Below are 72,089 nucleotides of genomic sequence, written 5' to 3'. Positions count from 1 at the left end.
CAAAAAAGTAATATTGAATTATAACCCACAGTATAAAATAATATCCATGAGTTCATGCTGATAGAAATAAATCATTTACTAAATAAATAAATGGGGAAGAATAGACAAATCTGTGCAGAATTAGATACACAGCCCTCAAGGAAGTATAATACAACTCGCCACTTTTCAAGTGTGAGCTACATGAGGTGACTTCTTGCCAGTGAGTACCATAGTAATGTAAGATCTTACCAGCAGAAACTGAGTGTGTGGTCTAAGGGAACTCTGTTTACGATTTTTCTGTAAATCTAAAATGATACTAAAAGTTCACTTTTAAAAAACTGCTTCTGTAATTCTGCTAGATACTGCCAAATTGCCATTTTGTACTACCACCTAAATGTGCAACAGGCCTGTTTCCCATAACCTCAGCAACTGAATGTGCTGTCAGACTTTTTGAATTTTGCATTTGATAGACGAGAAGTGGTGTAACTCAGGTTATTGTATTTTTCTCATTATCAATGACATTGGACATTTTTTCATCTGTTCAAGGGGCATTTTACGTTTTTTCCCTTCTTTGAACTCTGATGTCCTTTATATTTTTCTCTTAGGTCATTGGTCTGTTTTCAGGAATTTTCTGTTGGGAGATTAGCCCTTTACTTGTGATGTGGGTTGCAAATATGTATATTTTAGGTTATGATGTTTTTTCATGCATAACTTTCGACTTTTATATGGTAAAGTAATTTTTTCTTTTATGGTTTTGGATTTTGAAATATATTTAGAAAAGTCTTCACCACTCCAGGGTTATAAAGAAGTTCATCCACGTTTTCTTCTAATACTTGTGGTTGTGTTTTTCACATATGGATTTTAAAATTTGGATCCTTCAATTCCTCTCAATCTTTGAGGCATTTTAAATACTTACCCCTTGCTTTCTAGTTACACTTGCATCAGCATGATTGTGGCCATATAGGTGATTTAAATGACTTACAGTAAAAGAATACTTAGGCATTTACTCTCGGTAAGAAGTCTTAACTTTCTGATTACTGATAAGTGATTATTATAGTAAATGGAAACTCCTTTAGAGTTTCTTTTCACTGTTAAATTGTATATTTCATAGTACTTTTTCTACTCATTTATCAGTATTGTGGATTATTCATGTATCAATTGGTTTTATCCTTATCCTGTTTCTCATAGGATTCCTTTTTAGATTATTAAGCCTCTCTGTGATCTGTTTCTCATCTTCCTTAGAACTCCTACTGGTTTTATGGTCCTCTGATTACTAAACTCTATTTTATAATCTTCAGAAGTTTAATTAGTAGGCCAGTTTACTGTTGTAACTCATTAAGAAACTGGCCAATAGTGTTAGTGGATACTACCTAATAAAGGGTGATGATTTATCTTAGTCTTTTATAACAGTATTAATATTTTCCCCACATTGCTTGTGATGAGACTAGTGTCACTGAACTGAGCTTTTAATAGACATTTGGGAAGCTGTCTGGTAGTACTGTGGAATGTTGGCTCCCGGAAAATACCACCAAAAATTATCTGTTGAGTATATTGCTTATAAGCATTTGTAGGGGGCCATGTGGGTGTTGATAAGAATGGCAAACCAGAAAGGAACATCAAAGTTGGGGTGTTTATTATTGAGGGTTTGGAGTCTGGTTTAAGTATTTTAATGCAAAACTTTATTAGAATTAGATGAGGATCATGATATAATAGTTTAAGATTGGACAGACATACCAAGGCAAGAGTTTTGAGGTAAGCTTTTTCAGTGTCTTAGAAAGTGAACAATCATTTGCTGCTATTTATTGAAAAATTGAATAGTCTGATGTTGGTTTATGTGGGTTTTTCGGGAAGTTCCTGAAATGAACAATGAAGTTTTTTGTAACTCTTATCTGCCTGAGCAAGAGTTTCCTGGAATAGCAAAGTCATGTTGTTGAAGACAGTTGTATAGTGATAGTTAATATAGATTGTAAACTCAGTGTAGACAGTTTCAGTTCTCAGTGTCCATTTAGAACCACAAGAAACTTGAACATGTATTTATAAAAAGTCTGATTCTTAGGCTAGTTTGCAAAGACAGTACATTCTCTTGGTTAATAGTTTGACTTTCAATTTTTTCTCCTGAGGAGTGAGGTCTGACTTTGACAATTCAGTGTCAGACATGCCCAAGTAGGCAGTTGGATAGGTGAGTCTGAAGCTTCATAAAGAGGTCAGGATCACTGTAATACCAGCAATTTGGGAGGCCAAGGCAGGTGGATCACCTGAGGTCAGGAGCTCGAGACCAGCCAGGCCAACATGGTGACACCCCATCTCTACTAAAAATACAAAAAATTAGCCAGGCATTGTGGTGGGTGCCTGTAATCCCAGCTACTCAGGAGGCTGAGACAGGAGAATCACTTGAACCCAAGATGCAGAGGTTGTGGTGAGCCGAGATCGTGCCATTGCTCTCCAGCCTAGGCAACAAGAGCAAAACTCTGTCTCAAAAAAAAAAAAAAAAAAAAAAAAGGTTAGGATCAGAGATGGAAATTTGGGAGTTACTGCGTATAGATGTTGTCCACCCAGAATGAGCCTGCCTAAGGAGGAAACATAGAAGAAAAATGCTTGTGCCAGGACTTAGGCCACACTGGTGTGTGTATGTGTGGCTGAGGGTGGGGTAAAAGGGTGGAATAAATTTACAAAGGGGTGGCCAGAGAGGTTGGAAGAAAACCAGGATATTGTTATAGAGAAGCCAAGGAAAATGTTTTTAGGATGATGAAGGACTGGTCAAACTCCTATAATTATAGGCAGAAGCAGTGAAGATAACTGGTGTAGGTTAGTTGAGGAAATTTCTACCTGAAAGCTCTGTTTAACTCATTTTTGTGTGTATATGTATACACACAGGCACACAGTATGGGTTAGGGAAAGGGTCATGATATAATTGTGGATATTGGAGCTGGTTTGAAGTATACATAGGGAAGAGTGGGAGACCAAACAACAGAGAAATAGAGTAAGATTATTGGCCAGTGTTGAGGCCCATTTGGGTTCGCTGATCAGACTGCTCTGTTGTGTGACTGACTATTCAGCAGTGCTGAGACGAGCTGGTGCTGATGTGGAGAAAGTCTTAGGTGGATTAGGATTGGGATGGACTAGGATATATTTGTGCATTACAGTAGACCCAAGTATATGTACCTTTCTACCTTTGGAGTGGCTGTAGTGCTGTGTTGCTTCATGTATTTCTGATGGGCTCTCCTGATGACCTCACTTGTTTGAAAGCTTACTGCTTGACTGGTATTCAGCCCATCTGAACTTATTTTACTTCAGTTGAGAAGTAAATTAGTTCCCCCCTTTTCCTGGTTTCCACAGAGTCGTGAGATCTCCGGTGTTGCTTCTTAGGAAGAAGGGACATTTGACTAAATTTATAAAGGAAGTATAAGAATTTGCCAAGAGGTCAGAGAATGGGATGAAGGGGAAGGGGTTAATTGTTCCTGGTAGAGGGATATGCTTGTACAAAGTTGAGAGGTCTGAGCAAAGCACCTTAAGGGAATAGAAGCTACAAATAATTTCTTTGGGGCAATGAAGCGCTTACTCACTGTGTATCTCTGGAGATGGAGGTGAAAAGTAGTGGGGTCAGAACACAAAGTTCTTGTAAGCCTAGGTGAAGAATGACCTGTTGGCCCCAGAGATTTTTACTTAACAGTTTTTCTATGCATGTGCAAAATAAAGGCTGTTCACAGAGCTATTCAGTTCATGACATTCTTCATGTAAGAATTGTCTAGTGGGAAAATCTGTTTGCAGATTAGTTATCTGAATTTGATAATATTTTCTTAGAAATAATAATTTTACCAATTTGGCTGCCATGTTACTCCATAAAAGTTACTTAATTTCTCATTTTGGCTGTGATTGGGGAAAAGGTTAGTGATACATAGCTTGCAGTTTTATATACAGTACATAAATTGGATGTTCATAATTTGGGAGTATACAGTGACAAAAATAGTATATGTTAAATGCTTACTGTGTGTTAGGTACAATACATGCATTCTGATTTAGATCTCACATCCTTTTGAAGTAATTGTTTTTTGTTGTTGTTTTTTGTTGTTTGAGATGGAGTCTCGCTCTGTCGCCCAGGCTGGAGTGCAATGGCGGGATCTTGGCTCACTGCCACTTCCGCCTCTCGGGTTCAAGCGATTCTCCTGCCCCAGCCTCCTGAGTAGCTGGGACTACAGGCATGCACCATCACACCTGGCTAATTTTTGTATTTTTAGTAGAGACAGGGTTTCACCATATTGGTCAGGCTGGTCTTGATCTCCTGACCTTGTGATCTGTCCGCCTTGGCCTCCCAAAGTGATGGGATTACAGGCATGTGTCACTGTGCCCAGCCATTGAGGTAATTGTTAATTCCTTTCTCTCTCTCTCTCTCTTTTTTTTTTTTTTTTTTTTGAGATGGAATTTTGCTCTTGTCACCTAGACTGGAGTACAATGGTGCAATCTTGGCTCACTGCAACCTCCGCCTCCCAGGTTCAAAGAGATTCTCCTGCCTCAGCCTCCCTAGTAGCTGCAATTACAGGTGCCCGCCACCATGCCCGGCTAATTTTTTGTATTTTTGGTAGAGACAGGATTTCGCCATGTTGGCCAGGCTGGTATCCAACTCCTGGCCTCAGGTGATCTGCCTGCCTAGGCCTCCCAAAGTGCTGGGAATATAGGCACTTTGGGAGCCACCGCACCTGGCTTTGTTAGTTACTTTCTCTGAAGAGGAGACTAATGCAGTTTTCTCAGTGTCATACTTCTCACTCTCTTCAGTGTTCAAATGAAGGAATCAGGATTTAAACCTAGGTTAGGCTTACCCTAGAACTTACTCTCATTTTCTCTTAAAGAAAGAGAACTTCCTATGTGCTATATAAACCCTTTTTCACTAGTGCCAAAGTTGTGTGTACCATAATTAACATTTCACTGTAGGTGTTAATTAAATGTAGGGATGTGTTAACCTCTAAGCTTTTGAGAAGACTGAACAGATAGTAAGCAATAATGAAGCAAAGAGAGAATCTAGGCTCATATAGCCAATCTTTGGTAAACTAGAATCCATTTAATTCACCTAATGGAAAATTCAGATAGCCCAAACAGTATCCTGTTTGTCAGAATTCTGGTTAATTCAAATATTACTGTTTTTAAATGTTTTTCTATATCCTCATAGGAAATCTTTCAACATGGTTTAAAGACTGTCGTTTGTAATGTATATGCATGTTTTACTCTCTTTTTCTTCACTTTGTGTTAATACTTTATTTTTTTCTGTTTATAATATACTGAGGTTTCCTAAATAAGTCAAATTAGAAGAATAGTTCTACAAATAAAAATGAAAACCTCTGGAAAAAAGTTGTGGCTGTGGAGTTTTTTTCAGTTGGTTATTCAGGTATACCTTTTCTTACTGTTTTGGTGAAAATCTACAACTTGGCCTTTACCTTAGATCTTATAAAGATGGTAGAGTATGCTTGGAAATTGGTTCATTGTTATGCTGCCTTCCTGTTAGGATTGGTATGTGAGCAATTTCTAATTTTCCACTTAGCAAGTAATGTGAAGGAGGATTAGAGTGCCTCCTACCCGTCACCAAATCACAAAAAAGCTTTTCCGAAGATAATGGTAGTTTTATAGTTTTGAGATCAGTTGATTTGGCCCTAGGAAGACTCTATTTTGAGGTCTCTTTTCAGTATCTTTGAAATTAACTGGCCATATAAGGGAGAGATTTTTTTTCCTTCACAGCTCTTCTTCCCCCAAAGAAAACCTTTACCAGAAGATTGAAGAATGCTGGCATTTTTAATATGTTGCCAAGTCTTCTACTGTTGCCAAGGAAAGTTGGCCACTACTTAGTGGAATTTGTCTTATAAAGGCTTTAGTAGTGTTAGTTTTTAAAAAATGTTATAAATATTATTGTCATAGATTACAGAATGACAAAATAGCATTTGTCCAGTTCAGATGCCTCTTGGAGAGAAAGACTAGAAAGTTCACACACACACACACACACACACTCTCTCTCTCTCTCTCTCTGTGTCTCTCTCTCTTTCTCCTTCCCCCGTCTTTTTAACACGATAAGCAAATCATATTTACCTTGTGCCAAGTATGCTAATAACATTCTTAATGAAACCTACATGAATGTTTAGAAAGTAGGTGATTTTATGAGATTTGCAGTTTAAAAACATAAAAGGCGATACATAATACTATTTGGTCATGACTGAAAAATATGTCATGTGATAATTCAGTTATTTTTGAAGGGAAATGAAATTTCATTTTTTTAATTATTATTGAGACAGAATTTTGCTCTTGTTGCCCAGGCTGGAGTGCAATGGCCTGATCTCGGCTTACCACAATCTCCGCCTCCTGGGTTCAAGCGATTCTGCTGCCTCAGCCTCCTGAATAGCTGGGATTATAATGTTGGTCAGGCTGTCCTCGAACTCCTGACCTCAGGTGATCCGCCCACCTCAGCCTCCCAAAGTGTTGCGATTACAGGCTTGAGCCACTGTGCCCAGCCGAAATTTCATTCTTAACAGTAGCTGTCGAATGTGGCCTTTTAAATATTTAAATATATATTTAATTCTTCCTGTTAAAATTTTGAGGCCCCTTAAAATGCTGTTTTAATTTTTTATTGTTGGAGTTAGGAGGTGGTTAAAGGGTGAATAATTAGCTGGGCTTCACAGGATATCTTTATGTCAGTGGGTCATCATATGTCACCGTGTGAAGTCTGATCTTTTCAGCAGTTCATTTTGCGATAATCTGGTATTGTAGAATCTCTTATGCTAATTAGAGGATAAAGTATAAATGTTAACTTAGAAGTACATAATGAGAAATAATCTGGCTTGATATAACAATGTTTTAAGGGGGGGATGTGAGTGATGCAGTGGGGGCAGGAAGGGACATAAAGATTTTTAAAAAAATGTTTCTTTCCTTAAGTTTATGATATGATGAAACCCAGGAAGTTTTTATTTACATAGCCAACTTGATCCTGGTAAGTAAATCAATTTAGAAGACCTGATTTCAGATCTGAGGGTTGGTTGAGAATAGCTTTAGGGTAGTGAGTTTTCAACCTTTTTGGTCTCAGGACCTCTTTATACTCTTAAATGTTACTGAAAGAGAATATGAAAACAGAACTTTTAGGTTACAAACAATTGTAATTTACTTAAAAATAACAAATATTACGAAGTTAACAAATCTTAAAATTAACAAATCTTAAAAAACTATTTTCAAAAATATGAGAATAGCATTGTTTTACATATTTGCAAGTCTCTTTAATGTCTAGCTGAATAGAAAACAGCCAGATTCACACATCTGCTTTTGCCTTTTAGTTTATTACAATATTCAGTGTGGTCTCTGGAAAACTCCATTGTACACTAGTGTGAGAGAAGTGTAAAAAGGCAAATAACTTAATATTTTACAAAAATAGTTTTTACTTCAGGATGCTCCCATAAAGGTTCTCCAGACCCCACATACTTGGAGAATCTCTGCTTTAGAGCAAAATCAAGTGGGTTGCCTATCCTACCTTTGATCTTACTCTGAATTGGATATTCTTACAGGCTGTTTCTCAAGCTGTAGTAACTCATTAAATTCCATTTCTGGAATCTACTCACAGGTAACTTCTGTGACTAGTTGGAGCCATAGGCTTTGTTGGAAATGGCAAGGCTTGCTAGCTGTGTCATTTCAGGTAAATGTATTCACATTTTGGAATGTTTTCTCTTTTGTAAAATGGGTTGGGTAATACCAATTCATAAGACTTTGGTGTGAATCAAATAAAAAATTAAAGCAATATGCAATTGCTAATCAAATCTTGCTGTTAATAGGAGTTGGAAGAAAACATTGCCTGACATACATTCCAATTTTCTCATGTACATTTTGATTAAATTTGCAGAATATCCTGAACTCTTGATAAGATTTGTGTCTTCCTTATTTATAAGTTACTCTGCAGGGACTTATTTTTAAAATGCCCTCCGTTTTGTCCTTCTGTCCAGCTCTTACACTCGGGGCTTCTTAGAGCCAGTTCCTTCACAAATAAATGGGAATTTTAAAACAAAAACAGCAAAATATCCTTCTCTAGGGTGTTCATAGTCTTGTGATTAAAGAAACAATTAAGGAGTTGTTATATAAAAGATACATAGGAGGGCTGTGTGTGTGGTGTGGGGAGTACCAGTTCTGTCTAGACAGATGTACAGTAAGGAGAGGAAGGATTAGATCATGTGTTCTCAACTGCTGATTTTTTTTTTTCTTTTTTTGAGACGGAGTCTCGCTCTGCTGCCCAGGGTGGAGTATAGTGGCACGATCTTGGCTCACTGTAAGCTCCGCCTCCCAGGTTCATGCCATTCTCTTGCCTCAGCCTCCCGAGTAGCTGGGACTACAGGTGCCTGCCACCATGCCCGGCTAATTGTTTTTGTATTTTTAGTAGAGACGGGGTTTCACCATGTTAGCGAGAGGATGGTCTCGATCTGCTGACCTTATGATCTGCCTGCCTGTGCCTCCCAAAGTGCTGGGATTACAGGCGTGAGCCACTGCACCCGGCCCAACTGCTGGCTTTTTTTTTTTTTTTTTTTTTGAGACGGAGTCTCGCTCTGTCGCCCAGGCTGGAGTGCGGTGGCCGGATCTCGGCTCACTGCAAGCTCCGCCTCCCGGGTTCACGCCATTCTCCGGCCTCAGCCTTCCGAGTAGCTGGGACTACAGGCGCCCGCCACCTCGCCCGGCTAGTTTTTTGTATTTCTTAGTAGAGACGGGATTTCACCGTGTTAGCCAGGATGGTCTCGATCTCCTGACCTCGTGATCCACCCGTCTCGGCCTCCCAAAGTGCTAGGATTACAGGCTTGAGCCACCGCGCCCGGCCAACTGCTGGCTTTTATAACTCCTAAAAGAACATATTTTCAAGCACCTTATATTTTATATTTTAATATCTTATATATATAATTTATCATATAAATTATTAATATTTTTATATCTTATATTTTAACACGATTGCTAGATAATTATATAGTGTGAAAAGTTAACTGTATTTTTTCATTCTCTTATTAAAGCATATTTTACTAAAAGGAGAAAATAATACAGGATCAAATCTTTTAGTAGTTAGAATGTGTTTTACCTAAAAGTCATATTAATGGTTTTTAAGTACTTTTTTTCCTTGAATTTATAGGCATTTTCCTTATGTTGATAGAGGAACTGATGGTTAGGGGAAGTGTCTAAACTTAAATCTAACTTATTTAGAGAAAAATTGTACATTGATATCAATATGTACTAGTCATTTTCTGTTTATTTTATTTTCGAGGCAGAGTCATCCTCTGTCACCCAGGCTGGAGTGCAGTGGTGCGAGCTTGGCTCACTGCAACGTCTCCCTCCTGGGTTCAAGTGATTCTCATGCCTCAGCTTCCTGAGTAGCTGGGACTACAGGGCCACGCCACCACGAATTTTTGTATTTTTAGTAGAGATGGGGTTTCACCATATTGGTCAGGCTGGTCTTGAACTCCTGACCTTGTGATTCGCCTACCTCAGCCTCCCAAAGTGCTGGGATTACAGGTGTGAGCCACCGCACCAGGCCTATTTTATTTATTTTATTTTATATTTTATTTTATTTTATTTATTTTATTTTTTATTTTATTTTATTTTTGAGACAGAGTCTTGCCCAGGCTGGAGTCCAGTGGCCCCATCTTGGCTCACTGCAACCTCCACCTCTCAGGTTCAAGTGATTCTTATGCCTCAGCCACCAAGTGTAGCTAGGACTACAGGCGTGCACCATCATACTTGGATAATTTTTGTATTTTTAGTAGAGACTAGGTTTCTCCATGTTGTCCAGGCTAGTCTCAAACTCCAGACCTCAAGTGATCTGCCCATCTTGGCTTCCCAAAGTGCTGGGATTACAGGCATGAGTCACTGTGCCCAGCCAACCTTATTATTACTATTTTTTAAAAGAAATCCTTACCACATATACATGAGATGTATCTATGACATTATTAGGATAACTAGATGGGCTGATAGAAAGATTGCTCAGCACAATTTTCATTTATAAGAAATACTTAATTTGGTTTTTTCCTTTTTCTTAGTGTTGTCAAGTTTTTTCTTTTTTTTTTCTTTTTTTTGAGACGGAGTCTTGCTCTGTCGCCCAGGCTGGAGTGTAGTGGCCAGATCCCAGCTCACTGCAAGCTCTGCCTCCTGGGTTTACGCCATTCTCCTGCCTCAGCCTCCCGAGTAGCTGGGACTACAGGTGCCCGCCACCTCACCCGGCTAGTTTTTTTGTATGTTTTTTAGTAGAGATGGGGTTTCACCATGTTAGCCAGGATGGTCTCGATCTCCTGACCTTGTGATCCGCCCATCTCGGCCTCCCAAAGTGCTGGGATTACAGACTTGAGCCACCGCGCCCGGCCAAGTTTTTTCTTTACTTTTAAAGAAATCAACCAGAAATTGTAGAGACCATGTTGGTTTATGTAAAGAACTCCTTTCATGAATACAGGGCTTCATCTCACAGCAAAAAATTAGTGAATTTGAGTGTTTTAACATGTTTAAGGTACATAGTTATATAGATATGTATATAGATATATACTTTTTTTGTGTGATTGTTTGAATTACCAATTTGATTAGTGGACGGGTCCTGAGTTATTTGATTCACTAAATTCTTGTTTTTTGGTGAATACACCTATCACAGACCTACTTTTTTGAATTCTAACTTGAAAGTCAATAGTGGTACTGAAGCCCTTTTTCAAACTTTAACATGGATTTTGTAGTAAAATTGAATAAGACAGCAATTTCATAATACCACTTGTAGCTTCCAGCAACTATCATGACATTTTGTATTCAAACTGTTTCTTTAAAGAAGACTTTATAGTTACTTAGGGTTTGGGACTCTATTGTGCTCCTTTCCAGCCTTATTCATTGTGCCTGTCCATCTCTCTGTCTGTCTTAGAGTAGCTTCTTTTTTTTTTTTTTTTTTTTTTTTAGAGTAGCTTCTTTTTAAATTTCTTCTTCCAAGGAATCAGCTGATGCTTCTAAGGCAGAGTCTGGAGCCAGTATTATGGTTTCATATTGAAGTGTCAAAGTACTTCATTTTGTAGTGAATGTTAGACGAAAATGTGGAACACATCAACAATTGGAATATTAAAAGGAGGATATTTCCTACTTAGATTTATTTTACTTATTAGGGAACTGAAAATACCTTTTAAGAATGAGTGGCAACAAGATTGGCCTGTGCTCAAATTTTAGGAGGCACAGTGCCCAGAGAGGGCTCCAGAGCTCTTTTGCTGGCTGCCTCCTCTGGAGCAGCTGACTGGCCAGCTGCAGAGCACATTGATCTGGTCATGATTGCTTTCATCCTGGAGTAGAGCAAGTTCACACAATTTAAATCAAGAGCCACATTAGAAGCTCCTGACCTCAGGATAACCTCTCATTTCCTACCTTTGAAAGAGGGAACAAGAGGGAACAGTTCAGTCACTTCCTAACATCTAGCCACAAAAATGCATGGGAAGATACAGCCACATCTAAAGATTGTGATCTCCTGATTTTCTTTATAACTTAGGTAGATTCAGAATACCATCTTCCAGTTTTCCCTCGGAATAAAAGGAACAGTAGTCCTAATCTACGGTTCTGTGTTGAATAGAGAAATAATTCCTTCCCTTCCACACGCTCATTTTTATTCCTATTGAACTTTTCCTAGGCCATTCATATAGATGCAGCCTAGATGAAATAGACTTGGACTGTTTGTAAACTCACCCTTTTCCTAAAATATCATACTGGAGTGTGACATTTCTTACCTGTGTTAGATAGCAGACCAGTGTTTCTTGACGTATACATTTTTTAAATGCATGCTTTCTTTTGGTAAATTTAGGCCTCCTGTTATTCTCTGAGTATCCCTACCAGTCACTATAAGGGATTTTTTTTTTTTTTTTTTTTAAAGTAAAGATGAGGACTTGTTGTGTTGTCCACGCTGGTCTTGAAATCAGGGCTCAAGCGATCCTCCTGCCTTGGCCTCCCAAAGTGCTGGGATTATAGGAATGAGCCACTGTGCCCAGCTCATTATAAAGGTTTTATTGAAGTTTATTTTCTAGAGATTTCAACTTTGCTTCTGCTGTGACTCACATGCCAGGATAGGTAATTACACATATGGAACACTAAGTTACTGGATTGATAAGAGGGACTGAGAATTGTGAGTAGTTTCTCACCTCTTAAGTTGTAATTGTACTCTTTTCTCCCATTCATTACTGAGAATAATATTAAATAATAGTTCTGAATCTGCTCTAGTTCATTAAGTATAATTCACATTTTCTTATTTCACCTGTTAGTAACAAATTCTAATGCTCAGAATGTGAGCACTAAATAGTAATTGAAGAAATTAACCACAGACTTGAGAACTATTTTACTATAAGTTTTTTGTTTTTTCTTTTTTTTGAGATGGAGTCTCGTTCTGTCGCCCAGGCTGGAGTGCAGTGGTGCAATCTCGGCTCACTGCAACCTCTGCCTCTCGGGTTCAGGAGATTCTCCTGCCTCAGCCTCCGGAGTAGCTGGGACTACAGGCGCACGCCACCACACCCAGCTAATTTTTTTGTATTTTTAGTAGAGACGAGGTTTTACCATATTGGCCAGGCTGGTCTTGAACTCCTCACCTCATGATCCTGGGATTACAGACGTGAGCCATCACACACAGCTATAAGATTTCTTAATAACAAAGGAACTACTACTTTGCTAGAAGTCTCTGTGCTTGACTTGGAGGACATACTGAGTTACAGCGAAAAAAGTAAGAGCAAAGGTGTTTAATTAGAAATGTCATGAAATGAAGAAAGAAAAGGAAATAAGGTTAAAATGTGCATAGGTGTTTTATAACTATTAAAATTCTGTTGACTTATGTAGTCAGTCAATATCTTTCTACTCAGAAAAAAGAGAAAAAGATCCAGATATTTAACAGAAGTTGCATATGTTTGTGTACCTTCCTGGTAATTGATGGTATTGAGCTATCTGTAATCTTGGTTAAATCCTTGTAAGACCACTGATAACATATTAATATTTACTACCTCCGATTGTCCAGAGTTATGGGTATATTATATCCCTAGTTGAAAATCTGACTGATTTATTAAAAAGGATCACACTGTGGGTGTTAGCCTTAGTCAAACAATGTAAACAAGCATGGGGTACTACAAACTGATTTTTTAAAAAATGTGGGACAGTGCTGCTTAAGCCACTTATAATTTCACTTGTTTTTCAGAGATGATTTTTACTTGATGTCTGTTTGTCCCAGATACTGTGATACACTAGACATAGTAATATATGAGATATATGATAGTGGCTGTGATTTATTACACCTAGAACTAAGGGAGGTTTTCAGATGGATATTTTACTTTCCCTTATGTGAGGGACTGGGTCATACTGCTTATAAAAGAAATGACTAAAATGGCCTGCTGTGTAGGAAGGGTAACATCTGTGTTCATACAATAAATGGATGTGGCCTAGTTCTCTGGTGGAATGTCTGACACTTGCCAGTACTGTTCTTAAAAAGAGTTGGTTAATAATTTTAAATAATTTGATTTCATTTAAAAATACACTGGTCAGTCTAGGAAAGGTGGATAACAATGGAAGGTATTTGCTAGAGGCTTTTTGGCCTTCCCCGTGTCTGAAATCTCTTCTCAGAAGTGTTGAAATGTAACCAGGAGTAGAAAAATTTTCCTTACTAATTGTGGAATTGAGTCTGGAATTTGTCTTTTTGATTCTGCCAAAGGAGAGATATTCACAGGCCTACCAAAGGAGGAAGGAGGAATACTTATAGTCTCCTGTAGAAGTACTATTGAAAGTATTATCTGCTTTATATAAACCTAGTTTTTAAAAATAAAAACTTTTTTTTAATTGATACAGGGTCTTGCTATGCTGTCCAGCTGTTCTTGAACTCCTAGGCTCTAACAGTCCTCCCACCTCAGCCTCCCAAGTAGCTGGGATGATAGGTGCATGGCACCATGCCCAGTTTCTATAAACCTAGTTTAAAAATACATAAGAGAAAAATCAGATAAGTTGATCTCATTAGGAAATAATTTGTCAAACACATTTTGGTAGCATAGTAAGTGTGATTTGTTAACTTTCATATAATTTGATATTGCTAAAATTGCTTTTAGGTGTAGGTTTTCTTTTGAAAAAGATTATCGAGGGTTCTGACTATTCAGAAATATTGCTTAATTTCACAAAAATTGAAAGGAAAGGCAGTTTGTGTTTCATTCATAATCTACACATAAACCAACTTATTTGTGTGAGGTTAGTGAAGGAACACACAGGATTTGCATTTTGTCTTATCAGGGTTTACTAAATAGTGATTCTTGGGTGAGTCTTAAGTTTTGAGCTTTTGTTTTCTCCTTTATATAACAGGAATGGTAAATTATCTTTTTTACTTAATAGAATTGTTTTAAGAGTCAAATAAGATTATGGATGTAAAGACACTGTAAACTCCATAAAGCTAGGTATATAGTGATGTTATTCATGTTATTTTAACAGTAAATTGATGAATGAATTATCTACTTTGTGGAATAATTATTTTAATGATTGGCATAGGGAAGATAATGTACCATTATCAAATATCTCATCTTTGAGAAAAAAGCAATTTTATTTTTATTTAACATTGATATATATTTAAGGACAGTTTTAAACTCTTTAATTTTTATGGATAAATGTACAGCAAATATTAATAAAATGTATAGACATTCAGCAATTAATAGATTGGCAAACCTATTTGTGATATATATAAATAGACAAAAGTTTGGTGTCTGAAAATTTCCTCATAACCAAGTAATGCTTTTGCCCAGTTCTGCACCTTTTTTATATACCTTGATCCTGTCTCATATTTGTGAGGATTTCCTGAGTCCTTGAATATGCTTTATTGCTTTTCCATGGTGCTTGATGAAACTAAAGGTAGGACCAAATTCCCAGCCCAGTAATTTTGTTTTCAAGGAAATTGTTGAAGTTCATTTGTGAAACATAAAGAAAAATATTTTCTGTTTTTAGGGACTCAAGTAAAGAGCAAACCTATGGAAGTGATATCCTATAGTGTGTACCATCTTGATGGTACTCACCTGAGAGTGGTTGTTGTAAGGAGTAGATATTTAAAGCACAGAGGAGAAAACTATGGGAAAAGAACAGAGCAGCCAAAAACCAAACAACACAGCCAAATGATTTAACATAAGTGTGATTGGAGTTCTCAATGAAATGGATACGTGAAAAGATGATTGGAGACATTAGTCACCAGGAACATACAAATTAGAATTACAGTGATATATGTTCATCAGAGTGGCTAAAATTTAAAAGGTAATACTTGTGTTTATGAAGATTTGGATCGCTGGAACGCATTGCTGGTGGGAATACAAAATGGTGTGGCCGTTTTGGAAAACCAGGAATTCTTTAGAAAGTTAAACATGTATCTGCCATGTGACCCAGCAGTTTTACTCAGGTATTTACCTAACAGAAAGGAAGACATTTGTCCATAAAATGATTATACAACAATGTTCATAGCAAATTTAATTGCAGTATTGACAAACTGAAAACAATGTTCATTAACAAGCAAATGAGAATATGTCATATCCATATAGTAGAATACTCTTAAGCAATAAAAAGAAACAAACCACTGATACACAGAACAACATGGATTAATCTCAGAATTCTTATGCCAAGTAAAGAAGTTACATGTATAAGAGTACATATCCTTATGTGATCGATTTATGTGAAATTCTAAGGAGGATCATGCTGTAAGGGACTGAAAGGAGGTTGCTAATGGGACTACTTGGTTACCTTCTCGCACTGTGAACCTCTAGCATTTTGAGATGTGTAAAGTTCAAAAAACAGTATTTATTTATTTGTTTGTTTGTTTGTTTGTTTTGAGATGGAGTCTTGTTCTGTCGCCCATTCTGGAGTGCAGTGGCACATCTCGGCTCACCGCAACCTCTACCTTCTGGGTTCAAGCAATTCTCCTGCCTCAGCCTCCGAGTAGCTGGGACTACAGGCGCGTGCCACCATACCCTGCTAATTTTTTGTATTTTTTTAGTAGAGGCAGGGTTTCACCGTGTTAGCCAGGATGGCCTCCATCTCTTGACCTCGTGATCTGCCTGCCTCAACCTCCCAAAGTGCTGGGATTACAGGCGTGAGCCACGATGCCTGGCTCAATGATATTTATTTTTTACAGTCACAGTCTCTTGAAAAAGTAGCACTTCATGAAATACTAGAGTGCTGTGGAAGCCCTGTACAGGGGGCTCTATTTTTTTTTTTTTTTTTTTTTTTTTTTTTGAGGTGAAGTCTTACTCTGTTGCCCAGGCTGGAGTGCAGTGGCGCCATCTCAGCTCACTGCAGCCTTTGCCTCCTGGGTTGAAGCAATTCTCCTGCCTCAGCCTCCCAAGTAGCTGGGATTACAGGCGCCCAACACCACGCTCAGCTAACTTTTGTACTTTTAGTAGAGACGGGGTTTCACCATGTTGGTCAGGCTGGTCTTGAACTCCTGACCTCAGGTGACCCTCCTGCCTTGGCCTCCCAAAGTGCTGGCATGAGCCACCGTGCCTGGCCAGGGGGTCCTACTTTTAAAATGCTAATTGATGACCTATTTTCTTCTTTTTGTAACTGGAGGTGATATGAACTTTGATTAGAGATATAGAGTGTATATCTATGAATCATTTCTGTAATTATCTTTGTCCCTTCAAGTATTTTTTTTTTTTTTTTTTTTAGATGAAAGAGCTCATGAATTCTTGATAAATGTGTGAGGTCTTTCTTCTTTCATCACTGTACCTTAGATGCTGAGAAGACACATCTAGAACATCTGATGTATGGTATGGAAATCATTTTAGTCAGTGTCGAACCCTCTATCCCCCTAACTCCACCAGCAGAATGATAGGTGAAATACATTCCTCCAAGATCATGTTTATGTTTATGTTTGGTGTCCTCTCGTTAATATCATCATTACTGTGGGCTACGTTTGGACTGCTTGCTTTCCAAAATAAAAAAATTGTATGTGATTAGAGCCGAGGGCCAGAGATACATCCCTAGAGCTAAGAATTGCTTTACATTTTTGAAGGTTGCTTAAAAATATTTAACAGAGACTGTATATAGCCCACAAAGCCCAAAATATTTACTGTTGGGTCATTTACAGACAAAGTTTTCTGACAACTAAACTTAGAGAATCCTCCAATAGTTTTTTTCAAAACCAAGATTTTATAAAAATCAAAGTGGAGGCTGGGCATGGTGGCTCATACCTGTAATCCTAGCTTTTTGGGAGGCTGAGGCGGGCATATCACTTGAGGCCAGGAGTTTGAGACCAGCCTGGCCAATGTGGTAAAACCCCCTCTCTACTGAAAATAGAAAAATTAGCCAGGCATGGTGGTGTGTGCCTGTAATCCCAGCTACTCGGGAGGCTGAGGCAGGAGAATTGCTTGAACCCGGGAGGCAGAGGTTGCAGTGAGCTGAGATGGGACCACTGCACTCCAGCCTGAGCGACAGTGAGACTCTGTCTCAAAAAAGAAAAAAAAAAAAAAAGTGTGCTGTAAATATCTTATGTTCAATTAGTTGTTTTATTGATTTGAGGAGGCAGAGTTTACAATAAAATAATTGAGCCTTTGTTGGTCAGGTGCGGTGGCTAACGCCTGTAATCCCAACACTTTGGGAGGCTGAGGCGGGCACATGAGGCTGTGGTCAGGAGTTTGAGACCAGCCTGGCTAACATGGTGAAACCCCGTCTCTACTAAAAATACAAAAATTAGCCAGGCGTGTTGGCGGGCACCTGTAATCCCAGCTACTTGGAAGGCTGAGGCAGGAGAATCACTTGAACCTAGGAGGCGGAGGCTGCAGTGAGCCGGGACTGTGCCACTGCACTCCAGCCTGGGCGACAGAGTGAAACTCTATTTCAAAAAAATATATATATATTGACACAATTTATGTTCTACAAAGCTCACGCCCTTAGTGTGTATAATTTAATGTTTTTAATATATTTATCGTTGTGTAGCCATCACTGTAATCTAATTTTAGAACATTTTCATCACCCCTAATAAAAGCTGTGTACCAGTTTCTCTCCATCTTTCTTCCATTCCCCTATCCCTCTGATCCTATAAATAATAAATGAGGCCGGGTACGGGGTGACTCATGGCGTAATCCCCAGTACTTTGGGAGGCCGAGGCGGGTGGATCACCTGAGCTCAGGAGTTTGAGACCAGCCTGGCCAACGTGATGAAGCCCTGTCTCTACAAAAATAAAATTACAAAAAAAAAATAGCTGGGTATGGTGGCAGGTGCCTGTAATCCCAGCTACTTGGGAGGCTGAAGCAGAATCGCTTGAACCCGGTAGGCAGAGTTTGCAGTGATCCGAGATTGTGCCATTGCACTCCAACCTGGGAGCCTCCAGAGGAAGACTGTCTGAAAATAATAATAATAATAAATGAAGTTAGTTAGTCCACTAGTTTGAAATTAACAGAAGTGGACCACCATTTTGCTGTCTCTGGAAAAAGGGGTTTGTTGAGTAAATAATAAGGTAAACAAAGCTACCAGAAAAAAACAGAAGTTTGAAAAACCAAAATATTTGTATGCACTCTAAAAATCAATGTAACTGCAATTGGCAACAAAATGTAATGAAAACATATCCTGAGATAATATCCCTTAGCAATGCATTAGGTTATTAATATAGGAGAGTTCTTTAAGTTTTAAAAGTCCATGAAAGGACACATGAAGTCATAGTTTAATTTCCATCATTTTTTCTTTCGTTTATTCAGTAATGCTGTATTCTGTAGATTTGGTGAAATGTGGCATGTTTGATTCAAAATAAATATTAATAAAAAGTTAACTATTACAGGAAGACTCAGAACATCTCAGGCAATAAAAATATCAAAATAAATTACTAGAAGAATATTTGGTCTAAAGAAAAAACCTACTTATATTTGAAAGTAATGAAATGACATTCTTCTAAAATTTTAGCAATTTAGTCCTTTCACTAATCCACATTAATCTTCTCTTCTGATGATTTTTGAGTAAGTGAGAATTTCAGGTTTTCACATAAACGCCAAATTTGGGCCTTAAACATTTTTCCATCTTGGTATGCATGGGTGTGGGGAAAATTTTTTTTTTCCCAATTCTTAAGGTTTTGATTCTGTTTTGTAAGATCTGCATATTGCCTTTATTGTAGAAGACAGAAGGGTCATTTTTTTCAAAGTTTGGTGTATTAAAATAGATACCCTTATTTTGGTATTGATTATTTAATTTCCTCTTAAGTCATGAGAAAACTCAAACATCCTAGTTTAACTAGATTTTGTAACTGTAAATATTTGCAAAATATTACCTTAAATATTTTAAATGGAGAAAAAAAATCATAGCGGTATTAAGCTATTTTCCTTCAGCTTCAAACTTACCCATTGAAACTGCTTTGTGAGGTTGGAGCTGGGATCCTACAGACTATATTTCTCTTTTGTAACTAGTTTCCTGTTACATTTTGCCAATAGATGGTACCAGTGGGAGATAGGAAAGTAAAAGAGGAGGGACAAGGGACTTTTCTCCTTTTTGTTTACTTCCTCTTCCTGTTCATGTCTTCACAGCAAAAAAGCTTCACCCTGGTAGGAACAGGAGTGGCAAATGGTTCCAGTTTGCAATTTTTCCACACTCATAAAACCATCTTCATCACATCCCCTCATAGATGCCAGCATCAACTAGCCATTTCCTCCCTCTCAAAAATCTGGGTTCCAGCTTTGCAGGGTTCCCCCTCCAAGCTCTTGACATGTAGTTTTCTTTTCAGAGGTCTGGATCCCAGTTTCATAGGGTTTCTTCTTCAAGCCTCTGAGTTTTCGTAATTCCTACAACTTCTCTTTGTTCCTCTCAGCTCTGGTACTGATAGTTGCTTTTTGCATTACTGTGTCTATGATATTTGTCCTCCTTTTTGCCTCTTCAGTTCTCCAATTTTCCTAGTTAGTAACTTTTATTAAATTATCTGTTAAAATTACAGGTGTAGTTTCTCTCTCTTGACTGAACCCTGCGTAATATACTGGTCTAAATACGAGGCCTTTGCCAACCAAAGTCCCGGAGATCACATTAATAGCTACTGAGCCTCTGCAGTGTGCTGGCCTTTCCCTGTTCTCGGTATCCCGTTGGATGTCTTCTGTGGTCCCAGAGCTGCCTGGGTATACGTCATTATCACACTGCATTGCTGTTGTCTGCTTTTCTGTAGTGTTTCTCATCTTGAGGCCAGTGCTGATGTCTTTAGTCTCTCTGTCCTTAGTTCCTAACACAAGATTCATATAAACTAGGTGAATTGTGACAAAATTATCTGATGAAGGGAGAGATCTTATTTTGATAATTTTCGGCATCTAAAATTCTTCAGAAAATGAGATGTTTAAATCAAATCTTAACCTGGTATCAAAGATTATGTGATACCCTCCAGAAGTCACATACCTGAGGCTTGATTAGGTTTTTCTAGTTCAGTTGTTCCCGAGATTGAATATGCCTCATTCTCACCAGCGTATCTTACCAGCTCTTGTAAAACTGTTCCAGAGAAGAATGTAAATCTGTCAGTCAAGATACCTTTCAAATGATCAGGCCTCTGCCCATCATCTCTTCCACCTCCAATGCGCTTGTAGGGTGAACCCTGTTTCCTTCAGTGTAATTTCTTCATTAGTACCTAAATGTATGCTGGATGCAGAGTCACGCTGAGAGTTTCTAAGACTTCTAGATATTTTGATTACAGTATACTTTCCTCTCCATTATTTAGTGGGGTCACCTTGGCCTGTATACCCTTCCAGACCGCTTCCCCCATCATAGTGCATGTTATAGCCCCCCGTGTCATTTCTGCCTTAATACTTTTTAGTGTAGGTTACCTTCCCCTAAGTATAATTAAACAAATTTATAATTACTATGTCTATTCCTGCTTTATTTCCTTTATAGTGGAGATTTGTCGACTAACTATGGATAGCTTGAATGTCTTAGTTTACTTTATGTGGATTTTTAGAGGAAAAAGTAAATATGTCTTTGAAATTTCTATGTACTTGTTAAGGGATGTAGATAATTTGTTTTCTATCTTTCAGAATTTTGATGGGGATTTGGTTTAAACCTTTACTTTTTTTGCTGTTTGAGTTTTATAGTATAAATCTTTTTAAGAAATTGTGTTTATTTTTGTTTACTCTTGAATTTTAATACATCATAGTATGCTAATTAATATAGTGTTTGTCTTCACATGCCAAAATGTTGTGAAATTGTGAAAATTGTTTAGATATATTCTTTTTCTTGGGAATATGATAGGAATTGCTGCCTACTTGAAATTAGGCATGGCCGTGTGACCTGATTTAGCCAATGAAATCTGAGCAAAAGTAATGTATAATACCCATAGATGGACACTTTAAGAGTGAGTTTGTATAGGTAGTACTTTGCCACTGTTTATCCTCTTGCCATAGTGGCAGCTCCTTCACCCTAGATCCTTGAAGACTTGGAGCAGAGCCTCTAGTCAGTGCTCAGTGGATGTATAACATGAAAGATAATAAAATCTTGGTTATTATAACCTAGTCAAATCTGACTGCTACAGTTGGTATCAATTAATATGTCTTCTTTAAAGGAATATTTCTCAAATAAACACATCTCAGATAAAAACAGTTGTTCTCCCATGGTGTGTATAGCTTCATGTTTGTCCTTAGTGGTTATAATAATCTGTATAAATTATGAAGAGAATCTGCTGGAATGATTAGTTAGGTGCTTTATTTGTGGGTCAAATAGTAGCAGGTGTTCGATATGTTGGTGGGCCAAGAAACAAAGGGAAGCCAAGAATGGAATGATACATCTTCCAAAAGAGAACAAATTTCATACCCGATGACATCAAATTTTGTACCTGATGATGTCAGATATAGGCCATTTGTTTCAGGAAGAAAAAAAAAAGCCATCTGACCAGTCAGTTTTGGAAAGTCATCTGTTGAGAATATACAGTTACCTAGTGGCAGGTCTGGAAAAAAGAAATTCGCTCTTTTGACTCTAGCCATATATCCTTTTTTTTTTTTTTTTTTTTTTTTTTTTTTTGGCGGTCGGTGTGGGCAGGGAGTGCGGAGACTGAGTCTCACTCTGTCACCCAGGCTGGAGTGCAGTGGCTTGATCTCAGCTCACTACAGCCTCTACCACCTAGGCTCAAGCCATTCTCCTGCCTCAGCCTCCCAAGTAGCTGGGGTTACAGGTGTGTGCCACCACACCTGGCTACTTTGTTTTGTATTTTTACTAGAGATGGGGTTTCTCCATGTTGGCCAGGCTGGTCTCAAACTCCTGACCTCAGGTGATCCGCCTGCCTCGGCCTTCCAAAGTACTCAGATTACAGATGTGAGCCATGTGCCCGGCCCCTGTATCCTTTTTATTATCAAAATATTTCACCTTGCACACTTAGTAAGAAACAGGTAAATAAATATATGTATACATTTCACTTACTCTCTTAAAATCTACTTTTACTTTTTAATTATGCTTCTGTTCTTATTCTTTTTTCCCTAAACTTTTTTTTTTTAACAACTTTGCACAGAATTTTGTTAATCATAATTCTGGGCTTATGACAGGATCCTCATTGGTCCCTGCATAATCTGCATATCTGTGTGTATATAGTTATACAGCAATAAAATAATTAATATCTGTGAACCCAACTTCTTAAATATTGTCAGTAACTTAACTTTTTATGTGCTCTTCTCCTTGCCTCTCCCTAATTGGTAACTATCATCATAAACTTTATTTTAATCCTTTGTATTTTTAGAAAGTATTATATATAGTTTACCTAAACAATAAATATATTGTGGTTTTTTTATGAAAAATACTAAATGTAGTCTTCTGGGACTTTTTGTTAAAGATCACATTACTAATATTCGTCCTTATTGCATGTGGTTGTAGTTCATTCATTTTCACTGCTGTATAATATTCCATTCTGTGAATTACCATAATTTTTTATCTATTATCCTGTCTGTAATAGACATTTAGGTTGTTTCTGGTATTATGCTATTACAGACATGTTGTTGTGATCATTTCTGTTCATATTTTTGGGTAAATGTGTTACAGTTTTTCTTGGTTATGTACCCAGGGTTAAAATCTCAGGATACCTTTCTCAGGAAGAATTTGAATTTACTGGCCTAATAATATTACTAGTTAACTTTTCACCAGATAAAATAAGCTGGATTGCTCTCACAGAGAAGGTAGGGCATGTACAGCCCAGCGATGCAACCTCTCAGTGCTTGCTTTATCATTTAAAAAGGTTGGTTTTCAAATGACTAGGTAGGGTCATTTGAATCTCAGAATTATCAGTAGTCTACTATAACCTTTCTGTAGTTGTACTTTGAGAAATACATTACTTATATGCAAGCTCATGAATAGGAGTGTTCATCACATAACTGAGATGTAAAATAAGTGCCTTCTCGTCTCTCCTGTTTTTGTTTATTTTTTGAGTCAGGGTGTCACTTTGTCTCCCAGGTTGGAGTGCAGTCATAGCTCACTGCAGCCTTAAACTCCTGGACTCATGTGATCCTCCTGCCTCAGCTTCCTAAGTTGCTAGGACTATAGGCACATGACACCACATCTGGCTCTTTTTAAATATTTTTTTGTAGAATTGAGGATCTCACTGTGTTGCCTAGGCTGGTCTCAAACTCCTGGCCTTGAGATGCTCCTGCCTCAGCCTCCCAAAGTGCTGGAATTATAGCCATGAGCCACAGTGCCTGGCCTGAGCTTCCTTTTAATGGGCTTTTTTTCTCTTTTGTATATAACCATTTGTAAATCAACATGAGGCACTACCTCAAGTGGTTACAATTGTTCTCTTGGTTCTGTTCTGAGTAAAACCATTATTATCAAAAGCATCAGATGACATTAATAGATCACTTTCTGAAGTCTCTCAAACTGAACAGCTGTTTAAAACAAATGCCCTTTCTGTGGGGATTTATCATCTACAAATCAATTTATCATTCATGATGGAAATACTTACATTCTGAGTGACATTTAAGTCAGATTTTAATTAAATTTTGAATTTTAATTTATTGCCCAACAATGTATACAAAAATATGTTTAAAGAAAATAATGAAAATAAGTTTCAGTTGAAAAATATTATCTTGTGAAAGTCAGAGGGATCTAAGGGATTATTTATACAAATGATGGTGTTGAGAAACAACCTTAATAAACCTGCTCGAAGCTTCTCAGCTACTGGTTATTTTTGTCTAAGTTCTTACTGAACTCGGGAGGTAATGGGTAGGGATGTCATTTCATGTAGAGGTTCAAATATAGTGAACTATAATGTCTTGATCTCTACAAGCTTAATAGAGGCAGCCAATTAAATGTTAAGGCTTAGCGCAGTAACTCATGCCTGTAATCCTAGCACTTTGGGAGGCCCAGGTGGGAGGATTGCTTGAGTTCAGGAGTTCAAAACTCCATCTCTACGAAAACAAATATTAGCTAGGTGTGATGGTGCATACCTGTAAGTCCCAGCAACTTAGGGGGCTGAGGCAAAAGGATTGCTTGAGCCCGGGCAGTGGAGGCTTCAGTGAGCCATGATCCCGTCACTGCACTCCAGCCTGGGTGACAAAGTGAGATCCTGTCTCAAAATAAATAAATTTTATATATGTTCTCACATGACTCAAACAATTTTCATGTAAAGTTCATTTTGAGTATGTGTGCTATTATTTGAATTTTTGGCCTTTGAAATAATTATGAAAACATTTATTGTTATTATCTTGGAGTTTCACTCATTTGCAGAATAACTTCTTTCTGAAAATGATATAACACCTCCCAAGACTAAGTAATATTAACAGAGTTAATATTTTATCTTTTTGCCCTCAATGCCTCATATTGCTGGGGACATGATAGGGCCTCTGTGTGAATGTTTGTTGAAATGAACAAATAATACTCTTTAACATATCGGAGAAAATCTAAGCACAGCAGTTTGTGAGACAGTGATCAGAAACTTTGCCAGTTAATAGATTGACTTCAGTAAGGGAGACAGAACCTAAGTCAAAAAAGATGAGTACTCTCTAATACTATATTAGTATTTGCTATCATTCATTCATTCTGTTGTAGGTATTTATGAGTACTTGTTGAGTGCCAGGATTTGTTCTAAATGCTGAGAATACAATAATGAGCAAAATATATTAATTCCCTGTTCTTAAGGAGACCACATTCTGGTGGAGGGGATCAACAATAGACCAATATAGGCTGGGCGTGTTGGCTCACGCCTGTAATTCCAGCACTTTGGGAGGCTGAGGCGGGCAGATCACAAGGTCAAGAGATTGAGTCCGTCCTGGCCAACATGGTGAAACCCCATCTCTACTAAAAATACAGAAAAAATTAGGTAGGCATGGTAGCACGTGCCTGTAGTCCCAGCTACTCCGGAGCCTGAGGCAGGAGAATTGCTTGAACCCAGGAGGCAGGGGTTGCAGTGAGCCGAAATTGCACCATTGCACTCCAGACTGCATAACAGAGTGAGACTCTGTCTCCAAAAAAAAAAAAAAAGGACCAATATAGAATGTTAGCAAGACTGTGGAGAAAATTAAAGCAGTTAAGGGGAATACAGTGTTAGCTGGGTGTAGAGTTCTCACTGTTTTGTATAAGGTGACCGGGGAAGTGATATTTGAGTAGAACCTAAAAGGAAATAAGGAAATGAGCCATTAACATCTTGGAGAAAATGCATTCCAAGCAGAGGAAGGGCAAGTGCAAAAAAAGAAACAGCAGAGACTGCGCTGCTATGGTGGAGTGGGTAGGAGTGGAATGGCAGAAAATGAGGTTAAAAAGGAGATTGGCAGACAGGCCACTTATGAGGCTTAAGAGGACCTCATAAGCCATTTAAGAACTTTGGGTTTAACTGTTGAGTAAGTGCCAGTCATTGTAGGGTTTTGAAGAAGAGTGATTATGTTATTTATAATTTAATATGTTTTCTCTGGCTGCTATATAGAAATACACTATGGGCAGTGGGGCAGGGAGAGCAGAGGTGTTGGGGTGGGAGCAGTAAGACCAGTTAGGATGCTTGAATTTTTTTTCTTAAGAGTTGGGGTCTCACTCTTATTACCAGGCTGGAGTGCAGTGGCGAGATCAGAGCTCACTGCAGTCTCAAACTTCTGGGCTCAAGTAATCCTTCTGTCTCAGCCTCCTGAGTAGCTGGAACTTCAGACACGTGCCACCCTGCCTGGCTAATTTTTAATTTTTTTTTTTTAAGAGAAGGGGTCTCACTATGTTGCGCAGGCTGGTCTTGGAACTCTTGGCCTCAAACAGTTCTCCCACCTTAGCCTCTCGAGTCACTGGGATTACAGATGTGAGCCACCATGCCCAGTGGGATGCTCTAAATGTTAAATTCTAATCTAAGAGATGATGAGACTGGGCTTAGATCAGGATTTTAGCAGTTCACGTGGTCAGACTCTGGATACATTTTGAAGGCTTTGGTGATACATTGATTGTGGAATGTGAGAAAAGGAAAGAGCAAATGTTAGACTATAGTTACCATCCATTTATTGCCATAGTGAAGACTGCAAGGAGAGCAGAGTTTGAAGGAGTAGAGATACATGTGCTATTTTCTTCTTGAAATCTGTCTCTCATGCTAGATTTTAATTCTTCAGTAGTTAGCAGGTAAAAGAGTTGCTTCCTAACTCTGGAAATGTGCTACTGTGGAAAGAAAGTTAAGTTGGGATCCCAAAGGTGAAATTTTAAGATCTGACTCTCTCAGAGGCTTGGCCAGATCACTTCACTGTTTTGAGCCTCTTCAGGCTCTGTTTCTTTAATCATAAAATAAATTGTTTGGCCCAGGTTGTCTCTAATGTTTCTTCAGTTGTCAGAATTGGTGTCTCTGTCCATTCTGTTTGGAACAGCATTGATTACTCTTCTTACTCGTCTACTTGTTAACTATAAGCATTCCTTAAGTTTCTGACCTTCCCTCTTGTTACACATACCCTTCCTGGCTTCAGTTGGTTTTATATAAGTGCAACTCTCAGACTCACACTTTAAACATTGACTTTTTTTCTGAGTTCTAGATTAAATTTGTTCCAATAGATTCGATCCTTAATTTACTTTTTTCCCCCAAACTTACCTTCCTGTGCTCAGCCATTAGTAATTTTGATGATGGTTACTATTATTACTAGCCATTACATTTCTTATTGAATTATTAATGTTCAGTTTACTAAGACAGGTGAACTGAAATTCAGCTTGGGAAACTAACCTAGCAAATCTCACAGTGTGATTTGTGATCCTGAGACACTTTCAGAAAGCCCACAAGGTCAAAACTTAATTTTCATAATACTAAAATATTGGCCCCCCTGCCTTTTAAACTCTGTTGACATTTGCCCTGGTGGTACACATGCAATGTGTGTAAAACTTCTTCTGGTTCCTTATTTCAAAATCATGGCAGTGGCATTCTTTACTTCACACATACAGGGAAAAAAACAGAAACAGTTTCACTTAAGAATGTTCTTGATGAAGGAGTAAAATTTATTACTTTTATTAAATCTCACCATGTCTGTCTTAATATCTTTATGATGAAACTGGAATAAGACATTTCTGCTACATGGTATAGCCATACAATGGAATAGTAAACATCCATTTAGAAAGATGATGCATAGCTACATTTATTTACATAAATGGATCTCCATAAAATAGTTGAGGGGAAGTAGCTGAAATGTAATACTTGATGGGAAAACAGCCTATGAAACAGCATGTGTGGCCTGATGGAATTCATGTGAATGTATTTATGTATGTTTTTTTGAACATTAGGTTTTGTAAAGTGTTAAAAGTATCATTGATAATACATGGCCAAATATATTTGGAGCATCAATAGTACTTATTAGTATATTGAAAGTCTCTGCAAAATTTTATAGTTTTTCTACTTTATTAGATTTAGCTTTCCAGATTTGACCAAACTATTGATAGTAGTGGGACAGGTGGTTTCTATGATGTATGAATTCTGTACACCACTTTTAATACCTTATATGGGAAAACAAACAGTATTCATTCCCAAAAACCTGTGTCTGATCCAATTAAACTATTTCATAAACTCTAATACTTTAAAAAATTATCATCTATTTGAGTAGCAGAAGAGCTGTAATTTGAAATGTTGATCCTGAAAAACTTCATATTACATTTTTGCTCTTGTTTGGGTCACATTTTTCTGTTTCTTGGTCTCTAATTTTTTATTTGCTGTCAGACATTGTGAAAAAGGACAGTACTGACTGAAGTATTCTTTCAGGTCACTAGTGTTAGGGGCTGAGCCGGTTCAGTTTGGGATGGGACCTTGTTGCAGTTTTACCACTGGTATCACATGTTGTGAAGGCAGAATGAGGACACTCCCTTTGTTAGAGTTTGGGATCTGAGCACCTGTTTGATTCAGGAAATCTCGCCATCCTTTATAGCCCACCCCAGCCTTTATAGCCCAGTTTCTTGTACTGTGGGAGATCCCTCTCTTTCACAGCCCAGCTGTTGGCATTTTGAGCAGCTGGGACATGTTTTTTTTTTTTTCTTTAGACCCACTTCTGGCTTCAGTACTCACCTCTGGAGAGAGTGCTGAACTAATACCCTGCCACCTTCCTTTGGCAGGCATGACCTTGCACTTAGTGAAGGCCCTGTGCCACTTGAACAGGGGTTTCTCTCAGCTCTCCAGCCTTGTCCCCAGCATTCGGTGGTCCCATCGCCTCACCTTCCTTTATTCAGCTTCAATGCTTGGAAGGGATCCTGTTAGGAAAGTGCAGATTTGCTTTGTGAATGAGGCATCTGAGATTTTAACCTATCTTGCTAGCCCCCATGTTCCCCTTGAAAAGTCTGTTAAAAGTTGGCTAGTTTCCCCCTGCTGTTGCAGGTTCACTTCTCCTTTCACCATGATCCCAGCCCTGTTTTCTTTTTCCAGAAAGGGCTTGTTCCTCTAGAATTTAGTTGATTTATTTTCTTTGCATCCTCAGCTTTCTGAGTTTAAAAAACTATGATTTTATAATTTGTCTGGCTCGTTCTTATTGTTAAGCTGGGAGCAACAACAGTCTTGTGTGAGCGTCTACATCATAACCATGAAGCACTAATCCTGGTATACTCTGTTGTGTTCAGCATAATTGGTATAGGTCATATTGAAATTATTTAGCCAATTCTTTCAGTAAAGCTCCACTCAAATGAAATATTGGCCATATTTAGGCTTGGTGGAAAACTGATATAAATGCCTGCTAACACAATAGTTAAATTTTTTTTATTGTGGTAAAATATACGTAACAAAATTTACCATTTTAGTTATTTTTAAGCATAAAGTTCAATGACAATTAAAATCAAAATTTTGTGTAACCATCACAACTATTTCTAGAGCTTTTTCATATAAGTAGAATTATACAATATTTGTCATTTTGTGTCTGACTTAGTTCCCTTAGCATAATGTTCTCAAGGCTCATCTATGTTGTATCATATGTCAGAACTTCATTTCTTTTTATGACATTGTATATATATGCCACATTTTGTTTATCTGTTGATTGGCAGGTTGTTTTCACCTTTTGGCTGTTGTGAATAATGCTTCCATTAACATTGGTATACAAGTATCTATTTGAGTCCCTGTTTTCAGTTTTTCTTTTTCTTTTCTTTTTTTTTTTTTTTTTTTTTTTTTTGTATATCCCTAGGAGTAGAATTACTGGATCATATGATTATTCTGTGTTTAGTTTTTTGAGGAACTTCCAGTTTTTCACAATGGCTACACCATTTTACAGTTGCATCAGTGTTCCGGTTTGTCCACATCCTCACTGACACTGCTTTCTGTTTGATAATAGCCATCCTAGTGGGTATGAGGTGGTATCTCATAGTGGTTTTGGTTTGCATTTCTCCAGTGAGTAATACTGTTGAGCATCTTTTTATGTGCTTATAGGCCATTGGTATATCTTTGGTGCAATGTACATTCAAAGCCTTTACCCATTTTTAAATTGGGTGTTTGTTTTTTGTTGTTGAGTTGTAGCAGTTCTTTCTGGATATTAAACTCTTATCAGATATATGATTTGCAAGTATTTTATCCCATTGTGTGGGTTGTTTCACTCTCTTTACTATCATTTAATGATATCATTTTAAATTTAAAGTCCAATTTTTTGGGGGGTCTTTTTTTGTTGTTGCCTGTGCCTTTGGTGTCATATTTAAGAAATCATTGTGAGGCCGGGCGCGGTGGCTCAAGCCTGTAATCCCAGCACTTTGGGAGGCCGAGGCGGGTGGATCACGAGGTCAGAAGATCGAGACTATCCTGGCTAACATGGTGAAACCCCGTCTCTACTAAAAATACAAAAAACTAGCCGGGCGTGGTGGCGGGCGCCTGTAGTCTCAGCTACTTGGGAGGCTGAGGCGGGAGAATGGCGTGAACCCGGGAGGCGGAGCTTGCAGTGAGCCGAGATCACGCCACTGCACTCCTGCCTGGGAGCACAGCGAGACTCCATCTCAAAAAAAAAAAAAAAAAAAAAAGAAATCATTGTGAAATCCAACATCAGGATTATTTCTTCTAAGGGTTTTATAGTTTTAACTCTTATATTTAGGCCTTTGATCCATTTTGAGTTAACTCTTGTACATGGTGTAAGGTAATGGTCCACTTTCACTCTTTTACATGAAAACATCCAGTTTTCCCAGCACAATTTGCTGAATAAACTGCCCCTTCCCTATTTGGTCCTGGCATCTTTGTCAAAAATTAGGTGTTAGAGTCTGTGTTTGGGCTCTCAATTCTGTTCTGTTGGTCTGTATATCTATTCTTATGCCAATACCATAATGTTTTGATTATTGTAGCTTTTTATCTTTTTATTAAGTCTTGAAATGAAGACAGATNTTTTTTTTTTTTTAAAAGAGACAGGGTCTCACTATGTTGCCCAGACTGGTCTTGAACTCCTGGACTCAAGTGATCCACTTGCCTTGGCCTCCCAGAGTGCTGGGATTACAGGCATGAGCCACCACACCTGTCCTATTATGTTTTGATTTTAAAAATCACTTTAACTATTTTATAGTCTTCTTAGATAATTATATTTACTGAAGTTCCTAGGGGTTTTATTCTACTGCTCATTTTATGTGCTTACTCTTCGGATAGTATATTATTTCCAAATGTGTTTCTTTCATTTTGGGAGTATGAGCTTATCTACAGTGAGGTTTTTTTCTATGAGAAATGCATATTGCCTTTATCTCTGTAGGTGTATCTCTACAGAATGGTGTGCTGGAGTTGGCTCACACTAGTTCATGAGAGATGATTGTTAAATTTTCAGGAACTTTGCAAACTGGTTGTGAAACAGATATTAACTTTTAAATTATATAAGTTTACAAATAAGTAAACTAAATTAAAAACAAAGGTAATGAATACTCAAAAGTCGTTGCTTCCTAATTTTTTACCACTTCTAACTATTATCTATGCCACTGGGATTATTTTTTCTATTCTAGCTCTATGGTCAAAAACACTATATGATGGTGTGTTACTGCACATTTCTTCCCAACCATATGGTCAGTGTTGTCATGTTGGTAGCCTGAAGTTGTCCATGGAGAGAGAAGTCAGAAAACACTATAGATCAGGCCTTGGCTTATTGTTTTCTTGTTTATCTAGACCAGGGGTTTGCAAACCCTTTTTTTAAGGGGACAGTTAGTAATAAATGTTTTAGGTTTTATGGACATATAGTCTCCATTGCATATTCTTCTCTGTTAATGATCCTTTAAAAATACAAAACACATTTTTAGCTCATGGGCCATATAAAAAGAAGCCACACTTGTTCTAGACCTTTGTTCTAGAATTAAGACAGTGTATTGAAAATGTTAGTAATGCAGATTAAATTTAAAGGGTATTGTGCTGAAGGAGAAAAGTATATTGTATATGCAGCTGTTACATTACCTGATCAGCAAAGATATCCCTCTCCCCTCGACAGATGAGTAAAGTTCTAACAAGCCTTCATTGTTTCACATTTGTCTTGATGGAAATGAAAATACCAACTGGTAATCATGTCAGAACTCTGCTTGTTTGTTAATGACATGAGTAATTTCTTGTTTGGGTCAGATGGTACTCAAGTATTTATTCAGTCTGAGATTAGTAAGCTTTCTTTGTCATCCAGTTCCTTGTGCAACAGGACAGATTTTTTTTTAAGTGTACTCTTTAAGTCTCAAAGGTGTAGCACTTTTGGAGTTGAGCCTTTCTGTGGGAAGGTCTCACTTGTAACTCAGAAACCCAGGGCTTCATTGTTTATCCCAGTGTGGAAGGTAAACCCAGGGACCTTCTCATCAAGATCAGCAGCCTCTCCCAAGACAGTGATAAGAGTCAATTTATGCATAACAGCTTTGGGTTTTCAGTCCTCTCTTTGTTTTTGCTTCCTAGGTATTATTGATACATTTTTGCACATTCAGCTCTACGTTTTAAAATATTATATTTTAGTCAACATTTTCTTGAGGAAAGGAAGATTTTCATATCTCACTAGAAATGGAAGGCATCATTAAATTATTTTTAACATTTTGAAAGTGTGACAGAAAAGATTATGTGACCTCAGATGTGTTATATACCAAATTTTAAGAGGTTAGGAATGCATCACCAATACATTACTTTTGCTGCCAAATTAATTTTTTGTTCACATATCACTATAAAATTTCTCCAGAAATCTCAACATAACTGACTGAAGTGTATTCTTAGATTACATATTGAGCTATTAAAAATCCATTATCATTTGCAACTGCTTATGAATATTAATTGTTTTCTCAATATTGAGTTAACCAAGACAAAAATACAGACATAAAGTGAGTTCTAAGATAGAGTTGATATGAGACCCATGAGTTCATATTTCTCCTTAATCTAAGCAGTTCTCGTAATTTTGTATGTAAATATTTTAAAAAGTTAACATACTTATAAAATACTATTTTCAATTGTCTCACACATTGATATTTCATATAACTTCATTTGAAAAAGAGATCTAGTTATCTAGGCCGTTCTTTGATTGTTAGTTAATATGCAGTTCCCTTGAATACTTGTTAAGCACCTTCTAAGTGCCAGACGGTTGGTTAAGTTCTGGAAATAGAAAAGTGAGCAAGCTAAATCCCATCCCCAAGGATTATTATAAAATCATATGCACAAAAAAGTGTTCTTCAGTGCAGTGGGTGGGGGCACAGTAGTCAACTGTGTCTGAGATTAGAAAAGACTTCACTGAGTGATGACACATGAGCATAGTTTTGAAGACTAAGCCTGATCTCACAAGGTTGATAAAATAGGAAAAGGCATCTTTTAAAAATGAGAAAAAGCATGTGTTAAAGCAATGCAGTGTGAAACAACATAGTTCTTTTTGGAAAATGAATACGTGTATAGAAAGTAATAGTGGCAAGAGAGGAGTTCTAGAGATCTAGCATTTGTTTCTGGTATACTCTTCTTGCTAGGTTATTAGAGAATGACTGACAAATGCAGGTATATAAGTATGTAACTTGGCTGGGTGTGGTGGCTTATGTCTGTAATCCCATCACTTTGGGAGGCCAAGGTGGGTGGATTCCTGAAGTTGCAGTTTTTTGAATTTTTGCAATCAGACCTTGGTGATGACCTTGAGCAGTAGGATATAAGTAACTCCCACATGCGCTTAGTGTTCCAGTAATGGAACACTAGGCATAAATTGCTACAAGTTCAAGATGAGCCTGAACATCACGGCAAAACCTTGTCTCTACAAAAATAAAAAATAAAAATAAAATAAAAATAAAAAATAATAAAACAAAACAAAACACCAGATGTGGTGGGTGCCTGTACTCCCAGCTACTTGGGAGGCTGAAGCAGGAGGATTGCTTGAGCCTGGGAAGTAGAGGCTGCAGTGAGCCATGATTGTACCACTGCACTCCGATTTGGCCAAGAGAGCAAGACCTTGTCTCAAAAAAAAAAAAAAAAAGAAAACAGTATATAAGTTTGTTTTTAATATTTTCAAATGGAATTTATCTTCCTCGCCCTACTTCCATTTAACTTTTATCTCTATTAAACATACCATAACCCACCTTTATTGTAATATGTTTTTGCTCTGAACAGATTTTGAGTATTTGAAGATCATAAACTTGTTTTTATAGTTCTCGTCCAAAGCAGATATTCAGCAAATAATTTTTTGTTTTATTTTTAACACTGAGGGTGCAGGGAGGAGAAACTGCATTAGCAGCTTTTAAGAGGTGTTTTAAAGAACATTGAAAGAATTAGCTCCATTTGACCATAGACCCAGTGACACATTATTTAATGGAAAGAATACTAAATAAGAGGCAAATGACCAGGCATCTATTCTAGCTCTGCGTCCAAGCCTTGTGACCTTTTGAAAGTCATTTAACCTTTCAAGTCTCAGTTCCCAGATCTAGAAAATGAGAGCACTGACTCATTCTCAGAGATATTATTTGCAGTTTATATTATATACTCAATATAATATATTTTATTATAGTAATATTATATTACTCAACCCTTGATAATAACTTGAATGTTAATTTTTTTCATAATTTGAAAGTGTAAAAAAATTTCATACTACTATTTTAAGACATTTGAGTCATATTTTCATCTACTAACTGCATACCTGTGGCACCCAGAATGTAAATGACTTTTATGCTATGATTTTTACTTGTTGGCCTTCCATATTTTACCCATAGTGATAATAAATTATATATTAGAATATAGTGTATCTCTTTTAATGTTTCATTTTTTAATATAGATATTGTTCATGAAAATCTGAAAATGGGATCAGATGGTGAGAGTGACCAAGCTTCTGGGACATCATCTGATGAAGTCCAGTCACCTACAGGTGTTTGTCTCAGAAATCGTATACATAGACGGATCTCAATGGAGGTAATCATTTAAAAAATACAAATATACCTGTGAATATGTGTGTTGGTATATTTTATATATGTGTATCGTATACATATCGAGTGGAGTAAATGCCCATTTAAAAATTTTCATGAAGACACATGACACTTGTAAGAAAGTTACTTCTTTGCATTCATAAATTGCAGTCTGTGAATATTTCCACTCTTTACATTTTTATCCCAACATAGATATGCAGTATAATAGTTGCTCACATTCTGTGAAACATTTATTTTAATTTTTGGTGAAACATTATTTTAGTTTCTCCATTAAGGAGAAGTGAATTTTCAAAAATTCTAGAAATACAGGTTGATACATTAGCAATGTCTTCTTTTTAGAAAATATTATTTTAATTATATTTTTGAGATTCATTTGGGTAATTAGCATTTTATTTTCTCTATTTCAGATTTTAAGAGGTATAAATAAAATACACAGCTTTTTTTCTTGCATTATATTATAAAAGTGGGTGTCCTTTCCTTTGTGGTTCACTATACCTACTAATCTCTGAAGCACATTTATTTCTCCATGTAAAAGGATGAAGAATTCATTTTCTTTGCTTTGTAAGCGTTGTGGTATAACCTTGAGGATATAAGTTGATCGTGACTGTTATTTCAGTACATACTGTAAACTAAAATAGGTTTCTGCAAAAAAAATTGAACATGTTTTGAAATAAAAGTATTGTTGCTTTTTTGATGCTGTTGAAGTGATGATTAGGGTATCTGTCCTATTGGTTGGTTATATTTTCATTATAAAAGGATTGCATCTTGATCAGTTAAGGAAAACTTACCAGTTTTCTAAATGATAAATTAATATTTTCAATTGTTGAAATCAATGATATATTTATGTGACACAATACTAATGAAAATATTTCTTATTTTTCTTCACCTTATAGATGATTTTTTAAATCATTTGTTTTATTTAGTATTAGGGTCTGTATCTGGAGTTTCTCATTCTTCATTGAGCTGTAATTTGTTTCCCCACCACTAAGGAGGCATGCTCTAGATTATATTCTTTTTATAGTATGTATTTTTTTCTGTTTTATGAGACAGGGCCTCATTCTGTCACCCAGACTGGAGTACAGTGGTGGGATCTCAGGTTACCACAGCCTCAACCTCCTGGCCTCAAGTGATCCTCCTACCTCAGCCCCCCAAGGAGCTGGGACTACAGGCACACACCACCACGCCTGGCTAATTTTTTTGTATTTTTTTTTAGAGACTGGGTTTCACTATATTGGCTTCCCAAAGTGCTAGGATTACAGGCTTGAGCCACTGCACCTGATCTATAGTATATTTTAATATCTGGAAAGACTTATTTTTGTATCTCTCCCCCATATACACATATACTTTTTCTTATTATAGAAGGTTTTTGGATTTTTTTCTGTTTATTCTATTATTGATACATTTTAGGCATTTTATTTTGTTCTAAGAATAAGCTTATTGTGTTTTCTCAGTGGTTATATAACTTATAAGATTAATATAGGGAGGACCAGTATCTTTTCATTACTTATTCTTACCATTTGGTGGCATTGTATGTTTTTATACTTAAGTCTTATATTTCTCAGTAAATATTTATGCAGTTCCTATACCTCTCCATTCTGTTTCATGATTTGGCTGCTATTATGAATAGGAGGAATTTCTTTTTATAGGGCTTAAATTTCTTGATGTAATGATATAGGCAAGATTCTTTTCAAGTTTCTCCCAGCTCACATTGTATAATTAAATAAAGTAGAAATGCCATTAACATGGCAGTAATAAATATAATTCTCTTTCCCCATGTTGCATACAGGATCTTATGTACTTGGTTAGTTATTTAAACTGATCACAGAGTTTGTGGTAGTCTTTACCTATTCTTACTATAATAATTTTAAAGTAAATTTCAAGTTTAATTTACCAGTGAAAGGACTTAAAAATTACTGGGGTTGCAAAATTTCATTTCTGTAACACTTCGCTGTATATGTTTGCTTACAGTAAATGTTTTTGCCATGAGTGTGTCACATATAATCCATGTAGGTAACTTTGCAACTGCAATAAAACTTTACAGTTACTTATCGCTAAGAAATAATATATTAGAGCCTATGAATACAAAAGCCAAATGCCCTTGCCTTTTCTATTTTTGATTACTTTTTTTTTTTTTTAAAGGATTTAAATAAGCGGTTATCGCTGCCTGCAGACATCAGAATACCTGATGGGTATCTTGAAAAGTTGCAGATTAACAGTCCACCATTTGACCAACCAATGAGTCGAAGGTCTCGTAGAGCTTCCTTAGTAAGTTTTTGGTCTCCTGTACCTCCACCATCAATCAGATCTGCTTGTTTGATTCTTCTGGGTGTAAACATTTTGAATTAACTTTTATATTTGACCTTGGAATAGCTAAATTTTATTATATTGCCTTCTCGATTTTATTATTTCCCATTCTTAAAGGTTTATTGGAACCCTTAAGATGCATTCAATAGAATGCATATTGGAATAGGATTTAAGGTATATTATATTTTATTTTTGGTAAATATTAATATGTGCTAGATATATAAATACATACTAGATATATAGATATACTAGATATGTGCTGGATAGATAAACATACATATTAATATATACTAGATATACAGAGAAGTACACAAACCATAATTGTACAGCTCAGCCAACTTTTGAAATGTTAACATACCTGTGTAACTAGTACCTGGATCAGTAAAAGAAAATTTCAGAAATCTCAGAAACCCCGTGCTACTCCCTTTCTCTTTACTTAGTATTCCTCACTTCCTCAACTGTAGCCATACTCTCTGCCTTCTGATGCTAAAGATTAGTTTTACCCATATGTGTGACACTGTTCTGATCATACTGTTTTTATATATAGTATGTTTTGATATGTGGATCTTTTTAAATCCCATTCACATATATTCTTATTTATTTTTTAGATGTGCAATATTATCTTTCTGATTATCCTTATTAAAACTTCTGAGCTTTGTGTAATTATGAATATGTAATTATATTAAAATATATTTTATATAAATATATAGAATTATATACTTATATAAAGTTTATATATATATTGCACAATATGTATCCCAGTATGTATGTAAGTTATACATATGTATTATTTTTGTGGTTGGCTTCTTTTGTTCAGTGTTACGTTTGCGAGTTTCAGCCCTATTTTTGCGTGTAATTATAGATAGTTCATTTTCATTGTTGCATAATATTCCATTTATGAGTGTACTGTACTTTATCCATTCTCTTGTCGATGGGCATTCTGGTTGTTTTCAGTTTTTGGCTATTACCAAATAATGCTTCTATCACCGTTGCTGTGCATGTTTTTTGGTTAACATATGTAAGCATTTCTGTTGAGTGCTTACCTAGGAGTGGAATTGTTGCATTATATTGTATGTGTATGTTGTGCTTCCCTAGATACTGTCAACAGCTTTCCAGAGTGGTTGTACCAACTTATACTTCCATCACTAGCATATAATAGTTCTGGTTGTTCTCCTTGCCAACTTTTGATAATGTCTTTTAAAAATTATTATTTTAACTTTTCTAGTGAGTTGATAGTGGTCTCTTGGTTTTGTTTTGCATTTGTCTGATGACTAAGTTGAACACCTTTCTATGTGTTTATTATTCATCATATGTTTCTTACATGTTTATATTTAGATACTCTCTTTGTGAATTAACTACCCAAGTCTGTTTTTCTTCTCTTTCCTATTGGGTTTTCTGTCTTTTCTTATTGGTTTATACGAATTTTTCAGTATATTTTGTATAAAGGACCTTTGTCATTACATGTCTTACAAATACATTTTCCTAATATTTAGTAATTAACCCAGCACCATTTATTCAAAGGATAACTTTTCTTATTGCAGTATCACTTTAACATAAATTCAGGTGGTTGTTTATGTGAGAATCTCTTTTGGATGATGATAGTCCTATAGTAGAGATACATATAAAGTGCTTTGGGACAACAAAGGAGGCAGGAAGTAAAATGCCTTGGTAAATTAGAAACTTACAGAGATAGCAGTTGTGCTGGTCCTAGAAGGATGGGCAGAAATTTGTCAGTTAAAAATGGTCTATGAATGAAGGTCTGTGTTCTAAGCAGAGGAAAATTTGTGTACTAAAACTAAAACCCAGAGGTTTGGGTGTGTATGTCATGTTTGGGAAATTAGAACTGATATGAAGGGTAATATGGAATAATATAAAAGCTATGGCTTGAACGGACAGGACAGATCCAGAATGAAGCCTTAGATGTCAGGCCAAGGAGTTTGGACTTCTTCCTATGTAATGAGAAGACATCAAAGGTATTTATTTAAACAGAGGCTGACATGATCACATTTTTGTTTCATAGCATTAGCTTTAGGAAAAGTACAAACAATGAATTAGAAAGACTAGAGGCAAGGAGAATTAGGAATTTATTCAAAATTAAGGGTGATGTGGCAATCAGATGGAAATAGAAAGTAGAACATAAATCCTAGGGACCAGGAAGGGATAAAATACCACCTAATATCCAGTTGGACTTTGCACCTGAAGGAAGAGAAATTGATGATGACTCTTGGATTGCTAGCAGTTGATGTATCTCCTTTTTTTACATTATTGTTGTTATCATTATTATTATTTTTTTTTTTTTTTTTTTTTTTTTTGGAGACGGAGTCCTGCTCTGTCACCCAAGCTGGAGTGCAGTGGTGCAATTTTGGCTCACTGCAATCTCCACCTCCCCGGGTTCAAGCGATTCTCCAGCCTTAGCCTCCCAGGTAACTGGGATTATGGGTATGCACCGCCATGCCCCACTAATTTTTGTATTTTTAGTAGAGATGTGATTTCACCATGTTGGCCAGGCTGGTCTTGAACACCTGACCTCGAGTGATCCACCTGCCTCGGCCTCCCAAAGTGCTGGGATTACAGACGTGAGCCACTGCATCCAGCCTTTATATATTATTATGTAATGGAACTATTTTCTTTGGAGACAAGGTCCAACTCTGTCACCTAGGCTGGAATGAGGTAGCACGATCATAGCTCACTGTAATCTTGAACTCCTGGGCCCAAGCAATTCTCACATGTCAGGCTCCTGAGTAGCTAGGACTGCAGGTGTACATCACCACACCCAGCTAATTAAAAAACTTTTTTTTTTGTAGAGATGGCATCTCACTGTGTTGCCCATGCTGGTTTCCAATGCCTGGCCTCAAGCAGTCCTTCTGCATTGGTTTCCCAAAGTGCTAGGATTATCGGTGTGAGCCACCCCACAGCACCTGGCCCAAGTGGGTCAGATTAGATATTCCAGTTAGATATTCTAAAAAATATTTTGGTTACATACTCTAAAAAAATAAAATCACTTTATGCTGTATATACCATGAGCACATTGTTATTTGACATTCACCAATATATAAATATGGTAAAAAGTATAACACAGACTTGATTTTGGTATAAGCTTATGATTATCATAATTCAGCATCACTACTTAAGACATTTTTTTGGGGGTGTGTGTGTGTGAGAGAGAGAGAGAGAGAGAGACAGAGTGTCACTTTGTCACCCAGGCAGGAGTACAATGATGCGATCTCGGCTCACTGCAACCTCTGCCTCTGGTTAAGTGATTTTCATGCCTCAGTCTCTTGAGTAGCTGATATTATAGGCATATGCCACCATGCCTGGTTAATTTTTGTATTTTTAGTAGAGACGGGGTTTTGCCATGTTGGCCAAGCTGGTCTCGAACTGCTGACCTCAAGTGATCCACCTGCCTCAGTCTCCCACAGTGTTGGGATTACAGGCGTGAGCCACTGTGCTTGCCCAAGACATTTTTATTGGGATGATTTTGCCATTTGATTGTCAGGTCAAAGTTTTCTTTGGCTATCAATTTTTATCAAAGATTGGTACTTAGGAGAAATTTTGAGGTTGTATTTGTTCCAATGGGGAGTAAAAATTGATTTAATCACCATGTAATTTTTTAAGCTATCATTTAAGAGCATCTTTTACAGTCTACATGAAATTAAGGAAAACAGTGCCCTCTAATGAATGCTAAGTGATTAGAGTTTTTATTTATGGTTAAGTGTTCCTACCTACCTCCCCCCCTTTTTTGTTGAGATGGAGTTTCACTCTTGTTGCCCATGCTGGAGTGCAATAGCATGATCTCGGGTCACCACAACCTTCGCCTCCTGGGTTCAAGCGATTCTCCTGCGTCAGCCCCCTGAGTAGCTGGGATTACAGGCATGCGCCACCATGCCTGGCTAGTTTTATATTTTTAGTAGAGACAGGATTTCTCCATGTTGGTCAGGCTGGTTTTGAACTCCCCAATTCAGGTGATCTGCCTGCCTCAGCCTCCCAAAGTGCTGGGATTACAGGCGTGAGCCCCTGCGCCTGGCCTGGGCTTACAGATTTCAGATAAATCATGCCAGCTATGTTTTGGATTTTACTGATACATCCATTTCATTATTCATCTACCTTACTAAAGCATACTTTTTGGAAATACATTAAAAATTATTCTTCAAAATGAAAATCTCTACCCTAGGTTTATATTTGAACATAGGCAGTGAAGGAGGGCAAGTGAAAGTTAGGGATGGATGGAAAAGGAGTGGGAAAAAGAAATTCATTCTTTCACATGTATTAGAATTTGTGTATCTATGGATAATATATTCTTTATATACCTAAAAAGTAAAAGTTTTTTCAAAGAGATCAGTTTTTCAGCATAGAAGTCTGGACCCTAGGTTTATGTGTAAAAGAGATGGGTAAAGATTAGGGATGGATGGAAAGGAGGCAGGAAAAGAAAAATATTATTCACGTGTACTAGAGTTGATTTTTTCCATGGATAATATACCCTTAATCTAAAAAATAAAATGTTTTTTAAGGTAAAATGTAAAATTTAGCCTTGTCTTCTAGAAGTTTTAAACTTTCAGTGTGGTGTTCTCATTTTTTTTAACAAATTATTTGTAGAGACAGGGTCACACTATATTGCCCAGGCTGGTCTTGAACTCCTGGCCTCAAGCAGTCCTCTCGCTTTGCCCTCCCAAATCATTACAGGTGTAAGCCACCTCTCCTGGCCTGTTTTCATATTTTCTAATGGCAATATATAATGAGTAGTGAAAATAACATAAAACCTTTGCTTGAGTAGGAATTAAGAAACAATTCATTTTTCCTGGAGAAGTTATACAGTGGTGCTCATTGGGTCTAATATAAATTTATGGTCATCAGCCTTGCATAGATCCCCAGTGTTGCCTGGCTACTCCACTGTCTTTCTCTGATTAACTCTTCCTCTTCTTACTGTAAGCAGATGATCTCTCTTCCTACATCAAAAAAGAGAGAGGGCCAGATGCTGTGGCTCATGCCTGTAATCCCACCACTTTGAGAGACTGAGGCAGGAGGTTTGCTTGAGCCCAGGAGTCCAAGACCAGCCTGGACAACATAGTAAGACCTCCATCTTTACAAAAAATAAAGCTAGCCAGGCGTAGTGGCACACCTTTGTAGTCCCAGCTACTTGGTAGGTGGGAGGTGAGAGGATCACTTGAGCCCAAGAGGATGAGGTTGCGGTGAGCCATGATTGCACCACTGCACTCCAGCCTTGGCAACTGAGCGAGAGACCTTGTCTCAAAAATAAAAGGGGGCCATTAACTGGAAACTCCCTCCTTTTCTGTATAATAAACTTGAAAATCTACTATACATATACTCATTCTGTTCTTTGTTTTTAATTTTGAGAAGTTGTCCCCCTTACTATCCCATCTTTTCAGGATGCTTAAGACTGTTATCCCTATAAACTCATGTGTGTTCAGTCTCCCATTCCTTATCTTAATCCTTTCCATTGACTTTTTATTTACATAAACTTACAATTTTAGTTTTATATTTACAGAAAAAATTACAAAAATTATATAGTTCTTATATATCACATATCCAGTTACCATATTACTAACATTTTATATTACTTTAATACATTTGTCACAACTAAGGAACCAACATTGGTACATTACTAGTAACAAAACTCCATAGTTTATTCAGATTTTACTAATTTTTTGTCAGTGTTCTTTTTCTGTCCCAGTACCCCATCCAGGATACCACATTACATTTAGTGATCATATGTCATGTTAAAAATATTGGCTATTGGATTGGTGAAGTGCTGTTTAGTAGTACTTTATGATTGATAAGAAATAAAATATTCTCAGCATATTTAGTTAAATATTAGAATAGTGGGAAAGCCTATATGTAGATAGTCAGGATTCATCAGCGCTTCATTGCCCTTACGATAATGGTATATACCCAGTGGAAGTTTTGTGAGACTGAGTGCAGCTTCAATTAGAATGAAGGTCATCCATATATAAAAATTTGTCTTACTGTATTAAAATCATAGGTTTCTACATTTTAAGAGCATATTCCTTCCTAAACAATGAATGTTTGGATTCTTCATTCCTGGTTTTACCAATGTAGACCATATAGACCTTTCTTATTTCTCAGAGCAGGTGAGAAAATACAGTCAAGTCCTTACATTTGTCAGCAATTAGAAAGATAAGATGGAATGTGGAAGTGAGGTTCAAAGTCCCACAGAATTTACCTTTAGCATATTATGTACAGGTATACAGGATTAAGGTGGTATTGTGGTGATGATAACAGCAATTTTTGTAAGATAAATTGACTCAGTAGAATAGAGATTCTCAATCTCTCCCCCTGCCCACCAAGTCTAAGGGATAAAACACATTTCTGTCATTAACAGTAACTGGGTAATTCCCACAGGGAGGGAAATGAATGTTTGAAAAAGCCTCCCTCTTCCCCTGCTGTTTCTTTTTTTGTTGTTGAGACGGAGTCTTGCTCTATTGCCAGGCTGGAGTGCAGTGGCACGATCTTGGCTCACCACAATCTCCGCCTCCCAGGTTCAAGCGATTCTCCTGCCTCAGCCTCCCGAGTAGCTGAGATTACAGGCGTGCACCACTACACCCAGCTAATTTTTGTATTTTTAGTAGAGACAGGATTTCACCATGTTGACCAGGATGGTCTTGATCTCCTGACCTCGTGATCCACCTGCCTCAGCCTCCCAAAGTGCTGGGATTACAGGCATGAACCACTGTACCCGGCCCTGTTTCATATATATTAATACATACTCACTCTTAAAATGTCATCTATATATCCTCTGTACATAGAGAAGCTTCCTCCTTTATCTCTGGTTTCATTTTCCGCAATTTCAGTTACCTGAGGTCAAGCACAGTCTGAAGATAGGTGAATACAATGCAATAAGATTACTTTGAGAGTGAGAGATAGAGACAGCATTCACGTAACTTTTATTACAGTGTATTATTATAGTTATTTTATTGATCTCTTACTCTGCAAAATTTATAAATTAAACTTTATCTTAGGAATGTATTGATATGTATAGGGGAAAACCTAGTACATACAGGTTTCAGTGCTATCTGCTGTTTCAGGCATCCACTGGTGGTCTTAGAAGTATCCCCTGTGGATAAGGGGGACCTCCTGTACTTCATTTGTTTCAGTGCTCAGTTAGAACAGCATCTCCAGCATGTGATAGAGTAATTACGTTGCTAGATCCAAAGTAGACAAAAAATTTTCCATAAGGCTTGGTATTGCTTACAAGTTACACTGAATTCTAGGAATACTATTATAAATTATAATTTAATTTATATATATATATTTTTAGAATTTTCGTATGCTTATGCTCTAAGAGTCATCTAAATAGGAGTTTGCTTGGGGCTGCCAAAAAGTGAAGTATTTTCTTGGAACAGTGAAATATCAGAAAAAATTCTCTTTATTTGTCTGGAAAGCAGCATTAAGGGGGCTTTTATATTACATGAAAATACAAGCTTTGAGCAGTGGTAGTATCATGCCCGAGGTTTATCCAAGGCGCAGTTATTGCTAATTGAAAATTTTTCCCAAATACCCCACCATGACAACTTGCAATATAGTTGGCACTGGCATTGAGTTTCTACAGAGACTGAAACAACAACATATACATTATAAAGTTTATTGTGCTATTTCTTTAGCTATTATTTCTTTTTCTATGAAACTTTTAAAATATTCTAAAATAATCTAGGATGGAACTCAGTCTAGATTGTGAACTCATGAAAGTGGGAATCATATCTATCTGTCTTCTCTAGCACCTAACATTGTGCTGGGTAAATGTTGAATAAATGAGCTTTGTCCTCTGTCCTCTGAATAATTTCTGTAGGAGAGCACGTCAACAAGCTAGTCATTATATCTATTGTTAATCTTGTCGTGTTCAGCAAATAAAAATGCAAGCAAAATTTTCTAAAAATTTTATTTAAAGATTCAGTAAGTACTATTTTGATGTAATCATTAAATCGTAAGTTGGAGATTTCTAAAATGGGGGCTACGCTTTTACTTTTTGAATTAGGATCTGACAGACAATTCACTAGTGTAATTGTGCCTTTGTCTGAATTCTCTGCCTGCCTGCCTGCCTGCCTGCCTGCCTGCATGGGTGGAATTCAGTAGTGTTGTTTATTTTCTAGACTGATTATTCAAATTTAAACCTAACCTCATACATTTTTGTCTTTGCAGTCTAATTTGTAGTCCATTTACATAGTCTTTAAAGCAAACCTCGACATTTTGTCATAGTAACCATTGGACCCTAGTGTGTTTGATGTTTTAAGAACATAGTAGTGTTCATTCATTCCAGATAAAAGGATTAATAAGAAAATTTCTCTACTCCTGAGAAGAAAAAATGCCTAGCTTACAGTCTTATTTCCTGTGCGCTTCTCATTGTTGTAATGACATTTTAAATATTTTTTTCAGGAATATTCATTCTTTTGTTCATACTAGTTTGCATTTATTCTCAATATAGTGTTTTTCCCCCCGTAAAATATGACACAAAACCTAAAATTCATGGCAAAAATGCGATAGTTCCATATTCATGAATTTATAAATTCCAGAGATAAGTATCAGAATAAAGATACTTTATTAGTTTCTGTGATCTTGGCAATTAGCTTTTTTTATGAAGTAAAGTGTTTAAGATCATATATAAATAGGCTATATAAAACATATGTGAATTAAAATATTATTCAGAATCAGACTGTCATGTACCAGATAGTGGGCTATTTGCCGTGTTTTTCATACTGATTTTAAAAACTTCACTTGTATTTTTAAAATGTTATCTATTGTAGTTTTACTTCTTTATTTTGCATAGTTATTGATACCAGAAAGCAAAGGACTTAATACTGAGTCATGTACAATACATGGATGAATAGTGCATGATGGTTGTAAAACTTCATTTTTAATTTAATGTTTTATGAAAAATGTCATATATAGGAAAATGTCATAAAGAGTACAAAAATAATTTTTCATTCATTCAATAATACCTGTAACCGAAGTTTTAATTAGTTTACTAAAATTGAGTTAAGTACTATTGGATGTGTAATTTTCCACATGGCTTTTAATATGATATATATCATTGTAACAAAAAGATAAAAACAGTTCTTTTGAGGGGCCTCTGCTACTTTTTCTCATTCTGTTTTACTTTTTTAAATATTTCTGCTCTCTCAGTCCCTAGTTTTCAATCTATCAAAAATTTTTTTTCCTAAATGTTGTTACAGTTTTTTCTTTTTCATTTTAAATATTGGGTCTGTATTACATATTTAGGTATATTTCATCTGCCCTATTTATCATCTCCATACACAATAGGCAGGCAAGCTCAAGGTTTTTGAGAACTCACTTTTAAAGCATTTTCTCTTGTTGTGGGTTGTTGTTTTTTTTGTTTTTGTTTTTGGCGAGAGGGTGTAGCCAGAATTAGACTTACATTGCTGCTTCTATGTTTGCCATTTCCTGATCCGCAGTAGAGCATGATTTTCAGTTGTCTTTTTCATTATATTTTGATTGGAAAGCCTGAAACAAATAGTATTTTATTGTTTGCACGGCTTCCTTGGGAATTAAGATTGGTGAGGGACAATATATAGGAAAAATATTTATTTTGCAATTTTGTTAAAAAGAAAATCCCAAGTAGTTATCCTTGATAAGATTCTTTAGTATCTTAAAATGCCTGTGGTATCTTAGAATAAAACAAAATATTTTTCATGACAGAGTGTTAACTACGTGTATAGAGGTTGGGTTGACAATTTTGATTGTGAACTTTGATATTTTTGAACCTTTGAATATTCCAACATTGGGTTTATTTTAAAACTTGATAGATATTCAACCATTTGATTATAATCAGATTTTTCTATTCTTAGTCACACTTTAGAGTGGAAAAGTTTCAAAAGTTGAGGAAGAGATGAATTGAAACTTTAAGAATAAATACTAGGCCAGGCGCGGTAGCTCACACCTGTAATCCCAGCACTTTGGGAGGCCAAGGCAGGCAGATCACTTGAGGTCAGGAGTTCGAGAACAGCCTGGCCAACGTTTTGAAACCCTGTCTCTGCTAAAAATACAAAAATTAGCTGGGCGAGGTGGTGCGCGTCTGTAATCCCAGCTGCTCCGGAGGCTGAGGCAGGAGAATCACTCAAACCCAGGAGGTGGAGGTTGCAATGAGCCAAGATTGTGCCACCACACTCCAGCCTGGGCGACAGAGTGAGACGACGCTGTCTCAAAAATAAAAAATAAAAAATAAAATACAAAATTTATCATTGTTTACTTTTCAGTCAGAAATCGGCTTTGGAAAAATGGAAACCTACATCAAATTGGAAAAGCTTGGAGAGGTAAGTAAATATTTATTTCAAAAATGTAAGACACTTTTTTTTCTTATTCTTCATTCTCTGTTACTCCACAGTTTTTGTTAACCTGGAAAAAATATAAATACTGATGTCTACAAGATTATGTACTTGTTCTGGAAAGGTAACAGAGTTTCTAGGAGTTAAGAGTCTTCAGTTCTTGAAATTATCCCATCAGTTTGAGAGGAAATGGATTTTTTTTATAGCTTTGAAATTTTTATTGCAGTAGAAGTATTATGTTTTCTTGATAACAAAGTAGGCATTTGTCACTTAGTCCACTGGCATTCTACTGTCTGTGCCATTATGGGAAATTGCATGAGTTCAGACCTGTGAAAAATCAGAATAAAGATAAAAACACATTTTTTGAAAGTTAAGGGAATTCTTAAGATCTTGGTTTTCTTGGACTTGCTACTGGTACTACTGATTTAGAAGTGGCCTACCTTCTATAGTAAGAAAGGGCAAAGAAAATAATAGGGAAGCCTTAAAGGAGCTTGAGGGCTGTCCTGGCAATGATAGAAGAGATCCTTGTTTTTTAAAGGAGAGTTAATGTACGAAAATTCTGAAAAGTCTAGAAACATGGGTAGAATTTTTATGATTGCCGGGCGTGGTGGCTCACGCCTGTAATCCCAGCATTTTGGGAGGCCAAGGCGGGTGGATCACGAGGTCAGGAGTTTGAGACCAGCCTAGCCAACATTGTGAAAGCCCGTCTGTACTGAAAATACAAAAATTAGCCGGGCGTGGTGGCGGGCGCCTGTAATCCCAGCTACTCGGGAGGCTGAGTCAGGAGAATCGCTTGAAACCGGAAGATGGAGGTTGAAGCAAGCTGAGATCGTGCCACTTGCACTGTAGCCTGGGCAAAGAATGAAACTCCATCTCAAAAAAAAAAAAAATTGTGATTTAACAATATGTATATTACGTTTTCATTTTTCAATTAATATGTTCAATTAGTGTCCATCAGTCTCCATATACCATTGCAGGTAAAGCACCTTTGATTTTAAAGCTGTTGATCTAATTGTTAATCTGAAATAAGGTACAAAAAGTAAATATTCTGTCTATGTTTTTATACTCTTGAGGTACTCTGTAGTGTTCACAGAAGTGTGGAAGCTGTGCATATGAACTGAAAGTCCTGTTTGCAGTAAGAAAAGCCAAGGCTGATCATTGTGTGTTTTTCTTTGCAAGATGGAATTTAACAATGCTTAGAAATTAGAAATTCAGGTAGAGCTCTTTATTATAAGATGGTATTAAATAGACTCTTATGATACTTTTGATGTGTCCTTTAAAAATATATTTTATAGGGTACATATGCAACAGTGTATAAAGGAAGAAGTAAATTGACAGAGAATTTGGTGGCATTAAAAGAGATCCGATTGGAACATGAAGAAGGTGCACCCTGCACAGCTATAAGAGAAGGTATAATAATTATACAGAACATTTTAAAATCAGAGTGGTGGAATAAGAGTTTATTTTTTATAAGTAAAAAGAGCTCAGATATACAAGTAATAAATGACTGGAAGATATAATTAAACCTTTAAAAAGCTAATTTCTAAAGCAGATATTCACAAGAAAGGAATTATATTAGTGTATAACATAATGAAATCTGAATTCATTAAAAATCACTATCATAGACAACTATGTGTCACAGGGAAATGTTATACATTGGTACATGGGGAACATGGTAACTATAAATTAGCCAGATAAACTAAATAAATTAAAAAACAGTATGTAAACATATTTATATCATAGTACCATTTTATAAAGAAAATATTATTCAGAAAATGGCTTGAGGCAACCGATTAGTAATGTGGAGGGGAAAAATGGTTCCATGTACTTTATATCTAAATTAATCCCAGAAGTTTCAAAAGTTAACATTTAAGAAAAATACAGAAGGTGATATGAGAATATTATAATATTGGGAACAATTTTAAGTATTATAGTATCAAACCCGGTAGTATAAAAGAAAAGAAAAAACTGATTTCCATGAAAATTTTTACAACCAATCCCCTTGGTAAATTATTGTTTTAAACTTAAGAGAATCTTTTTTTTTTTTTTTTAAAATAGCACTGTTTTCCAGGCTGGTCTTGAACTCCTGGGCTCAAGTGATCCGCCTGCCTCAGCCTCTCAAAAGTGCTGGGATTATAGGTGTGAGCCACTGCCCAAGACCTGAACTTAAGAGAATCTTTTAATCAGTTCATATGTTCAACTTACTTCAGGTTTTTATAAAGACTACCACAAACTAAACAATTGTCTTTCTTTTTCTGTTTTGCAGTTTCACTATTAAAGGATTTAAAACATGCAAATATAGTAACCTTACATGACATTGTTCACACAGATAAATCTTTGACTTTGGTGTTTGAGTATCTGGTAAGCATCTCATAAAAATTCAGTATTTAACTTTGCTTTAGAAAAACATAGTAAACTGGACTTTTAGTTTGTTTTTTATTTTTCTTTAAACTGCAACTGTGCTTAGATAAATTGGACTTTTTAACAGCCCAAGGAACTTTATTGTTTAGTTATCAGTTTTTAATTAAATTAAATTATGTGTATGGTGCATCCAATATCTTTTCTTGAAAAACGACATATTTTGAAAAACACTATTAAGTGAACCAGTCACAACATTCTGAAAACTGTGTATCACATAGCAGAGTACTGTGTTTTTCCAGGATAAAGACCTGAAACAGTACATGGATGACTGTGGAAACATCATGAGTATGCACAACGTAAAGGTATGTTTTCGTATGTAATTTTAAAGTTTTGTTTAAAGCATAGGTGAACCATTATATAATGAAATGTACCAGCCTCATAACTCTTTTTCAGGGTTTTCTGTTTGACCTTTATAGGTTATTGTCCTCTGAACATGCAATATTTACCCAGAACTTCTGTTGACTATACTATAGCTTTCTTAGGATCAGACCTTTTTGTAGAACCATTTTATTCTTTTGACATTTCACATTATAACTGATTGTCCTAATATAGAATATATGTACAGGTATATTCTGCTTTAAAAAAAATGCAAAATAAATACAAATGATGGGTGCATTCTGTGAAAGGCCTTCTTTAAATAGTGAACTCCCCAAATAAATGGTATTTAATTATAAAACAACAACTTTTCAGGACTAATGAATAAGGCCAGAACATGCAGGTTTTGTGGACCCTATGCTGGAAATACCAATCTGTACTGTTAGGAAGCAGAGTAAGATAATTGGTATGTTTTCTTACTACAACATATTTAAAAATTTAATGCTAAAAAAGTTTGCCATAAAATCAGTGCCAGATGACACCCAAAAGTTATCAACTGAGTAACAGCATCAGGCATAGTTTGTATTCTTATAGTAGGTTTCTTTGACCTGAGTGGTGTATCCAAATTTAGCAAAGATTTATTTATCCAAACTTAGTCAACAATATGTAAGAACCTATTCTGAAAATAGGCTGTCACAGCTGTGCACTTCAGACATTTCTAATTCTGTAGGTAGTAATTTTAAACTTACATTTAAAAAAATATTAAGTTTGGTGGTTATAAGAGAGAGCCAGTTTCTGTTACTAAAAGACAGCTCAGAACATATGGATAACACATTGCTAAGGATTTTTTAAAAGGGCTTTAAATGTACTTCCATATATATTCTGTCAGGGTTGTTTTCATCATATTTTACATTTTTTGTTTTCAAAGTGTTATAACTGTCATTTTGTATCTTTTTTTGGTTTTAATTTTGTTTTTCCTGCTTTTTATTAGCAATAATTTGAAAATAAAACAAGGTCCTTCATGATGTTAATTTCACAAATGTTGAGACGTTTATTTCTTTAATGCCAGGTTTACATGATTAGCTTAAGTTGGAAAGCATTTATTATTTATTTGTTTAAATGGCCTTTATACTTGCAAAATACAAAGTGTAACAGGAATTCATTTATAGTAATTTTAGAGTTTTAAAAACATAATTATGTAGACTGCAGAGACTTTGGCACAGAGAATTCATTCAGGCGTACCATTGACCTGCTGCCTTGGCTGCCTCAGTATTCTGATGCTCTATTTTTCACCTACAAATGAACTGAGGGGAAACTCTTGAATCCTCTGTACTTGAGGTTCTTTTTGTTAACCCCAGAGAATCAAAGGTCTTATGTGTTCCAGAAGCCTCTTTCTACCAAAATCTACAACTAAAACCCTACCATTAGCCTTATAGGAATTGCTTTTTTCAGAGTCATTCAGAACACTATAGGGCTAATGCCCCTTTGTGAATCACAGTAGATTTTGAAGGCTGAGTAGGACGTGCTGAAAGTAAAGTACCCAAGAGGTGGGTGATAGAAGCTGGTTTAGGTTATTTTTATAGTAAGTAATTTGCCAGAGCTGTGCAGCAGCATTATCTTTGATACCTCAGACTTTTCATAAAATCACCAACTCCAGTGCCTTATTTTAAAGACACTGCCCCAGATCAGAGTTTTTCTTTTTGTTTTTTTAAGGAGCGTTGAGTGGGAGAGGGATTGGTTGGTTGTTTTGCCAGAATTTTATAATTAAACTATGTAAACCTTAGTAGGCCTGTAAGTTTATGAGGATATGTTTTTTAAGTCATTTTCCACAGTAAATCAACTGTTACTGCTAGGAGGAAGTTTCATTTTAAAAAATATTTCCATAGATACTGTTAGACTAAAAGAAGTGGGTGCTTCAAATAGAATAATAAACTATTAAATTCAGAAAGCCACTATAAAAGGAAATAGACATTGTACTTACGGATGCAATTACTTTCTTTTTCCTGTTACAATGTTCTAGGCCAGTTGCTTTTCTGCTTACTATCATTTATGCTTATACTAAAGCATGTTTCATCTGTAAGACTAATTTTTATTTATTTGTTTCTATAGCTGTTTCTGTACCAAATTCTACGTGGTTTGGCATATTGCCATAGAAGAAAGGTATTGCATCGAGACTTGAAACCACAGAACCTCCTCATTAATGAAAAAGGAGAATTAAAGCTAGCAGATTTTGGTATGGAATGTATGAGATATCTATTAGTACTTCCAGGTTCTTAAATTTAAAAGATCAACCACTGTCATAATATGCCATTGCTTTTATGTGAGTTTGGAAATTGTCTTGGTAGCCCACAGAATAAGATATTTGACAGAACTTTGGTGGGTGATTTATGTTGGTTATTAACAGCAAATTGTAAAAGGCACAGGCTGTTCTCAGGTGTGGCCATAGACCCCTAGGGCTCCTGAGACCCTTGTAGGAGGCCTCTAAATGTAAATATATTACCAAAATTGTACCATCTGTTATTTGCCTTTTTCACTGTGTTAATACTTGCAATGATGATCCCAAAGTAATAACACATAAAACTATATATCAAAGTAGTGGCACCAAAATAAATCATTGTATTCTTTTTGTTTGTTTGTTTGTTTGAGAGATGGAGTTTTGCTCTTGAAGCCCAGGCTGGAGTACAATGGTGTGATCTTGGCTCACTGCAACCTCCGCCTCCTGGGTTCAAGTGACTCTCCTGCCTCAGCCTCCCAGGTAGCTGGGATTACAGGCATGCGCCACCATGCCTTGCTAATTTTGTATATTTAGTGTAACCACCATGTTGGTCAGGCTGGTCTCAAACTCCTGACCTCAGGTGGTCCACCCACCTCGGCCTCCCAGAGTGCTGGGATTACAGGCGTGAGCCACCGGGCCCAGGCCATCATTGTATTCTTTACCACTACATTTACGTAAAGGGAAAACCGTCAGTTACACTTAAAAAGGTACATGATGAAGCAATAAAATTTATTAATTGTATTTAATTTCCATCCTTGACATTTCTTTTTAATATTTTATGTGATAAAATGGGAAGTGTACATAAAACACATTTGCTGCACACAGAAATAATGTGGTTGCCTCTCAAGGAAGAGTACTCGTGATTATTTGAGTGCAAATTGAACTAGCCCCGTTATTTGAAGGGACACCATTTTTACTTAATGACTGACAGACAAACTATGGTTATTCAGACTTAGGTATTTGGCAGACATTTTCCTGCAAATGAATGAAGGAAGCCTATCATTTCAAGGACAAGAACTCACAATATTTCTTGCCAATAATAAAATTCAAGTTTTCAAGCAAGAATTAGAGTTTGGAAATTGGGATCTGCTTTGAGTTTGATGGCTTTTTAGTACTCAGAGACTTTTCTGATGAGATCGATGTTGATGTTAACACGATTTTTTGATATGCTGAAAAAGTGTATAAACATTTGGAATGTATAACTCAGGGAACCAGTGTTTTCCAAATGGCCAATGCATGACATTACAGAATCATGCATGGATAAAAGACCCATTTAAAGTACAAGATAGATCAATGAATTTTAGTGCAACAAAAGTATGAGAGGTTCATCGTTATAATTTCTGTTACCACAAAGCTTTAAAGAGACCACTTACTTTGTAGTTCTGATGTAATGTCAAAGAAGACTATTCGTGTTTATCAGAAAAGGCTATTAAAATGCCCCTCCTCTTTCCAGCCTCATATCTGTGTGAGATCTGATTTCCTTCCTATATGTATGTATGTTGTGATATGTATATTTCATCTACTGTGATACATGTTGTGATATGTATCAAAGTAACATATCACAACACATCGAATGCAAAAACAGATGTGGAATCCAATTGTCTTCTATTAAAATCAACTTTAGGCCAGACATAGTGGCTTAGGGGTGTAATCCCAGCACTTAAGAGGCTGAGGTGGGAGGATCACTTGAAGTCAGGAGTTTAAGACCAGCTTGGGCAACATAGCAGGACCCCATCTCTACACCAAAAACAAGATTTCAAAGAGATTTACAAGAAGGCCATTCTTCTTACTAAGTTTTGTTTTTATATAAAAAAAGTTTTCCATAAAAATGTCATTCATGCTATATATAATGGGTGGTGTTTTTAAAGAGAAAATATTTTAAAATTTGCTGTTTTAATTTCTAATGTGGCAAATATCAGTAAATATATCCACAAAAATAAAAGCTCTTTAGGTCTTTGATAATTTTCAAGAGTAGAAAATGGGTCTTGAGAGCAATGAGTTTAGAAGCAACTACTGAAAGGAGTTCCCTTAATATACCTGCCACCATTACTCTGTATTATATGCTCAATAATTTAATTGCAGCTATTTATCTATATCTTTTTAGCTAATCTGGTTTTAAGGGAATTGAAAGTAAAATTAAATGCTCTTTTTGCTTCTAGAAAGTAAACTTTTTCGTATCGAAGGAACTCTGTAGAGTAGCTTTGAATTTTTTGTATTCCACATTCTGAGAGTTTGAATACTCTTAGAGAACTTACTTTTTAAAAACCCATGCAGTTTTCCATAACTAGAATTTATAGTTCTTTTTCATAAATGATTATGGTAGTTTTTTTGTTTGTTTGTTTTAAGACAGGGTCTTGCTCTGTCACCCTGGCTGGAGTGTAGTGGTGCAATCTCAGCTCACTACAACCTCCGCCTTCTGGGTTCAAGCGATTCTGGTGCCTCAGCCCCCAAATAGCTGGGATTACAGGGGTGCCACCACACCCAGATAAATTTTGTATTTTTAGTAGAGATGGGGTTTCACCGTGTTGTTCAGGCTGGTCTCAAACTCCTGGCCTCAAGCAATCTGCCTGCCTTGGCCTCCCAAAATGCTGAGATTACAGGTGTGAGCCATCACACCTGGCTTTGATTATGCTAGTTTTATGTTTGGAGTATTTCGTTAAATTTGATAAATACAAGTGTTTCAGGTATTACTCTTCACTGTTATTAAACGGTGAATTTGTTCTGGAAATGCCTATACTTTTGCTCATTTAATACTTTGCCATTTGAAGGGTAAATTACTTTTTGCATTTCCTTCTTTAAAAAGGAAATGTGTGGGTCACCTGTGTTTGAATAACAATTATAAGCTATTTACATATGCTTTCATAGATTATAAAGTCTCTTCTTGGGCATAGTTTATGTTGTTATTTCCCTTATAATAATTGTTACTCTGTCTCTCTTTTTTCTTTCTCCTTCCCTCAGCCACCATTTCCTTTTCACCCTTTTTCCTTCTTCTCTGTCTTAGCTACTCTGCATTTAATGCTCTTTAGTCCCAATCCCAAAATGAATGTCAGTGAAGAGAAATACTTTCGCGAGGCCAAGGCAGGTGGATCACATGAGGTCAGGAGTTCAATACCAGCCTGACCAACATGGTAAAACGCTGTCTCTACTCAAAATAGAAAAATTAGCTGGGCATTGTGGTGGGCACCTGTAATCCCAGCTCTTTGGGAGGCTGAGGCAGGAGAATTGCTTGAACCCGGGAGGCAGAGGTTGCAGTGAACCAAGATCATGCCACTGCATGACAGAGCGAGACTCATCTCAAAAAAAAAAAAAAAAAAATGCAAAAGGAATGTCAAGGACTATAAAAAAAAATCTACCTTTGGTTGGGTCCGGTTGCTGACACCGGTAATCCCAGCACTTTGGAAGGCCCAGCAGGCAGATTGCTTGAGCTCAGGAGTTCAAAACCAGTCTGGGCAATATAGCAAATACCTGCCTCTACAAAAAATTTAAAAATTAGCCAGGTGTGGTTGTGTGCACCTCTAGTCGCAGCCACTCGGGAGGCTGAGATAGTAGGATCAGTTGTGCCTGGGAGGTTGAGGCTTCAGTGAGTCATGATCAAGCCACTTCATTCTAGCCTGGGTGATAGAGCAAGACCGTGTCTCCAAGAAGAAGAAGAAGAAAAAAACTACTTTTTTCAGGGAATACTCTTGAGTGCTTTAAATTTTGCTTCTAACCTCTACAAAGCAAGCTAGGCAAATTTTACCTACAGGGCAACAAGAAATTCTGATTATTCCATGAGATAGTATATTCAACTCTGTCTCTATTTCTTCCTTTTTTTGGTTGCATAGTAAATATGACTTCATGTGAAGGAGGGTCACATAACTTTGAGTATTTATCCTATAAGGTGTTCTCTGTCCCTCTGAAAATTCTACCCTTTTCCCATGATCAGTGAAAATCAGAAGTCTTGGAACTAGTGATATAGATATTTTCACTAATGATAGAAAATGGCTTATATAATAATACCATATCACATTTAATTATTTTGGTTTAGGAGAGGTTGTTGCATTTCATTCCAACCAATATTGAAATTCTAATTGTGAACTAGAAGCCCATGTAGACAAACACTGTAGTTCAGAATCCTCTCAGGAGTGGGAGAGTAGGATACAGAGGAAACTATAACTGGTAATTTGCCTTGATATGGTATGTTGTGGGATAAGCACATTAGCAACCCTGTCCTTTGCCTTCCTATAACCCACTTTTAATATCAAGAAGAGAGATCAGAAACCTACCTCCATCTTGTTAATTAATTACCAAAATCAGTATGAAAATAATTTGTCGGTCGGACTTACTTCACCAAGTTGAGATGCTAGAGTAAAACTTGTAATTAAATGAAATAATGTCAACATTGTTCCAGTTATACCCTTTCCCCATTATACTGAACTAAAATACTATATGAGTCCTGCCTCATTAAATTTCTGACATTGTTTATGTGACCTTATTCAGTAAAATAAAATATTGAGTTATTTTGTGACATTTTTATTTAATATTTTAATCAGATATACAAAGTTATATATAACAGCAATCTCAGCCTAAAAAATTCTTCCTTGTTTTGGCCAAATAAATTAATAATTTTCCAGATATTTTTCAAAGTTGCTTCTTCAGATCGTAATTTAGAGGCTTAGAGATAGTAACAACTCTCTCACACTAGTAACTCGAGATAAAGTTGTAAACTCTAGCCTTTATTTCTGGATTATCAATGGATTCCATATTAAATTAGCAAAGGAATGGCAAATGTTTTATATCACTTACAGCAGGCTTGTCTGACCCATAGCCCATAGGCTGCATGTGGCCCAGGATGGCTTTGAATGCAGCCCAACACAAATTCGTAAACTTTCTTAAAACATGAGATTTTTTTACGATTTTTTTTTTTTTTTTTTTTTAAGGTCACAGCTGTTGTTAGTGTATTTTATGTGTGGCTTAAGACAGTTCTTCTTCCATTGTAGCCCAGGGAAGCTAAAATATTGGACACCCCTGACTTAAACAGCAATTAATAATATCCAAGGACAATGAAGTCTGTCTTACTCCAAAATCATCCATGTAACTTAAAACCTAAAAAGGGAGTACGGAACAGCATTGTAATTTTATTCCGAGGAAATTGTCTCTAAGTCGAGTTCTGCAAAGAAATTGTCAGTAAATCTCAGTGAGATTATGGATCAGTAACTTCACAGTTTTTGATAAAAAATGGTATAGCACATGAAAGTTGGAATCAGGTTAAAAGGTGACAAAAGCTCATAGCTGTTAGAAGTAAAATTGTGTGTCTCAATGTCATTGGCTTATTTTTGATTAATTTAATTGCAGTTGAGAAATAATTTTGGCATCATGATTCATGGACAGAAGGAAAACATCTTAAGTTTAGATTCACCCAGAACACTTCACCAGGTGTATTCAAACATAAAAGCAAGCATAGTCTCTGGTTGTGGAATTCTTGTTTAGTTCACTACATAAGGATTTGCTGACTCAGGGCCACTTGCACTCAACAAATTCCTAAAGCTAATTGTGTTGAAGCCTCAAGAAGCTACGAATTAACCATCTCAGGCATCCCTTTGAATGGAGTCATGGTGAGAATAGGGTCTGAGAGATCCATTATAGCTTTTGCTTTAACCCTTTGTTTTATTTTCCCTATGAAGGACTAGCCCGAGCCAAGTCAGTTCCCACAAAGACCTACTCAAATGAAGTTGTCACACTATGGTACCGGCCACCTGATGTGCTTCTTGGTTCCTCGGAGTACTCAACACAGATTGACATGTGGTAAATATATACAGATGTCACTGACATTTATAATTTTGAAAGAATGTAACTGTTAATGCAGGGTGTATTGATAAGTATTTGACTTTTAAGGAGGTATGATTTTAAAGAGCCATAATATGAACAGTGATTAATGAGTTCTGGCATGGGAATTAGATTACCTAGGTTTAAATACCAGTTCTGCCATTTAGAACTATGTAATAACTTTATTCAAATTACTGGCCTTTGCCTCTGTTTCCTCATTTAAGGAAATGGGAATAGTAACAACTACTTTGAAGTGTTGTAGGAGATGTTAAGATTAAATGAACACTCAGAAGAGTGCTTTATGAGACACTCAAGAGTATCTGATACATAGTAATTTAAAACAAAATTATCATTTTATCATCATTTAATATTCACCAAAATCTTTCTGCTTTAACTTGAACTAAAGGTAAAAATTAAAATATTGTAGTTATCTTTTTCACACACCACTTCGATCCTGACACTCTTCTACTCAAACACCATTATTGCCACCTCCTTCATTACCTATAGAATAAGGTACAATTAATTCCTCAATCTGATACTTAAGGATTTCCATAAGATGTCTCTAAACTACCTTTTCCAACTTATTTCAGACTATTTCTCAACAGAAATGTTCCCTTTTAGCAATATGGCATACTGACTACATCTCAGGAATAACGTGGACTTTCCTACCTTTGCTCTTGGTGTTCATACCAGTCCACCCATCTGGAATGCCCACTCTGGTGCCCTAACTTGGGCTCATTCCTAGTAACGTTCAGAACACAGCTTTTCGTAAATCCTTTTCTGAATATACTGTAGCCTCTGGTGGCAGTTCCTTCCTCTGAACTGTGGTTGCATTTATTTTCTGTTCTTCATGTGGTAATAAGTCATATACCTATTTCTGTTGCTATCTTGAACAATTATATAAAATGTCTCATATAACTTTTTAAAATTAATTTTTAATATTGTAAAATAGTTATAAAATTTATCATTTAAACCAATTTAAGTGTATAATTGAGACATTAAGTACATTTATATTGTTGTGCAACTATCACCACTATTTCTCTACCTCCAGAATCCTTCCATCTTGCAAAACCAAAACTCTGTACCCATTTAACAATTTCTTCCTATCCTCCTTCCCCACCTCTGGTTTCTGGTAACCACTGTTCTATAATACTTTCTGTCTCCATGAATTTGACTGTTCTGAGTACCACTTACGAGTAGAATCATGCAGTATGTGTCCTTTTGTGACTGGCTTATTTCATCTGGCATAATGTCTTTAAGGTTCATTCACATGGTACCTTATGCTAGAATTTCCTTCCTTTTTAAGGCTAAAAATACTCCATTAAATATATATTCCACATTCTGTTACCCATTTATCCATTGATGGACATTTGGGTTGCTTCCACCTTTTGACTATTGTAAATAATGCTGTTGTGTACATGGGTATACAAATACCTTTTCAAGACCTTGCTTTCAATTCTCTCTCTCTCTCTTTTTCTTTTTAAGAGACGTTGTCTCACCATGTTGTCCAGGCTGGTCTTAGACTCCTGGGCTCAAGCAGTCCTCCTGTATTGGCCGGATTTCCGTTCTTTTAGATATATATCTAGAAGTAGAATTGCTGGATCATATAGTAATTCTGTTTTTAATTTTTTGATGAACCACCATATTATTTTCCATAGAAACTATATCATTTTACTTTCTTACAATATGTAAAATTAACTTTTATATATAGCTGCTAGATTACAAGCCCTTTAATGGAAGGATTATGTCTTAAACTATGTATGTACATACAGTTCCTAGATGACTATTCTAGGAACCACCATTCTATTCGCTGAACCACCATCCATTTCTTTTCCTTCTCTTACACACACCACCTTGTACCAACATGTTCTATCTCTGCTTCCTGCATCAAAATGTCTTGAATCATTTGTTTCTCTCCATTTCTCCTGCCTAGCTTAGGTCACTGTCATCTCCTAGGTTACCAGAATATCTCTTCAGTTGTTTTTCCCACCGCCTGTCTTTGTTGTTCAATCCATGGTCTACACTATTGCTAATACAAGGATTCAGTGAGATAACTGATGCACTTAAAAAACATTTCTAACACATAGTAAATCTTCAGTCACTGTTGTTAGTGTTATTCTTCAAGGATTGTGCAAAGGAGAGTTGGACATTTTAAATGGGAAAAATAGATATAGCAATATAGAAATTGAGACAAATAGGGTAAATGTGAACAAATTAGTTAGATCTAAAATATCTCTTCAGGAGGTTTTCCAACAGGCTAGTGCAGAATTCTGCAGAGAGGCAATCTTAAGGAAAAGATTCTTGTGCTTCATAATATGTAAATGAATTGCTAAATTATTTTCATGATCTATTTTAAAGGGGTGTTGGTTGCATTTTCTTTGAAATGGCTTCTGGAAGACCTTTATTTCCAGGATCAACTGTGGAAGATGAACTACACTTAATTTTCCGACTGCTAGGTAACAGAAGAAATCTTTTCCCAGTGATTTTGCACCCACAATTGATTAGCTTGATAAGACTGTATCTCTAAAATACATATTTTAAAATTTGATACTGAGACTAACATAAATAGCTGTTACTTAGAAGAATTAGAATGAACGCTATGAAGATAGATCCTTCTAGGTAACTTCATCTGCTAAATTTTATCTTTGCAATAAAGATTCAGTGGAAAAACAGAATATAATTAGTATGGAAAATTGGATATCGGCATATTATTAAGGAATATTGCTAACTTTGGTGGTATCAACTGAATAGAAAAAGGGCCAGGCATCTGTTTTACAGTATCATTGCGAAGTCCAAACAAAAAGTCCATGTACATTTATTTCTGTTATATCAATTGCAGCTGAAGTAGTTAAGTCATCTGGTAAATGTAAATTGTTCTCTAAGACACTTTGTTATATATGCGCATATATAGTTTTTATATATAAATTTTATATATATTTATAAATATATTAAATTTTTTTTTTTTAATTCAGGAACTCCATCTCAGGAAACTTGGCCAGGTATTTCTTCAAATGAGGAGTTCAAGAACTACAACTTTCCAAAATATAAACCACAGCCTCTAATTAACCATGCACCCAGGTATTTTTTTTTTCTTACATGAAAGGGGAAACTCACATGATTCTTTTCAATCTTTTGAAGGATTAGCCACAGTAAGGATTCAGGAAAAAATACATAATACACATAATCCTTACATATTTTAGGATCTTATTTAATTTGGAACTGTATATGTATTAGAATTCTAGAGTTATGTAGATAGTTCCTTTTCCCAGAAAGAAGATATTGATTAATGCCTTATTCTGTACCACAAAGATTATGATGAAATTCCTGTTTTGCTTTCTACAGAATTATTCTGTATTTACTTAACAAAAACCTAAGAAAGGTTATGTAAGTGAAATCTTGACTCTATAACACAAGGTAACCTATCAGTATTTTGACGAGTGTTAATGATGTAATTCATATTTGAAGAATATAAACTCTGTCCGATTCCTTAGCAAAATGTAACATCTAAATGTCAGCCATTCATTTAAGTTTCTTCTTAGACCTACCCCAAGATCAATCCAAGGCTCCCAATAAAATTTGAGTCAGAACATTTTTACTTGTAGAATGTATTACATTTTTAGGAGATAACATAGAATAACCCCTTTGACTGCATTTTCCATCTCCCCAGCCCCCCAACCCCCCCAAAATTTGAAAGTCACCAAGATACCAAATAAGGACATCATTTGTTTTAACCCAAAGCCATTCACATTGCTCACAACATAACATACTTGTTTTGCTTCCTTTTATTTTCAAGCTAGGGAAGGAAGAGCAAAATGGTTATGACACCAAAAATATTTTTAAAGTATTTATGTGAGTTGGTACTCTTATTGTTACTATAGCAACTAATACCATTCTAACTGGGTTTTCTTAGGAAGAAGAATAATATGTGCTGGGCTTTTTTTTGCACGTCTCTCCCAAGTAGCACAAATTCTATTTTTGTCCTTTAATTATTGCTTGCTTTTGGTAATGTTCCATGTAGAAGGTTGAAGCTTTTCTTTGAAGCAGAGTCTCCATGACTGTAGTACCTAGTTTGTCTGTGCCCAGGGAACTCTGGATATGTGCTAGAATGGCAAACTACGTAGAATGTCTAGACTGCAGCATCCACAGGACCCACTTGAGAGCACTTGGAAGAAAATGTTTCTTTACTCATTATTGTACTTTTACCAGTGAAAGGCAGTGTAAGATAGAACCTGTTATTTCTGATCAAGATAATCCCAGGCCGGGCTCAGTGGCTCACACCTGTAATCCTAGCACTTTGAGGGGGGCCGAGGCAGGCTGATCACCTGAGGTTGGGAGTTTGAGACCAGCCTGACCAACAGGGAGGAACCCTGTCTCTACTAAAAATACAAAAAATTAGCCCGGTGTGGTGGTGCATGCCTGTAATCTCAGCTACTCGGGAGGCTGAGGCAGGAGAATCGCTTGAACCCAGGAGGCAGAGGTTGCAGTGAGCCAAGATTGCACCTTTGCATTCCAGCCTAGGCAACAAGAGCGAAACTCCATCTCAAAAAAAAAAAAAAAAAAGATAATCCTTTAACCCTACTACCCCTAGTTATACTAATTTCATCTTTATTATGTCATTAGTTTTATATCCCTTACTGATGAAGGTTTATGAAGTTATTGTAGCATATTTAAATTGAACTCAATACCTTCTAGTACCTCATGCTAAGCAGACAACTCTAAAAATTTGTTCCTGAATAGCTCATTTCTGTGTTTGTCTTGAACAACAGTGATACATTTTAAGGTCACTTGTCTCTGTGTTTTCACCTATGTAATAGGAAAGTGATGCTCTTATATACTTGCCTTTAGTGAAAGACTGTGAAAAGTGATACAATATTTAAGCTTTCTTAATACTATAAGTTACATTGTTTTGAGACAGCATGGTGATTTTTAAAATTCTTTCATTTGTTCTTGGATATTGAAAATTCAAATTGAAGCCAAGTTATTTATGACTTATCCTTAAACAAATAGTAAGGCCAGTCTTTTAAGACTAAAACAGATTTGAGCCTATTTGAAGGCAACGAGTGACTATTTTAGGGCATTTAAATTTAGCAGATTAAAACACTTAGAAAATAGTTTTATCTGAAAAGTTTTATCAGCTAAGAGAGAATAAATTTTTACTTGTTCTTTGTTGTTTCTAGGTTAGACTCTGAAGGAATTGAGTTGATAACAAAATTTCTTCAGGTAAGTCAGATCTTACAGTAATTGTTAAATAGGTAGTTAAGCCTCAGCTTCCTCATCTGTGGAATGGGATCAGTAGTACTTCCTCAGTATTGTTAATGACAAAATTATCTATGCTTAAGGCACATGTTTAAGTAAAAAATAAAAATAATATGGCTTCTCCTGATGTGCCTGGGTCTCTTGTCACTTACAACAGTCTGAGGTAGTTGGTTATTGGCATTGATCAGCCATGTCAAGGCCACATTCTCTGCAATTGATGCTCTCTTATGTTCTCTTTTCCTTATACCTACAGCCTTTGTAGGATGCTCTGCCTCCAAATACCATTCATATTTCCCTCCAAAGCAAGAATAAGAGGGGACGATAAGTCCCTTTATTACCAGCCACATTAGTCCTCTTGGAACTTGGAAGCAAAAGCTTTACAGAAACCCCTACAAGGTTTCCTTCCAAGTCTCATTGGCCAGAACATTAATTGTAGGAAAGACTGGGAATTGGGGAGCAGGATTGTCATAATTAGCGTAAATTTAGAAGAGTTATAATTCATGATTCATCTATCAGAGCTGATGGACACCTTGAAGAAACCTAGGTTGTATCATCAAAGAAAAAAGGGAAATGAGTATTGGATAGGTAATTAAGAATGGATGCCATAAAAATACTAGGTATGTGTCCACCAGTCCTTTGGTATTCATGCAGAGAAGTAACTACACAGGTCAAATATTTTTATTTTTCTTTGCTTCAGAAAGTACAAGGAATGTAAATTCTTATTTAAGATCCAGCCTTATGTTAGAAATGTGGAACTGAGATGATATTATGCAATCTCAGCGGTGACTCAAATTAGAGTATAACTGGAGTATTCCAAATTGTTGATTGAAAAATAGTCATCATATTAAATAATCAAAATTTTTAAAAATAGCTCTAAATGCTAATTTGCCCATCTCCTACTTTTTATAGTAATTAGAGAAAAAGCTAATGAAGCAGTTCTTTGCTTTTTCACAGTATGAATCTAAGAAAAGGGTTTCAGCAGAAGAAGCCATGAAACATGTGTACTTTCGAAGTCTGGGACCAAGAATACATGCTTTACCAGAAAGTAAGAGAAATCCTAAAGTGTTTTCCCCGCTTTATTTTTATTTGTCCGGGGTTAGGGACTAGGGTGATTGGGGAGATGGCTATTGATTTTTAAGCCTAAGATTTTAGTATTTTCTGTAGTTAGATTAGAATTTCTTGAAGGGAGGTATGTGTCTTATTTCCCTATGATTTAGTTATTACTTGTAACATTGAGCACATTGTCAGGAAACCAATGTAGGAAACCAAAAGTACTTAGGCAAAGATCATTAATCTTATTGGACTTTAGTTGGAACATGTCATCTGATGACAGGCATTGTCCCTAGGCCCAATCTAGCTTCAATTTAGAGTTGTTAAAAGTGAATTTCAAACAAAAACTAATGAAGCATAACCGAAACATTAATTGTTTTCTTGTGAAAATACAGTTTTTCTTGAGATACAAAAATGATTTTCCTTTATTGTGGTCACTCTGATTTTACTATCCGCATGACGGCGGTGAGCGTATTGTCAGAGTCACTGAAATAGCAGATTTCCCGTGCCTGAGTAACATTGATTTTACTCGTAACATTCTATTTTTAGATTACCACAGTATTTTACTTTAAAATAGAGTAAGGTGAGTGGAGAATTGGAAGAATGTTTCGGAACTAAGCTGCCAAAAGCTTTCGTTAATTTCCCATTCTCATTTATTAGACAATATTGATTCATCAAAGCTTGTGTAGCAGTCAGTGACAAAGCTAACTGGAATAAAAAATCCTTAATACTTTTCACTTCAACTTTACTGGATGTATTTAAATGAAAGAATACCTCTTTGACAGAGATTGGAAATGAAAGATATAAATTACAAGTGTTCTTTTAAAGATATTTGTATTTCACCGGGCGCAGTGGCTCATCCCTGTAATCCCAGCACTTTGGGAGGCCGAGGCGGGCAGATCATGAGGTCAGGAGTTCGAGAGCAGGCTGACCAACATGGTGAAACCCTGTCTCTACTAAAAATACAAAAATTAGCCGGGCCTGGTGGCACGTGCCTGTAATCCCAGCTATTCAGGAGACTGAGGCAAGAGAACTGCTTGAACCTGGGAGGCGGAGGTTGCAGTGAGCCGAGATCATGCCACTGCACTCTAGCCTAGGCGACAGAGTGAGACTCCATCTCAAAAAGAAAAAGATATTTGTATTTCATTATTAATACCAAGTTTCACTTTGAGGTAGGCAATTATGGTTGCACAAACCTTTTCCTTGTTTTTCACTAAAATTCCGAAGATAGCTTGAAGGCCTGATACCTTCATGTCATTGTAAGGAGACAGAGAGAAAGGACAGAGAGAATTAACACCTAGTATAATAATATATTTTGACTGGATCTCCCAACCCCAGAAAGTCCTGGAACAAACAGTGTATATTCTCCTCAGAGAAACACTGCTCACAACATGCTCTAACACAGAGTTGGGAGAAGAAAGGTTCTAAAGGTGGATTACTTCATTCATTTAGTTTTCTCTTCAGCACATTGGGATAAAAAGGAAAAATTTCAGCAGGGCTATCACCTTGTAAAATGGTTTCATATTGAATCAGTATATGCTTTATAAACATTTGTTGATAGTTGGGTTGTGTTTGTTTTAATGTTAGACCTTCACCTAATAATTTTTGTCTATGCATTTTAGGTGTATCAATATTCAGTTTGAAAGAGATTCAGTTGCAAAAGGACCCGGGTTTTCGAAATTCTTCTTATCCAGAGACAGGTGTGTTTGTCATAAACCATTTCACGTGTCGATCATGAATTTTTGCGTGGAACCAAGCTTTTGGTTTATAAATTGATCAGTAAAATTATTGATGTAAAAACCAATGTACAGTGCATTCCACAACTGTTTATGTTTAGCATTGCACGTACTCACTTTTCTGTATGATGTGGGCAGCTCAGTAAATCTTCAGAGAAAAATCTGACTCAGTCAAGTCAGGGATCCTGAAAGCTGCAGATGGCACAAAGACCTTTTACAAGTGACTTGGCTTGATCACTGCACACGCCATCCCTGGTACCTGAGGCAGAAGACACATCTTGTGCTTCCCTAGTCATCAGGTTCATCACTTCGAAGCATAGAAGCTGTAGACTGACCCCATCAACAGAAGGGTCATTTAAGACAGTGCTGATCACTCTTACCATGGAATATTAGCTTTTGCTGGTAGGAACATTAGCTTCCTAGTCACCAAATAACTGTGTGTGGGATAAAACTGAACCTTGAACTGCCTCATAAAATGACTTTATATTTTAGGACATGGGAAGAACAGAAGACAGAGCATGCTCTTTTAAGTCTGATAACATGGTTTCAAGCCCAGCCCCCAGCCTTTCTTACCAATCAAGGACTCAGATCTGAAGGCAATTATTTCTTTTGGTGGACTTGGAATCTCCGTTTGTCTACACTGTCCTCTTCACAGTGGAGTCTTTTTATTTCAGACCTACAGATTGTTTTTATATTTGTTGTCACAGTGTGACAATTTTTTGTACAGTCGGTTTTAAGGTCTTCTCTGCCATTAGAGCCAGTAGGTTACAGCTATTGATGTAACTGTAGCTGCAATTTTTGTGCAGGACTGAGAAACACAGTGCATTATTTATTGCGGAATCATTGCTGCTAAATAACTACTGTCTGTTTATTTAACACAACAATTGAATGCCTGAAGAAGTTGCAGTGGCTTTATTATATGTGAATGCATCTGTTTCTCCTCACGAATTGTTTTACTGCTGCATTTTTTGTTTGTTTTTAAAATTAAACTGCAGTGTTTCCTGGAATGTAAATTTAGCTTTGCTTAATAGTAAAATAAGTGAGCCATCTTGAACACTTTAATTTTATACTATATAATTTCTTAATGAACATTGGCAAATAGAGTAGCTAAGAGATTGACAAGCACATTATGTTTAGATAAGCATGTGATGCAGAAGTTGATTCAAGCAAGTGAATCTCTGACACTTTGAGGATCTCACATTAGACACCAACAAATTAAAGCTCCAAAATTACTTATTTTTTACCTGTTCCTCACATTAGAAATGTCTACTGCATATTACTGGATATTCGTATACTAATATGCTTACCTATTTTACATTGTGTTTTAAATTTAGTTAAAACTTAACTGTAGAAGTCCATTTAAACACGAAGTCTTGCTTTGTTTGTTTTAAATACATTTATTTTATTAGAAAGGATGATACTTCATTGGGGAACAGTTTCTTTCATTTGGGGGCTATGTGTTTCAATAACATTCACTTGGAATCAGCTGAAAGCTGTAATATGTCTTTGAAATGAGCCATGATAAATTACAAACAAGAGAAATGAGAACTTACAGGATTGCTTGAAATTATTGTTGGTATTATCTGTTTACCAGAGATACTAAATATTAGTTTTAATTATGCATCTCTTCGAACATCATAAACACACTTTGATGTTGGTAACAGTATTTTAAGCATTTGTGTTCACTTTTAAGGACTATTTGTTTAGTGCATCTTACTATAAATCTTAATTGGTATATTTTGAAATGGTCGTGTAAATTTTTGCCTTATATATCATGAAAATAGTCATAACTTAATTTCTTTTCCTGAATTCACTGTAAAACATTCAGGGGTCCTACCATTTCTGTTCAGGAAATCTTGTAGTTTATTGTTGTTATTTAACAGTATTAAGTGGATTTTTGTATATTTCATTTTAACTTTATTTGTGAATAGTGATTGTGGCATGTTTGGGGTGTTATTTTAATATTTCATGATACTGAAATTTTAATTTTTAAAAAAATTTTCTGGAAGAAACAGATTCATGTGTAATGGTGAATATTGGACCACTACTGCTTTTCACATTTGTAAATTGGTTTTATGTTAAACCTTGTAGCCTAACAAACTGCTGTTCTTTCTAACTGACAGACATGTATTAATATTGTACTTTGAAGGTTATAAATATGTGGAAATTCCTTCATTTTGTTTTGAAATTTATAATAACAAAATCTCCATGTTGTTAGAATGTGGTTTTATTGAGTCGCAGTTCTTTCTTGGGGATGAAGGCTGTGCCAAGTGGGGTCCTTTCCTTTTATGGGTCATTCTCAAGATAGTGAAGTCTCACTGTGCTAGAGGTGTTATTGCTTTCTGTTTGTGCCAATCATTTGCTTAGTAATTTCTACTGGGTTTTTTTTTTTTAATAGCACTCTCAATTATAAAGTTTCAAATTTGTCATTTCATAGAATGTATATTTGATTTGTTGCAAATTTGACGTATAGTTTTTCATAGGCTTAATTCTTGCGTATAAAAGGTGAAAATATATATCCATTTGTTGCATAAAATGTTTCTTCCTAGGAATTCCTTAGGGGTATTTCTTCATTTTATTAAGGAATTTGGCAAGCAAACAAGTGTTTGTTTTTTTGTTTTATTTTTGATACTCGAGCACCATTCAGATCCTGAAAACATTGCAGTGAAGGGAATTGAAACTTCGAAACTGGGAACTTTGAATACCTATGATTCCTCTTAAACTGATAAAGGTTCTTAAAGGTAAGAGAAGATATGCCTTTTATGTTTTCTTTCCAATTGGTACTGTGAACACACATTGGATGTGTCACTTTAGGTGTATACAGTGGCTGCATTCTGTCTAAGGCTTTATCAACTTTCATTTGAAAGGCTGTTAACATATAATAATCTATCTTTTGGACTTGGGACTATTTATGTGGGTTGTTTTTATCTTTTAAAAATTGTGTTTTTATTTTATATATATATATATATATATATCATAAAATTTGGCATTGTAATTATTTGTATGTGTACAGTTCAGTGGCATAATTATAGCCAGAAAGTTGTATAACAGTTACCACTATCTACTTCTTAAATTTTTCATCACTCCAAACAGAAACGGTGAACCATTTTACCCTGCCCCAGCCCCTGGTAACTGCTAATCTACTTTCTGTCTCTCTGAATTTGCCCATTCTAGGTATTTCAAATAAGTGGAGTCATACCATATTTGTCCTTTTGTGTCTGGCTTATTTCATTCAGCATAATGTTCACAGTTCATCCATGTTTAGCATGTATCAGGACTTCATTTCTTATCATGACTGAATAATATTCTATTATGATTATACATATTTTGTTTATCAATTTATCTGTTGATGGACACTAGGATATCCCATCTTTTGGCTTTTGTGAATAATGCTGTATGAACATTGGGGTATAAGCATCTGTTTGAGTCCTTGTTTTTAGTTATTTGGGGAGTATATACACCTAGGAGTGGAATTGCTGGGTCATATGATAATTCTGTGTTTGACTGAGGAACTGCCAAAATGTTTTCCACAGTGGCTGTACTGTTTGATATTTGCAGTAGTAATACATGAGGGTTCCAGTTTCTCCTCATCCTTGCCAATTCTTTTTTCCCTCTTTTTTTATTACATTCATTCTAATAGGTTGAAGTGGTATTTCATTGTAGTTTTTATTTGCATTTACCTAATGATTAGTGATGTGGAACATCTTTTCATACTTTTTTGGCCATTTGTTTATTTGCTTTGGATAAACCTTTATCCAAAGGTTTATTCAAGTACTTTGTCCATTTTAAAAATAGGGTTGCTTGTCTTTTTGTCACTGAGTTGTAAGAGTTCTTTATGTGTTTTGGCTATTACATCTTTATGAGGTATTTTATTTGTAGTTATTTTCTCCTGTTCTTTGGGTTCTCTTTCACTTTCTTTGGTGTCCTTTCGTTGCACAGAAGTTATTTTTTATTTTATTTTTATTTATTTATTTATTTATTGAGACGGAGCCTTGCTCTGTTGCCCACGCTGGAGTGCAGTGGTACAGTCTCAGCTCAATGCAACCTCTGCCTCCTGGGTTCAAGCGATTCTCCTGTCTCAGCCTCCCAAGTAGCTGGGATTATAGGCATGTGCTCCATGCCTGGCTAATTTTTGCATTTTTAGTAGAGACGGGATTTCACCATGTTGGCCAGGCTGGTTTCGAACTCCTGACCTTGTGATTTGCCCACTTGAGCCTCCCAAAGTGCTGGGATTACAGGTGTGAGCCACCATGCCCGGCCAAAAGTGTTTAATTTAATGACATCCATTTTATCTCTTTTTTTGTTGCCTGTGCTTTTTGTGTCATATTTAAGAAAGTATTGTCATGTTTCAGAGGTCGTAAGTCTTTGCTCTTATAATTTCCTTTAAGAGTTTATATTTTTAGCTGTCAGATTTAGAGCCTTGATCCATTTAAATTTTTATATGTGATATAAAGTAAGGGTCTGACTTTATTCTTTTGCATGTGAATATCAATTTTTTTTTCCAGCACCATTTGTTGAAAAGACTGTCCTTTCCCCATTGAATGGTCTTGGTGCCCTTCTCAGAAATCAGTTGACCGTAGATGTGAGGTTTGTTTCTGGGCTGTCAGTTCTGTTCCATTCGTCTATATGTCTGTCTATAAGGGTTTGTAGCACAACATTTTGATTACTGTCTTTAGAACGTTTTAAATCAGAAAATGTGAGTCTTCCAACTTTGTTCTCTTTTTCAAGATTGTTGTAGCTATTCAGAGTCTCTTGAAATTCCATATGAATTTTAAGATGGAATTTTCTATTTCTGCAACAACAACAAAACACCATTGGGATTATGATAGGGATTGCATTAAATTAGAATCTATAGATCACTTTGGGTAGAATTATAATCGTAATAATATTAAATCTTCCAATCTATGAACACAAGATGTCTTTCCATTTAGTTAGGTCATCTTTAATTTCAGCAACATTTTGTAGTTTTCAGTATACAAGTCTTTTGCCTTAAATTTATTCATAATCTTCTTATTCTTATTGATGTTATTGTAGATGGAGTTGTTTTCTTAATTTCTTTTTGGATATTTTTCATTGCTAGTGTATAGAAATACAAGTAATTTTAGTGTGTTGCTTTTGTATGCCGCTTTGCTAAATTTGATTATTAGCGTTAACAGGCTTTCTGTGGAGTCTTTAGAGTTTTCTACACATAAGATCTTGTTACCTGCAAGGAATGATAGTTTTACTTCCTCCTTTATAATTTGGATGCTGTTTATTTCTTTCTCTTGCCTAATCACTCTGTCTAGGACTTCCAGTACTATGTTGAAGTGATGAAGGAGTATGTCCTTGTCTTGTTTTGACCTTACGGGCAAAGCTTTCAGTCTTTCACCACTGAGTATGCTATTAACTGTGTCCTTCTATGTATGGTCTTTAACATGTTAAGGAAGTTCCTTTCTATTCCTAGTTGATTGAGTATTTTTATCTTGAGAATATTGGGTTTTCTTCAAATGCTTTTTCTCCATCAATTAAGATGATTTGTTTTCTATATTCTATTGATGTATATTACATTGATTTTCGTATGTTAAACCACTCTTGCATTCCTTGGATAAATCCCACTTGATTATGGTATGTAATTCTAATACGCTGCTGAATTGAGTTTGCTAATTTTTTTGAGTATTTTTGCCTGTATTCATAAGGTATTTGGCCTGTAGTTATTCTTTTCTTACAGTGTTTTTGTCTGGATTTGGTATCAGGGTAATGCTGGCTTAATAGAAAGAGTTAGGAAGTGTTCTCTCCTCTTTAGTTTTTTGGAATAGTTTGAGGATTGGTGTTAATTCTTCCTGAAATGTTTGGTAGAATTCAGCAGTGAGGTGACCTGGCCCTGGCTTTTCTTTTTTCAGAGGTTTTGATTAATGATACAGTCTCCTTGTTATGTATAATTTTATTCAGATTTTTTATTTCTTTTCAGTTTTGGTA

The 72,089-nt window shown here is 36.2% G+C and overlaps 1 protein-coding gene and 1 pseudogene across 1 annotated transcript; both read left to right on the top strand.

The window, feature by feature from the left end:
* The first annotated feature begins 36,276 nt into the window (after positions 1 to 36,276).
* On the top strand, positions 36,277 to 68,351 carry CDK17 (cyclin dependent kinase 17). Its single transcript, XM_025403495.1, has 13 exons — positions 36,277 to 36,924; positions 47,208 to 47,264; positions 48,572 to 48,686; positions 49,543 to 49,637; positions 49,937 to 49,999; positions 52,122 to 52,245; positions 57,951 to 58,071; positions 60,451 to 60,548; positions 61,065 to 61,170; positions 63,270 to 63,312; positions 64,303 to 64,393; positions 66,021 to 66,098; positions 66,627 to 68,351. The coding sequence occupies exons 1-13, from the start codon at positions 36,895 to 36,897 to the stop codon at positions 66,662 to 66,664; spliced, it is 1,059 nt and encodes a 352-aa protein (XP_025259280.1). The 5' UTR covers positions 36,277 to 36,894; the 3' UTR covers positions 66,665 to 68,351.
* Positions 44,419 to 44,551, top strand: LOC112635752 (annotated as a pseudogene).
* Positions 68,352 to 72,089: the final 3,738 nt, after the last annotated feature.

This window comes from Theropithecus gelada, chromosome 11 (assembly GCF_003255815.1).
Source record: "Theropithecus gelada isolate Dixy chromosome 11, Tgel_1.0, whole genome shotgun sequence".
Classification (NCBI taxonomy): domain Eukaryota; kingdom Metazoa; phylum Chordata; class Mammalia; order Primates; family Cercopithecidae; genus Theropithecus; species Theropithecus gelada.
The sequence above is the reverse complement of the archived record's forward strand: the minus strand, read 5'-3'. Positions and strand labels throughout refer to the sequence as shown.

What these genes read in the sequence shown, in the direction of transcription:
- CDK17 (XM_025403495.1), top strand. Translation starts at nt 36,895, where the DNA reads ATGAGTCGAAGGTCTCGTAGAGCTTCCTTA. An exon ending in CTTAATTTTCCGACTGCTAG is followed by an intron (nt 60,549 to 61,064) that starts GTAACAGAAGAA and finishes TTTTTAATTCAG; the next exon opens with GAACTCCATCTCAGGAAACT. An exon ending in TGATAACAAAATTTCTTCAG is followed by an intron (nt 63,313 to 64,302) that starts GTAAGTCAGATC and finishes GCTTTTTCACAG; the next exon opens with TATGAATCTAAGAAAAGGGT.